A 71,943-nucleotide genomic window follows, 5' to 3' on the forward strand; every position below is an offset into this window, starting at 1 on the left:
TAGCTGGTGTTGTCTCACCCGTTGTTGTCTTAGCAAGCTCTCCAAATCAACACCTGTGATTACGTTATGCCTCGCTGTATGTCTCTCTCATATGTCAATATGCCTTGTATACTGTTGTTTAGGTTAGTTATCATTGTTTTAGTTTACAATGGAGCCCTTAGTTCCACTTATTATACCTCTGATACCTCCTTTGTCCCACCCCCTACACATGCGGTGTCCCGTCTTAACAAGGTGGGTGGAATCAGGCGCAGAGAGCAGATAGTGATATGACAGTTTATTCTCCGGCGAACAAGAAACACAGTCAACCCAACACACACAGGGTGAACAATCCAACACAGGATAAAGACAGACCGGAGAATAACAACACAAGATACACCGACTGACATGAATACACAAATAACAATCCCGCACAAAACAAGGGCGGGACAACCTACTACATATATAGACACTAATTAACTAAACAACACACAGGTGAAACCAATCAGACAAAACCAACAGATACACGAAAAGGGATCGGTAGTGGCTAGTAGGACGGTGACGACGACCGCCGAGCACCGCCTGAACAGGCAGGAGAGCCAACCTCGGCGGAAGTCGTGACAGTACCCCCCCCCCCCCCGATGCGCGGCTCCCGCAGCGCGCCGCCACCGTCCTCGAGGACGACCCGGAGGACAAGGTGCTGGGCGATCAAGGGTGGAGGCGGTGGAAATCTATCAGGAGAGAAGGGTCCAAAATGTCCCCCACCGGAACCCAGCATCTCTCCTCCGGACCGTACCCCTCCCAGCCCACGAGGTACTGTAGGCCCCCCACCCGGCGTCTCGAATCCAGAATGCCTCGAACTGTGTACGCCGGGGACCCCTCGATGTCCAGAGGGGGCGGAGGGACCTCAGGCACCTCACCTTCTTGCAGGGGACCAGCCACCACCGGCCTGAGGAGAGACACATGAAACGAGGGGTTAATACGGTAATACCTAGGAAGCTGTAACCTGTAACACACCTCGTTTATTCTCCTCAGGACTTTGAACGGCCCCACACACTGCGGCCCCAGCTTCCGACAGGGCAGGCGGAGGGACAGGTTTCGGGTCGAGAGCCAGACCCTGTCCCCCGGTGCAAACACGGGGGCCTCACTGCGGCGCTGGTCAGCGCTCCTCTTCTGCCGTTCTCCCGCTAACCGTAATGAGTCCTGAACGGCTTTCCAGGTGTCCTTGGAGCGCTGTACCCATTACTCCACTGCAGGAGCCTCGGTCTGACTCTGATGCCATGGAGCCAGGACCGGCTGGTAACCTAACACACACTCAAAAGGAGACAAGTTAGTAGAGGAGTGGCGTAAGGAGTTCTGGGCTAGTTCGGCCCATGGAACATACCTTGCCCACTCACCAGGCCGGTCCCGGCAATAGGACCGCAGAAACCTGCCCACATCCTGGTTTACGCGCTCCACCTGCCCATTACTCTCGGGGTGAAAACCTGAGGTTAAGCTAACCGAGACACCCAGTCTCTCCATAAACGCCCTCCACACTCTGGAATTGTATTGGGGACCCCAATCAGAGACGATGTCCTCAGGCACCCCATAGTGCCGGAAGACATGGGTAAACAAAACCTCAGCAGTCTGCAGGGCAGTAGGGAGACCGGTCAACGGAATGAGACGACAGGACATAGAAAACCGATCCACAACGACCAGGATCATAGTACTTCCCTGGGACGGGGGAAGGTCGGTAAGAAAGTCCACCGATAAGTTTGTCCACGGCCGTTGTGGAACGGGGAGGGGTTGTAATTTCCCTCTAGGCAGGTGCCGAGGAGCCTTGCTCTGAGCACACACTGAGCAGGAGGAGACATAAAATCTCACGTCTTTAGCCAGTGTGGGCCACCAGTATCTCCCTCTCAGACTCCGCACTGTCCTCTCGATACCAGGATGACCCGAGGAGGGAAGAGTATGAGCCCACCGAATCAGATTGTCCCGGACCACCTTCGGCACGTACTGAGTCCCCACTCTGACCGTGAGGCCCTCTCTATCTCAGCGTCCACCTCCCATACCAACAGTGCCACGAGACATGACGGTGGAATGATGGGAGTTGGCTCAACTGACCGTTCCTCGGTATCATAGAGGCGAGACAGTGCGTCGGCTTTGGTGTTTTGGGAGCCTGGCCAATATGTGAGGGTAAACTGGAACCTGGTAAAAAAACATGGCCTTGGCGGAAGTGACATGCGGTGACCTCACCCATTTTTATTATTATTTTTTTAATCCTCCACTATCCTCCATATTTGTACCAAACTCACTAAAAGTGGCAACTAATAAAGCTTCTCCTGAAAAAGCCAAACCTTGACCCAGAACATTTTTTGGGAAAACCTGTTGCGCTGCAACTCTTCCTGAAAACAAAATAATGTATACAAAATGCTCCACTCTGGTTTTAGACCCCATCGTAGTCCTAAGACTGCATTTGTGAATGTGGTAAAGTACCTTTTAATGACATCAGACTAAGGCTCTGCATCTGTCCTTGTGCTCCTAGACCTTAGTGCTGCTTTTGATACCATCGATCACCACATTATTTTGGAGAGATTGGAAACCTGAATTGGACAGGTTCTTGCCTGGTTTAGATCTTATCTGGAAAGATATCAGTTTGTCCTCTGACAAATCAATTGTATGTTTTGGTGTTCCTCAAGGTTCCGTTTTAGGACCACTATTGTTTTCAGTATATATTCTACCTCTTGGTGATGTCTTTCGGAAACACAATGTATACTTTCACTGCTTTGCGGACGCCACACAGCTGTACATTTCGATTAAACATGGTAATGTCCCAAAATTGCCCTCCCTGGAAGTCTGTTTTTCAGACATAAGGAAGTGGATGGTGGCAAATGTTTTACTTTTACACTCAGACAAAACAGATATGCTAGTTCTAGGTCCCAAGAAACAAAGAGATATGCTGTTTGATCTGACAATTAATCTTGATGGTTGTAAAGTCGTCTCAAATAAAACTGTGAAGGACCTCGGCGTTACTCTGGACCCTGATCCCTCTTTTGGCGAACATATCAAGACTGTTTCAAGGACTGCTTTTTTCCATCTTCATAATATTGCAAAAATAAGATTTTTTGTTGTTGTCTGGAAATGATGCAGAAAAGCTAATCCATGCTTTTGTCACTTCTAGATTACACTACTGCAATGCTCTACTCTCCAGTTACCCGGATACAGCACTAAATATACTTCAGTTAGTGCTTAATACGGCTGCTAGAATCTTGACTAGAGCCAAGAAATGTGATCATATTATTCCAGTGCTAGCCTCTCTACACTGGCTTCCTGTTAAGGATAGGGCTGATTTCAAGGTTTTACTGCTAACTTACAAAGCAATACATGGACTTGCTCCTACCTATCTCTCCGATTTGGTCCTGCCGTACATACCTACACGTACGCTACCATCATAGGACGCAGGCTTCCTTATTGTCCCTAGACTTTCTAAGCAAACAACTGGAGCCAGGGCTTTCTCCTGTAGAGCTATTTTTTTAAATGGAATGGTCTGCCTATCCATGTCAGAGATGCATACTCTGCCTTTGCTGTCTCTGCCTGGCCGGCTCCCCCCTCTCTACTGCAATTCTCTGCCTCTGACCCTAGTGCTCTTCCATGCCTTCCCTAGGACGGGTGTGTCACTTGAGTGTGTTGTGTCACTGAGGTGTTCTTCCTGTCTTTTTCACCCCTCCGTCTCAGCCTCCAATATCTATGCTGCAATAGTCTATGTGCCGGGGGACTAGGGTCAGTCTGTTCTATGTGGTGAAATTCTCCTGTTTTATCTGGTGTCCTGTGTGAACTTCAGTATGCTCCTCCTAATTTTCCCATCTCTCTCTCTAGCTGAGGAGGACCTGAGACTTAAGACCATTAGGATTACTCCTGGCTGGCCCCAGTCCATCTGGTCATGCTGCTGATCCCGATCTGCTGTTTTGTCTGTGGCTATGGAACCCTGACCTGTTCACCAGACGTGCGATCTTGTCCCGGACCTGCTGTTTCGACCTTCTTTCTCTCTCTACCACACCTGCTGTCTTGACCTCTGAATGATTGGCTATTAAAAGCCAACTGACATTTACTCCTTTATTACCCTTTATAACCACTGATATTTTATTTGAACCTGCTGGTCATGTATGAACATCTTGTAAAATGATCTGGCATTAATGGCCATGTACTCTGATAATCTCCACCCAGCACAGTCAGAAGAGTTACCCCTCTGAGCTTGGTTCCTTCCTAGGTTTCTTCTTAGCTTCCTGCCCTTCGAGGGTGTTTTTCCTTGTCACTGTGTTTCTGTATCTGCATTACTTTCTCTTTGGGGTTTTAGGCTGGGTATCTCTACAAGCACTTTGTGACAACTGCTGATGTAAAAATGGCTTTGTAAAATAAATTTAATTGATTGAGAAGGTGTATGACATAAATACATTGAGTTTACTGACTAAATATATGAAGACGTTCTTTAATTGAGTCTCCAATATGGGATAAATTACATTATTATGTATGCGATGTGTATTTTCAAAATAATACATATTTTAAACAGTGTGTTAAACTTTCATTTAGTCTCCAATATGCGATAAATATTATGGAATATGAGATTAAATGGAAACACTTTACTTGACACCCAGTGTCATAACCCATGGCCATAACCATGTCATAACAGCTGACAGAACTGTAACATTGTCATGACCCAGATATTTACACCTGTTGTGATATATATTGTGTTATTTTATGACACAGTTGAAGTCGGAAGTTTACACACACTTAGGTTGGAGTCAATAAAACTCCTTTTTCAACCACTCCTCAAATTTCTTGTTAACAAACTATAGTTTTGGCAAGTCAATTAGGACATCTACTGTGTGCATGACACAAGTCATTTTTCCAACAATTGTTTACAGACAGATTATTTAATTTATAATTCACTGTATCACAATTCCAGTGGGTCAGAAGTTTACATACACTAAGTTGACAGTGCCTTTAAACAGCTTGGAAAATTTAAAGCTTTGGTCTTCCAAATTAACAATGACCCCAAGCATACTTCCAAAGTTGTGGCAAAATGGCTTAAGGACAACAAAGTCAAGGTATTGGAGTGGCCATCACAAAGCCCTGACCTCAATCCCATAGAACATTTGTGGGCAGAACTGAAAAAGCGTGTGAGAGCAAGGAGGCCTACAAACCTGACTCAGTTACACCAGCTCTGTCAGGAGGAATATGCCAAAATTCACCCAATGTATTGTGGGAAGGTTGTGGAAGGCTACCCGAAACATTTGACCCAAGTTAAACAATTTAAAGGCAATGCTACCAAATACTAATTGAGTGTATGTAAACTTCTGACCCACTGGGAATGTGATGAAAGAAATAAAAGCTGAAATAAATCACTCTCTACTATTATTCTGACATTTCACATTCTTAAAATAAAGTGGTGATCCTAACTAACCTTAGACAGGGAATTTTTACTAAGATTAAATGTTAGGAATTGTGAAAAACTGAGTTTAAATGTATTTGGTATATATAGACTTCCAAATTCAACTGTATATAAGAGTGTCAAAACCCCACATTTATTTAAAAAAAAATTCCCTGACAAGAAGTTTCCTTCCGTTTTAAAGTTAAAAAAAAAAATCCTTTGTTGTTTTTGTAATGAATTCTTTGCAGTCATGTTTTTTCATCATATTTTAAGTAACTTGCAGAAAATACACTTTATGACACTGTCAAGAAGCATTATGACCATCATAATCATATAAGCCAGATCGGCCAACCACGTACATTCCCTTATATCAGTCATCAGTCAAAAATAGGGTGTCTGGTCCTACTCCTGAAATCTACTCCTGCATTCATCCCAGTCATCAGCAACAGAGCATTGGGGTATGTGCATGTCTGACATCAATGTCTGCGCAATTACAATGAGAATTTAATATGGTCATTAAAAAAAACATACATACAACAAACATACTGTTGACATGTAGGCTATGGTGTAATAGAATATTTTGCCTTGTGTGGTAGGTTTTGTGGGCTTTGACACTTATGTAGGTGTCATAACCAACTATAAAGTAACACAATATATGTCACAATATGCAGTATGTGTCATGACAGTGATCATATTATAACAGGTTATGACAAGTTATGTCAGCTGTATTGACATATTATGACATGGTTATGACCGTGTCATAACATGTTATGACACTGGGTGTCAAGTGTTAAGGATGACACTAACCCAGTAATGAATTAGCTCTTCAATTAAAATCCATTGAAATATTTTACATGACTATATTTGACAATAGGTTATAATTATTATAAAAATTCAATCATGGCTTTTCATCAGTGCCTTTATAAGTTTAGATGTTTCTTTGCTGCAAGTCTGTATTTTCAGCCTATTTCTTGACATCCAAATGCAATCATAGTTGCTGTATGTGGAGTCTCACTCACTGAAAAGGGTTTAACCGAACTACCGCCTGGGAGGCATGTGTTTCTGCGTGTGATGCGTGTTGATACCGAATTGAAACAAGAAAAAGTGTCAACAAAGTCCATACAATGAATGACGTTACTGGATATAAACATATCACATCAGCATCCCACAATTCACTGCCAATTCACTTTACATAGTTGAATGTGCTGACAACAAAGTCACACAAATATTATCAATGGAAATCAAATTTATCAACCCATGGAGGTCTGGATTTGGAGTCACACTCAAAATTAAAGTGGAAAACCACACTACAGGCTGATCCAACTTTGATGTAATGTCCTTAAAACAAGTCAAAATGAGGCTCAGTAGTGTGTGTGGCCTCCACGTGCCTGTATGACATCCCTACAATGCCTGGGCATGTTCCTGATGAGGTGGCGCATGGTCTCCTAACAGATCTCCTGACAGACCTGGACTAAAGCATCCGCCAACTCCTGGACAGTCTGTGGTGCAACGTGGCGTTGGTGGATGGAGCGAGGCATGATGTCCCAGATGTGCTCAATTGGATTCAGGTCTGGGGAACGGGCGGGCCAGTCCATAGCATCAATGCCTTCCTCTTGCAGGAACTGCTGACACACTCCAGCCACATGAGGTCTAGCATTGTCTTGCATTAGGAGGAACCCAAGGCCAACCGCACCAGCATATGGTCTCACAAGGGGTCTGAGGATATCATCTCGGTACCTAATGACAGTCGGGCTACCTCTGGCGAGCACATGGAGGGCTGTGCGGCCCCCTAAAGAAATGCCACCCCACAACATGACTGACCCACCCCCAAACCGGTCATGCTGGAGGATGTTGCAGGCAGCAGAACGTTCTACACGGCGTCTCCAGACTCTGTCACATGTGCTCAGTGTGAACCTGCTTTCATCTGTGAAGAGCCCAGGGCGCCAGAGGCGAATTTGCCAATCTTGGTGTTCTCTGGCAAATCCCAAACGTCCTGCACGGTGTTGGACTGTAAGCACAACCCCCACCTGTGGACGCCGAGCCCTCATACCACCCTCATGGAGTCTGTTTCTGACCGTTTGAGCAGACACATGCACATTTGTGGCCTGCTGGAGGTCATTTTGCAGGGCTCTGGCAGTGCTCCTCCTGCTCCTCCTTGCACAAAGGTGGAGGTGCGGTCCTGTTGCTGGGTTGTTGCCCTCCTACGGCCTCCTCCACATCTCCTGATGTACTGGTCTGTCTCCTGGTAGTGACTCCATGTTCTGGACACTACGCTGACAGACACAGCAAACCTTCTTGCCACAGCTCGCATTGAAGTGCCATCCTGGATGAGCTGCACTACCTGAGCCACTTGTGTGGGTTGTAGACTCCGACTCATGCTACCACTAGAGTGAAAGCACCACCAGCATTCAAAAGTGACCAAAACATCAGCCAGGAAGCATAGGAACTGAGAAGTGGTCTGTGGTCACCACCTGCAGAACCACTCCTTTATTGGGGGTATCTTGCTAATTGCCTATAATTTCCACCTGTTGTCTATTCCATTTGCACAACAGCATGTGGAATGTATTGTCAATCAGTGTTGCTTCCTAAGTGGACAGTATGATTTCACAGAAGTGTGATTGACTTGGAGTTACATTGTGTTGTTTAAGTGGTCCCTTTATTTTTTTTGAGCAGTGTATATAAATTATGCACAGATTTGACTGTACTCTATGCCTACATTAAAATCCATGCCAACGTTGCTTAAATTTGTCCTGAAAATATGCAATTAATGTAAATGTTTCATACAAATGTCTGATTAAGGCTATAGAAAAAATAAAGTATGCAAGAACAAGAGGATTTTGTAACAGATAATTGTGTAACAAAGCATAATGGTAAGGATCATTTGCCAACCCTCATCCTCAAATTTGGTATAAGGTAGGCTATGAAACATTGTTATTATTATTATTTGTGTATGCCTACTTGATTTACATTTTACTGCATTGTTAGGAGCCAGTAACATAACCATTTCGCTGCACCCGCTATAACATCTGTTAAACGGTGTACACGACCAATACACTTTTATTTGATTTTGGTATAAACCAATTCCAAGTAGTATTGTTTATCGTCTATACAAGCACACAGTACAGGTAGGCTAACTGACAAAATAATGGAAACACTTGAGTAAATGAGGGTTCTGGCGGCTCGGTAATGGTGGTGGGGTGCATTTTCCTGGTATGGTTTAGGTTTACTCAACCGCTTAGAGGGCAAGGTAAACGCTAGTAAATAATCACCTTCAGCCTACTGTATGGTGAATCTTTCTATCCTGATGGGAGTGGATGACAATACCCCCATCCACAGGGCACGAGTGGTTACTGAATGGTTTGATTGATGAGCATGAAAACTATGTAAACCATATGCTATGGCTGTCTCTGTCACCAGATCTCAAGCCAAATGACCACTTATGGGAAATTCTGTGGCAACGCCTGAGACAATGTTTTCCACCACCATCAACAAAACACCAAATAATGGCATTTCTCGTGAAAGAATGGTTGTCGCATCCTTTCAATCGAGTTCCAGACACTTGTAGAATTTATGCCAAGGCGCCTTCAAGCTGTTCTGGTGGCACAACCACCTATTAAGACACTTTATGTTGGTGTTTCCATTATTTTGGCAGTTAGCTCTATGGTGTATTTATTTCCATGAAATACGAATATAATTATAGCCTACTGAAATTCATGTTTTCATTAATAGGTCATAATAAGTAAATAGGCTATGCATTTTTACCATGTTATTATCACTATTCCGAGCTATAATGTAAAGTCGTATCGGACATTTTACGGAATGCACCTTTCAGTGGGCCTTAGACCGCTTTCCGCTCCCTCTTTGGCTGTGGGTGACTTCATCGTTTGGGCCATGGATTGGTGGAACTGAGACCATATCATCCACACGTGACCCCTCTTTCTGGGAATGTTCCTGGAAAGACGAGCGCTCCGTCAACAAGGAAAACTAGGAAAGGAAACAATGTAAAACGAAAAAACTCAGTGTCCAGACCCTAGACTGGTAAAGAGTACACACTGATAGACTGCCAGATTGTGCATTTAGAGGGCAGCTCGTGACATATTGTGGATTGTTTGTTTAATATATCCCTGAAAATATCATACATCATGCAGGATACCAAACAAGTGCTCCAGATCTTTCGTTGCGCTGTGTGGCTCAAGGCTTCAGTTTGAATTGCTGAGGACATGAACTGTTTAACCAGTGCAGGTAAAATGAATGATCAGTTGCAGCAGCCAATATAAATGTTCTGCGTTATTGAATGTATGTTCTCCAATACAGAAGAAGCCTAATTGTAATGCGGTTTCTATGCCAAAAAGTGGTTTATGCGCCAAGAAGACGTGAGTTGAGAGATTCGGCATCATATTTTGTTCGCGGCATTTAGCCTATTAATCATTTTTTTAATACAATCACATCACACTCTACTCAACATAATCTTAAGTAGTAAACTACTGAATCTCATTGCATGTTCTATATTGGCTATCGGCGATGAAGTCTATGTTTGGCTATAGGATGTGTCCAGACTACCGTTGCGCAAACTAGACCACTTTCATGTAGAATGGTGAAACATTTAAATAAACTGTGAAAAACGTGAAATATTCCTAATTAGTGTCATTTGGTTCTAGGAGTTAGGCTGCAGAAGATCTTCTGAAAAGGCTATTTCAAGGGTTAGACCTCTGGGGATTTCAAGAACACACTTAGGCTCGTAAAGGTGAGAAATAGCCCCATTTCAAAAGCTGATTTTATAAAAATAATTATAGGCCTAGATGTGAGCCTACAACTTTAGTCTAAGACATATTGTATTTTCCATTAAGATTTGACAAACGACAATAGTAGTTAATGTAGTGAGTGGAATTATTTGGACACATAGGCTATTCAACACAGCAAATTATTCAAATCATGGAGTGATGCTAACACAAGTTAATTTATAGGGCTAGGCGTCACAATGTCTGGCTTTTGGAAATGGAAAGTCTTTAAATAATTTTTATATAACTGATTAGGCTCCTATCAATTTGTATGTATGAGCTTTAGTTGATTTGCGTGTATGTTAACGTTCTTTTTAAGACTTTGGATGGGATACATACAGCTAGGTGTCTAAAACAGATTGAGAACCATCGGATGCCCAAATCCTCCGGTGTACCATTGCCTTCAGGCCCAATGATTATTCCGACCAGTGCCCCCGACAAATCCCTCAATGCAGTCTGGCTAAAGGACAGCGAGCTGGAGCCACGTCGAATTGAGTCAAGAGAGGGTGCCGCACGGTTGCAAAGAGCCATGTCTCGCCTTCAGGAGTCAGGTTGGCATATTTTCGTTATTGTAGGCCTACATTTCGATTTATGGACTATTGTAGTCGGCTGTCTGTGAACACATTTTCTTTCTCCTTAGAATGCTCAGACAACAACCATATTGCATTAGACCTACAGCCGATTGAAATGTCATGTAACATTTTTTTTTCACTATTCAAACTTTATATCTGTCTATATCTGACATGAATGAAGCCTAACATTTAAATTCAGATGACATTATGTAAGGAATGTTTGACAGACTAAACGTATTGCACACTTATGCATCTAATATTTCCAGCTGCATGTCCCTCTCCCTCTTGCTCATGCTCCCCTCTGTGTGTTTGGCAGGCTGGTACTGGGGCCCCCTGACAGCTGCTCAGGCTAAGCAGGTTCTGATTGATGCTCCAGAGGGGACTTTCCTTTTGCGGGACAGCTCCTACCAGGGATACCTCCTCACCCTGTCTGTGAAGACCAGCCTTGGCCCCACACACCTCCGTATAGAGCACGCCACTGGCATGTTTGGCTTCGACTCTGTAATTGTGGCACGGCCACGACTGCGGCGGTTTGAGGGTGCTGTAGATCTGGTGCAGCACTATGCCCTGACTTACAAGCATCTGGCCACTCAAACTGACACAGGGGCGGGTAACCCTTCGGTCCCTACAGAGAAAACTCTGCAGCTCAAACTCACCCGGCCCCTCCATAAAGTCTCCCCTAGTCTCCAGCACCTTTGCCGCATCACTATCAACCAGCATTCTCGCTGTCACCAGGACTTGCCCTTGCCTAGGCGGCTACGGGACTTTTTGCTGGAATACCCTTTTGTGTTGTAGGAAATGTTAATCAGATTTTTTGATACTATTGAATTGTACTGTTAAATCTGACAATTTCGATCAATGTCCTAATATAGTGCTGAAAATGCCCCCTGTTTTCATGTGTGACAGTAGCCAAATTAACTCCATTAATATTGTTGTTCTTTTTTATGATGATCACTGATCTATGTCTCAAGGTCGGGGGAATTGGCCAATTGAAACAATATAAGAATGCAATGCGAGAGAGTGTGGCATGTTTTCTCTTTTTTTGTGGTTATACTTTGGTTAAGTTGTTTAACAGGGAGCATTAAAATCTTGTATTGGTAAAAAAAAAAATCACTGTCTCTGTTTGTTTATAATTTTGGACTTGAGGGAATATGATTAAATATAGAATTGTTGTTTTCAGTCATTAGACTGAATACGTTCCAGAACATATTAGTTACTATAAGCCTCCTATGGGAGGCTACAATAAACCCAAATGAACCTAGAAGATATGCAAAATGAATGGACCATTATTTGTGTTTCCATGAAATGTTCTGCTTTTTAAATGTGAAAATCAAGTATAAGCCTTATCTACTGATTTTGCCACAGAGCAATTCCATGTTTTTAGATAAACAATTTTGTAATAAAAATGTGATCTTTTATAACTGCCCATTTTATACCTGTCACTGTATCTGCCTCTTGAGGATGATTGAGAATAGCAAAGGTGCATTATGACAGTATTTTGATTCATCTCTTGACCTGGTTTGCTCAGCTTCAGCTCACCGCTCTTTCTAGGACAGTAAAGACAGGGAAAAATGCAGTGCTCTTTAAGGAAACCATAGAAACTACGAACAATAGTGTGTGTGTGTGTTTGCTGCAGGGTGTGTGTGTGTTTGCTGCAGGGCGTGTGTGTGTGTTTGCTGCAGGGTGTGTGTGTGTGATGGGGGAGGAGTTCTGCACTTGTAAGCCCTCTTTTACCTTTCCCAGAATGATTAAGCCTGTTTCTGTTTGACCCCATGTTCACCCACATGTTCTCTGGTGAAGGTTCTCCGGTGTTTCCTTTAATTTCAACATGGACATTCATTGATTATTGTACAAAAACAATCTCCCCACTCCCAGCTTACGTCATTACAGAGAGATACTGCATGAGTGCACAGCAAAGGTTGGGGCTTATGCTGTAGTCATATGATATATCACTAATGCAGAGGTGTGTGTGTGTGTGAGTGTGTGTGTTTTTGTTGAGTGACTCACCATTCCTGGAAAAAGGATTCCTGAAGGCTGCTGCAACCACAACTCACCCCTAGATGATTATCACTCAAAGCCCCAACTACAGAGAGCGGAAGAGAGATGGACCGACAGAGAAAGACAGGGTGTGGAATAAGACAATTTTGAACAATCACTTTTCATAATTTGCCATATTCATTCATGGCTTCTGTTTCTGTCTCAATAGACATCTTTATTACAGTTATTTTTTATTACACACTCTTACCTACCGCTTACTTCCCAGTAAGGGACTTCCTTAGAAGACCCTGACCTTGAACTTAACGTACTGTTCTGTAAATTATTGAAATAGTGGGTATGATTAATGAAAATACATTTATGACCTTTTTACTGTAGATTGAATAAACACAAATATACTTCTTCAGAGTTCATCCTCTTACTCCGGTGTAGAAGTGCTCTTTAGAACTGCCCAAATAATCACATTATTCTAGGTTCAAACTGCAGCAAAAACATAGAGATCCTGGATGGCAGGGAGCTCGTCCCCAGTGATTTATTGGGCTGTACGCACTACCCTCTGTAGCACCTTGCAGTCGAATGCCAAGCAGTTTCCATACGAAGTGGTGACGCAGCCAGTCAAGATGCTTTCAATGGTGCAGCTGTATAACTTTTTGAGGATCTGAGGGCCCATGCCAAATCTTTTCAGCCTCTTGAGGGGGAATTGTCGTGCCTTCTTCACGACCGTGTTGGTGTGTTTGGACCATGCTCTCGACCCACTCCACCACAGCCCCCTCAACGTGGATAGGGGCGTGCACGGCCATCCGTTCCTTGTAGACAGTGAAAATGTCAGGGAAGACACCTGCCAGCTGGTCAGCGTATGTTCTGAGTATCCGTCCTGTTAATCCATCTGGCACCGCGGCCCTGTAAATGTTAACCTATTTACTCAAATCGGCGACGGAGATCACATAGTAGTCCGGAACATCTGGTTCTCTCGTGCATGGTTCAGCGTTGCTTGCCTCGAAGGGAGCATAGAAGGCATTTAGCTTGGTAGACTTGCGCCACTGAGCAGCTCGCGGTTGGGTTTCCCTTTGTAATCCATAGTAGTTTGCAAGCCCTGCCACATCTGACGAGCGTCAGAGCTGGCGTAGTATAATTCGATCTTAGTCCTGTATCAACGGTTGGACTGTTTGATAGCTCGTCAGAGGTCGTAGCGGGATTTCTTATACGCGTCCAGATTAGTGTCCTGCTCCTTGAAAGCGGCAGCCCTAGCCTTTAGCTCAGTGCGGATGATGCTTGTAATCCATGGCTTTTGGTTGGGATATGTAAGTATGGTCACTGTGGGGACGATGTCGTCGATGTACTTTTAAATGAAGCTTGTGACTGACGTGGTGAACTCCCCAATAATATAGGGTGTATCTCAGAACATATTCCAGTCAGTCATGCGAAACAGTCCTGTAGCTTTCTCCATCCATGACTAATGACACATATTTTTCCTAATGTTCACCATAAGTCACCATGGTCTACCTACTCTATGGCTCACACAATACATGTTTGTTTCCCCCCCAATTTTGACTCAGGATTGTCAATTATTAGCCCTATGTATTCTCTCATTGTGTCTGCCTGTAGTTATTTGTATTAATTACCAAACATAATCCATTACATGATCCAATTGTCATGCATCTCCATCCCTCTTTCCACATTTACAATATAATTTCAAATGTTCTCTGAACTGGCTGCCTATGAGACAGAAAGAGACATCTGTTTACACAAGCTTGTTCTCTGTTTTCTAGGGTCTAGTGAGGGGAGGGGACTGGTGGTGCAGAGCCGGAGGGAGGGAGGGTGAGAGAGGGATGCGCAAAGGCAGCTGCACTCAGAAAAAAATGGAATTGCAATTCCAGCAGTCTTTTTCCTGGAAGTAGGGAAATACTGTGAGATTCCACTCTCTCACTGCTCCCACCACCTCTTCCAGCCCCCATCCCCCATACATGCCTAGCCCCTCATACATGCATGCATAAGCTACTCCAACACAAAGGCATTTCCACCTCAATATGCCCAGTGAAAAATAAATCAATATTGTTGCATTTGATTGGATCTGGAGTTTTTCTTGATCCTATTACCTGGCCAGAAAAAAAGTATTGACCCTAGTCGATAGAGGATTAATTCCACCCTTACAACTAAATCTCAATCCACCATACAACTATCCACCAAAAAAACAAAAAAACTAAACACAATACATAACTAGTATACCAAAGAGTTTAAGTGGCTATGACAATGCTGTACAGTATGAGTTTTGCGACACCTACCGACACATCAGGGGCATAGCTATTATTCACCCTCTGTTTGTTCCAGAGACGTGTCATTGGCTGCGTCCATCCGTTACTCATTGCTTGCATTCGTGGGTTGGCTTGTCAATCAAAGTGCTATTTTGTTTTCTTCCTGGTTTGCTTCACAGTGACAGAGGAGCAAAAACATTCGGTGAGTGTTCATTGTAACTACTTTTCTAATCATGGTAAATTGGACACATAATTTAGAGCTAGCAATGTGGTTATCCGCAAGTGATACTCTTCTAAAACACTTGCAATTATTAAGCCAAATGTAAAAATAACTTGAGCTGCGCCAGCCAATAAGCTGTGCTGTCAGATTGGTATGCGACAGCTAGCTAGCTGGAGCTGCTCAATTTAGTAAACTAAACGCACGATGTATTACATTGCTTGCATAACAACTTTAACGAACCAAGAAATAAAGATAATAGGCTAGCTAACATCGGATTCGTAGTAGTGGCTAGTAGTTAGAAAGTCATCATACAACCCGGTGTCGTGATTCGTGCGGTGGTGGTGGCCAGCAGCAGCTTTTTTGCTTGTTCACGTGCGTCGCCCTGGGCGCTGCGCAGATTCATTCAATTCTTCTTATCTGACTCTTTAAATTATTTGTATGAGTGTTATTTCACGAAATCAGATCTCAACATGAGCAGCATTTTACCCAAATCCACCCGTATGGACATTGTGGATCACATGACTATAGAATTGTAGGGCATATCCAAATAGAGTACCACAGAATGAATCATAATACCCATACAACCTAGCGGTCAAAGAAGGAAATGGTTCCAATCGTTTTTCCACAATGGATTCTTCCCATAGGGGATTTTAGAAACGGCTAAAATAAGGGCTATGTTTCGTGTAGGATTACCCTGGCATGGTGTTTTGATAACCATGTACATCTCTCTAGGGCAAGGTGACTTATCAATATATTGACCTGTATTTACCCCCCAAAAATGAAATGATAATTAGCTGATAATGTAACAATCATAAAGACCTACAAATGCCATGATGATTTGGACGAGACTGCTGAATTGAGGTAAAGGTAAGAATCGCTGGATTAACTATCTAATGTTAGCTAAATTTAGTAATGAATAAATTGGCTAAATTCCTTTTAAATGGGCAATTCTGTAAACTGTCTTGTGCCCGTTTTAAATTGACACAATGCCTGTTAGCAAAGGTGTCAGCTAGAGATGACGTGCAGGAGCTTGCAGTGATTTGTAGTCTTGTATGATGTCTACTTTGACTCTAATTAGATTTTTAAAATCTAAGAGTAAATAGAGCTGAGCTTGGCCTCTAAGACCCTCACAAACTTCTACAAATGCACCATTGAGAGCATCCTGTCGGGCTTTATAACCACCTGGTGCGGAAACGGCACTGTCCGCAACCACAGCCCAACGCATTGCCGGGTGAACATTGCCTGCCCTCCAGGACAGTTACAGCACCCGGTGTCACAGGAAGGTCGAGAAGATTATCAAGGACCACAGCCATCCGAGCTACGGCCTGTTCACTCCGGTACCATCTAGAAGGCGAGACTGAGAAACAGCTTTTATCTCCAGTTTAACAGTCACCACTAGCCTTATTCACTATTCGAGCTGGCTACCACCCGATACTTTACCCTGCACCTTACTGCCCTGTGTACATAGTTATTGAACACTGGTTACTTTAATAAAGTTTGCATACTGTTTTACCAACTTTAGGTGTATATACTGTATTCTATATAACTACTGCTGTACGCACCTTTTCAATCCATATACTGTCCATACTGTCTTTTCACACCATTATATTTATGTACATTATATATTTTTATTTTCTGTTCTGACTTTGCTCATTATGATGTTTCTCAATTTTCTGGATTATGTGTGTATTTTATTTATTTGTATTGCTAGGTATTTCTGCACTGTTGGGGCTAGAAACACAAGCCTTTTTCTGCACCTGCTATACCCTGTACCTGATCAATAAAGTTTGATTTGAGATGCTCAAAGTGACAACCATTTGAGAGCTGCGCGCTCTTGCTTGCCATCGGATTATTCCGCACAAACTAGGTTGTGTATGGGCGTGTGTGATTATTAATCTTCATAACAAACTAAGAGCTTCAGGAATTCATCTGTTTTTTCATCATTTTTATACAGGAACCTAGATTGAAAAATAGCATTATTACAATATTTTTTCCCATAGGCTGAAGCGGGCCACTGATGTGGATGATTGACTCGCCCAGAGGGTTTCCAAAACCTCCCCTGGCCAGCGGGCAGCCCTGTATGTTGAGCCCTGATCTATATAAAATCTGGATTAGGATTTCTCTGCCTTTTTTTCCTCTTTTGTATATGCCTTACCATCATGTGACCTTTTGGTCTTTTGCCTCCCTCAGGCATATTTCACACTGATTTGTGAAGGAAGAGAGACCATGTGGAAGTCACATGAACAACAAGGATGAGACAAAAACAACTGGGAGTTAACTTGTTGAGGAGAGGACTGCTGCCGCCCAACTTCTCCCTCCAACTGGGGATTTGCTGCCTGTCCCACCCTCCACCCAAACATATGCAATGAACAGCACTACTCAGCCCCCTGCCATCATAGACGGGGATGTGGCAGTCAGTTCCGTGTTGGTACCATTCTTCCTCATCACCTTTATCGGGATAGCTGCAGCTGTGGTGAGTGGCTAACAGGGAAATCACATGTTGGCCTACATCGATACAGTGAAGAATTGCTACTTTGATGAGCTACAGCTTTAAAAAAAAAAACATTTTTTTTTTTTACCAGCTTAACTACTTTTTCTTTAATTGCAGGTGATGTATGTGCGCAGGAAGAGAAGGTAACTTGCTTTTATTAATTCATTTTATTATCTTCTTTATTGCTCTCAGCATGTGTATGGTTGCTTATTAAATTGGCCAACTCCTTTTGAACAATACCCAGAATTCCTGCAATAATGTCCAAAAAGAGTCTTCTTACATTGGTCACCATGTCACGGTATACTCCTTTCCTATTGTGTGTTTTAGAATTGACAGGCTCCGGCACCAGTTGCTTCCAGTCTATACCTACGACCCCTCAGAAGAATTACATGAAGTTGAACAGGAAATGCTGTGGAAAGAGGAAGATACTAAGGTATGATTTAACCCTCGTCTTTGTCTATGAATCAATTGATAAGCTGCAGTAACATCTGGGATCCCTCCCTATGTGGCACTTTTATTCCATACGAAAAATTAAATGTGAAACTTTTACAAACACTAGATGGCGACATTGGCCACGAATAAATATAGTCCTTTTTTACATAATGCAGTCACAGATAGAGGAAGGAGACTGATGTCTCAAAGGATGTATACATCTGAAGCATTCATTTAGAACTGCTACTCACCACCAATTATGGTGATGAGAGGAAGTCCAGTGGTGGGAAATGTGAGAAGATGGAGCAAGATGACATTTGTTTGACATTGCGCAAATGTTCTCATCGATGAAACATTCGATATCAATACAGTTTTCTGTTCCCAAAATGACAATATTTTATGAGCAGCGTGCACTAAGTTTTGTAGACTTGACCCTTTGCCAAAGTTTCAAAAACTTGCATTGTTTAGGAGGAGTTCAAAGGCAAATTGAGTTATTGCACATTCACACTTCACAGAGAAGGATGTCATAAGGTGAATTCACCAATTTGTAAGTCGCTCTGGATAAGAGCGTCTGCCAAATGACTTAAATGTAATGTAAATGTAAAAGGCGTTCCCTAATGGAAATATGGAAATGCGTGCTAAAAAAGGGCCAATAAGATCTTGCAAGCCCGTGCTTGGCTCTGCCCACCTCCTTGCTTGTTCTGCCCACTATGCTTAATTTGCTCCCATTGGAAACAACACTGAGAGGGTTTTTTTTTTTAAACTCCGCTGGCCAGTATCATTGATGTAGTAGTATCAAATGGAGCAACTTGTGGCTCATCTTTGTTTGTAAATTTAAAAAATAAAATCAAGATCAGTCAAGAAAGTAGAGCTGTAGAATAATCGCTTATGTGAATTAGAGTACGGAGCAGTCTGACTGCGTGTTGGATGCCTTTCTATCTGATTCTTCCAGACAATTTTGTCACCTGACATGCTATCACTTTATATTTGCGTGCGGTATAAACTCTGTCGTCCACGTGGGGGGAAAACTCTGAGCTGGATCTGTTGGAGCTTGATCTGTTGTTTCCAACATGGGTGTAAGTCAATTCAGCTTTAGGCACACTTTGTGAGTCACTCAAGATATTTGCACAAGGCGTTGACTTCAAATACAACAGCAATGAGGAAGATGAGTTGATCTAAAATCTAGTATGTGTCTTCAGGTGGTGAAGGGTTGGGCACGGTCCTACCAGCAGCAACGTCCCCTGTTGATGAAAGATGCCCATGCATGAGTGTGTTGGAGCAGGACATCGATCTGTGCCATCCTACAGATCAGTGGAGTTCACCCTTGAGATGCCAGATTTGTCAATCATTAAACACAAAGGTTTTTTTAGGAAAAGCATGATAAATGGGAACAGCCTGTCATACCTTTGCATCATCATCATCTTTGTCATCCATCAGTCATCACCATCTCTGTTGGAGCATTTATTTTGTACAGCGTCAGCCTCTAAGCTAAGGGGAGGTTGGTTATTATGTGAACCTGTGAAGCCATGCCCGTTTTCACGAAAGCCATACCCTAAACCACGACACATTGGCTAACTACTAGTGGACATATATTTATTTGAGACTATTTATTCTTTCTTTTTTTAACTGTGTTTGTGTGTATGATTATGTGGGTGTTACTGCAACATTTGCCTTAATGTCCATTGTTACTGTTTTAAGTAGTACTATACCAGTGAGATTAGCAAAGCCTTGACCTTGGGTGGGATGCTTCCCGTTGTACTACTAGTTTTAGTGGTGTAAAATTAGGTTACTATGTCCCTCACTATTCAATGTCATAAGTTACACAGATGTGCAGTCAATCAATTTGAGTCCTGCAATTTTCCTTGTTTGTTGCACTGTGAATACCATTATCAAAGCAACCAAAGTAATACCTCCTTCTCGTCATCATCCAGATATGTGATGATAAAACGGCGGTGAAGAGAGAGCAAGATTGTTTCCTGTTCTCTCTCTATTTTGTTTCACTTGAGTTGTTTCAAATATCACATTCAGAAATAGGATGTGCAGAGAGAGAGAGAGAGAGAACCCTCTGGCTGTATCTGGGATGTCACATAATGGCCAATGAATGTAGATAGTGAACCAGCCTCCCCTACCCCACCCACTCCTCTCCATTATTTAGCTGTGACTACTGCCCTAAAAATGTCCTGTCTGGAAGACAGGGCAACAGGATTGTTGTTCTTCTAGCAGAAGAATGTCATAGGCCTGACTGTATGCAGGAAACCTCATGTGTCGTTAAAGAAATGAGTGAACAGTGATTCATCCTTGTATAATGTGCTCTAGTCTAGGTTACCCACCTTTCCTCCTTGCATTTGTGAATGTCATTCAGGATGAGAGGTTAAGGCTCCCATTTGAAATCAACCATCTTATCAGCGCATGTATATGTATGTAGGAGTCCACTCAATAACTTAAAACAGGGAAATATCATGTATTTCTATTCATTTGAATGTGGAATTTAGACTTTTTCCTGACTGCTAACAGCTACGTATTACGCTCCACTATTTATAAAGTGGGAGTTAATTCCCATGCACATTAAACAATGCATTCCCTTTGAAATGCGGAGTGTGTTCTGAAAAGAAAATACAAGATAGACTACTGATTAAAATACAAATTCTAAATGTAATTTTGACATCACTTGTTCAAAACTGATTTATTTTTGTTGCTTTTCAATTGAAGCACTAATTGTCTGTCCGTGAAGTAAACTTGTATGCATCTTAGTGAGAATATGGACTTTTTATAGATGGTCTGGATGTAAAGCAAAAATAAAATGGAAAGGAGATCCTATCCTGTCTTTGTAATCATTTGATATCAGTAACAATTGGAGAAACGGAAAGAGCGGGGATAAGCCAATTATAAACTGTGTAATAGGTCTAGACATTAGTCTGGCTTAAGTTATTCTCAAAAGATGGTGAAGAGGATGCAGGACAAGGCATGACCAAAAAAAAGTAGAAATTCTTGTATTTATTGACCCTTTCTGGATACAAATTGTCATAGTGCGCAATAGAAATATAGACATTGTATATTAAAAAGAATGACCCCATCTCATTAACTTGAATGAATTACATAACATGGATGATGTTGGTACATAGTCAAAATAGTTGCAGCTGTGAATGGATATGTAATTACCGGAGTTCCACATGAGCATCATGCATCCCAAATGGCACTCTAACTATATAGTGCTCTACTTTTGACCAGGGCTCTGGTCAAAAGTAGTGCATTATAAAGGGAATAGGGTGCCATTGAGGAATGCATACATGGAAAAGCGCCTGGTGCCAAAGCCGCACCGAGGTCTACAACAGAATAACCTGGAGAGAACACCCAGTCTTTGTCACTAAACACACACATGACAATCTGAATCAAGCAAACATTTCAGTGCACCAGAAGTAGGATTTATTAAAAAGATAAAACACACCGTCTAATCTACCAGTCAGCGAACACAAATTTGCAAAGCTGACAGATCTTCATGACTTTACACATTTTTGTGACCCGTCTCTGTACGCTCGCTTTAAAAACAAAGAGGAGCAGAGGGGTGTGTGAGAGCACACCTTCACTAGTAGCTAGGCTAGGCAGTCTTTAAAATACCAAATAACAGTCAGATTAAAAAAAGACCACGTAATACAAACATTTCTCACACACTTGCCAGAGTTTACATTGTACATTTGAAACCAGTTGAAGAATGCAATATGGGAAAGTTTAAAGTAAGCTGTCGTCAAGTGAGGTATGAGATTCTGGGCCTTGTCAGGCCCGTTGCAGTTTTCCGGGTTTTTATAACTGAGATTGTAGCAGCTTATAGGTTTGAGGAGAGACCCAGTAACTGGACTGTGATCTTGAGATCCCTGACACTGAGAAACACAAACAAAACAACATTGTTTTTCTGGAGTAGACAGCAGACACTGACTATCCTCACAGAAAAAGCAGAATATTTCAACATCCTGTACAAAGTGATGACGACACACAACAGGCCTTGTAAAGCAGTGAGAGGGAAAATGGAATGATCAGCTATTATACAGACCCATTGGATAAAACAGTGCCACAACAGTAACAATCCAGCTCTTAGTTTGGCCAAACAGTTTGTTACACAGTTCACCTAGAGCTGACCAAGTGGCCATGGGTTGCAACAAATGTTGTAGACTGGGAGGACCACATTAAGAGGAACAGCAGATGCCACAGAGTTCAAAAAAAGTTTCCTGGAGTGCTGAGAGAATGTAGCTCCCCAATCAATGAATCCCTACCCATCCTTAAGCCATTATGACATTATTATGACGAGTTTTTGTAGACATCAAAGCAGCACAATTACTCAGGTATTTGAGGGTATGTTATGACCCAGAGGAACACGATAAAACACAATCAGTCCGATCAAATCTTTGATTAGTAACAGTACACTTTAGTTAACACAAGCCTTTTCCAGTGTAGCCCCGAAGAGGCTATAGGGAGACGAGCACAAGCCACATCAGAGGCTAGTTAGGGGACAGCTTATTTTGGATGGGAGGGGGAGGAACAATTCTGCACAATCAAAGAAGTAACAGGGAGAGGTCTAATACAGAGGTTATAATGTCTATAATAATATATTTAATGCTCATACTGTATTTTCTCCATATCAGCTTCTCCGCTGGTAAATTGATGTAAGGGATAGATTAAGCACTTCACACTTAAACAGCAAGTATAGGCAAAATTCACCTCTTGTCCAATAGAAAACAAGTTTATATGACCCACCAGCTCAACATACCGGTGTTAGGGAAAAAAATGAGTAACACTAAGCCGAGAGAATGTGCTATACACTGTCTTTTGAAAGAAGCGTGTCCAAAAACTCATCAGAACACATTTTTGTCCAGTATAAAAGACTTGCAATACCACGACATACACATAGAGAAACGGTTGTCCGTCGCCTGTACTGTGATTCTTTGATAGATATGCTTGTTAAGAAACATCCATTGGTTTTCCAGTGCAGTTGCAAATAGAGGTTGGATGAAGTGTGTTGTTGACCCACCTTTAGCGAGAAGGCAAGAAAGTGAACTGTAGAAAAGAGGTTGGGGTGGCACCGGTATTGGAGATTCAGCCTAGCTCTGGTTGACAGGGAGTCAGTATGTAGAGTGAGGTAGCATGGGTTGCAAGTTTACTGGTCTTTCTCCCCCTCCTCTTCAGATGATTCCTGGGTTGCCTGTTCCTCCTTTTCCTGAAAAGACATCAAACACAGACCACAGTCAACCCATGATTCTACTGGTTCACACCACAAATATAACACAGTAAGACAAGGGGATCTGATCAAATATAAGTCACCAGAAGTGCATCAATCTTTCAACTACAATAACTGTCTTGCAATATGAACAATGGTATCTAAGGGGAGCCTTTAGGATTTGGGAGGGACTTGTACAGTGGTCTTGCTAGTGAAACATCTGAGTATTGAAGTAGAAGAAGGAGTGTACATGTTGATCACATCTCACTGATAAACAAAACCAGCGTGAAAGTCCCTAGAGCCCCCAGGGGAGGACTTGGCCATCTGTAGTGACTCATCTGAGTGGTGAGTCACACGGTGAGGCATCCTTCGCTCCCTCCCGTCTTACCTCCCCTCTACCTCAAACTCCCACCAACTCCTCCCACTCTGGTGCAGGAGAGTTCATTCATAAAAAGAGAGCGCAGTTAGGTGGGTAACTATGGGTCATTCCCCACTGTGACCAATGCAACACAGGCTTCTGGGAGTAGGCTACATTCACGCTTATTTTATTTAAGGCCTGAGTATGCTTACAGTGGAGGCAAAGTTTGGGTGGTTTGTGCTGGATTAAACTGTAGTTTTTAAATAATTTTGCAACAATTCCTTTGTTCTAGACATTTTTTTGAATGGATTGAAATATGTATCACTATGTCAACAGTGATGTATGAAATTGTGGTTAAGCCCATAAAAAATGTAATATAATAGATTTAACTTAAACATGCATTTTCAACTATACCTAGTCGGTTTCAAAGACTCACTCAAGACAATGAACTCAACATACACTTGTGCAGAAATCAATAGTAATTTAAAAAAAACAACAGAAGATTGGATGTGTAAATATGTATAAAATACTATGTACATAATACAAAGCACATACAATACGGACCAATGGGTCTGTGTTTCTGATCAGTAACAGTGGTTCACTCCAGTGCAATATCGAATCAATAAACAGCATGTCTGTAAGGCAAATACAGTTCCTCAATAGCTCTATAACATAGCATAAACAGAAATGCATAGCATCCTTTAATACGTCTCTCAGTCCAGTGCAGGCTTGCTTGCCAAGACTTCCATGAGCTCTTTCTCCTGGCTCTCAATCAGGCCCGGGAGATATATAGACTTAAAACATTTGTATAGATCTGGCGGATAACTGGCCTCAAATGTAACCATAGCTTCCAGCGTACAGCTTGCATGCAAACGATTCCCTATCCTCCCTCTTGCCTGCTCAATCTTTTCACCCTGTTGTAAATACAATGAATACATTTTGACAATGGAAAGACAGCGCACATAAGGGCCCTCAGAGTCCGAGGTCTCCTCTGGGGTTTGTTCTCCCTTAAAGATAAATAAAGAAAAAGACATGGGTCATCATGAAAGTATAGTTAGGTACAGTTATGTACAGCTAAGGGTTACAGTTTCATCAACAACAAATTCAATACCACAAAACACCTAATGAACACATTCTCCTTAACGCAAAGCTCAACTTCAAGCAAAACTAGATTATTAACAATCATTGCTTACCTCGTCCCAGCTGTCTTCAGAATCGTGTGAAGACAAGTCCCACGGGTCAGTTTGTAGGCCAAAATTTGCCAATTCCTCATTCGGAGCTATCAGTGCCACCTGGAATGTGCGTTGTTTCAAAGAGGACGCGACAGACTCCAGGTGTAGTTGACTTCACACCTGGTAGCTGGTTGTTGCAAACAGAAAAGATTAAGTTGAACGGTTTAATTTGCACACAATGGTTTCCGTGTTTTTTTTTATGGTGGAAGAGCAGTGGAAGATAAGCAGAAGCCACTGGAAACCTTCCCACAACTTTATTCAACCAATCACAGGGGGTGCTGGGGTTGAAGTTCGCCTGGGACGACGAGTTTGCTTGTTCGTTTATGTCCTTTTGTTTCTACGAACAAGCCAAATTTCGCTGTAAGCATGCTAACTTAAGACCTTTGGGATTTCTAACAGCAGTGAGCATGTGGAGGGGAACCAAACAGTGACAATTTAAGAGTGAGTCAGAGTCGAGGGGGGATTAGTTAAAGATAATATTAACACCTATGATAATAAGAGCTACTCTTACCTCTTTCTTGGGTCTTCCCCTGCGTTTCATCCCTGCAGTTGAGGCTGCTGGTGCCTTCTGTAAAATGAGGGAAGAAAAACGAACAATTAATCTAACTGCACAGAAACCTGCTAATCTACTGTCACTAGAGGGCACTAATACTCATATTAGGAAGCAGATGGTTTGAGGGCATTGGGTTCATTGGCTATTATCTCGGGAATCTGACAGGAACTGCACACAGGGCACTCCAGCTCGCTGGCCACCTGGTCTGGGGCTCAGAGACAGCTGGTGAAATTGGGCAAGAAGAAACGAGCCCACTTCAGATCCATCCTTGCACACAGGGTTGGGTAGGTTCGTTTCTAAATGTAATCTGTTACAGTTACTAGTTACATATCCATAATTGTAATCGGCAATGTAACTTTTTGATGACCTAAATCCATACTTTCTGTTACTTTTAGAATACTTTCACCTTAAGAGGCTTTAGAAGACAAAAGGGATCCATCAAACGCATTTGGTGTGTCATCATAGTGGTTCCTGACTTATGGTCAGACTCGCTCACATGGGAAAATGAAAACCAGTTTTTAATGCTGAATTGAATGTCATTGAGAAAACAGAACAGTTTCCTTATTATGTCTCATCTTTTAACTAAATGTAACTAGTTATATCTAGCTGTCCAATAACATGTTCTGATGGAATGGCTTGTCCTGCACTTTGTTAAAACCTTGGGTGCATTGACTGAATGTTGCAAAAAATATTTTGGTTCCTTTCTAAACGTGTTACAAATGTAAACATTTGTTCAATGCTGAATTGAATGTCATTGAGAAAACAGAAAGGTGTATTTTTTTTTTTGCAAACATATTTTCTGAATTTAAAAGTAATCCAAGAAGTAATGTAGTTTTTCAAAAGTAGTATTTTTGCTGGTAATGTAACAGTTACCGTATTTTTGTAAATCAGATTACATGTAAACACTTACTCCCCAACCATGCTTGCACATAAACACACATGCATATATACACACTTATATCCTTTTCCTACACACACACAGCGCCTAGAGGAGCGTGGGGGTTGGGGCGAGGGATAGAACTTGCCTGTTGCTATGGTGATGTGAGGGAGAAAAGAACTAGGGCTGTGTGTTGGGGGGTAATGTCAGCTTGCGGCCTCTGCACCTGCACCACACTGTGCATGACAAGCTACAGGAAGCTGGAGGACAGGAAGTCAGGGGGAATTAACCGAAAAAAATGGGCGTCTCTTTAAGCAACCAGTAAACTTAAGATCTTACAAATGGAAGCTCTGGCGCTGCTATTTTTTAGACTTGAGGTGAAAAGGGCCAAAATAATTACAGTTAACCTATAAATCATACTTAACAGAACATCCTTTGAACAGGAGGAGGTGAGGCAGTGGTGGAAAAAGTACCCAATTTTCATATTTGAATATAAGTAAAGATGCCTTAATAGAAAATGCCTCAAGTAAAAGTAATCTGGTAAAATACTACTTGAAAAGTCTAAAAGTATTTTGTTTTAAATAAACAAATACAAGTAAATGTAATTGTTAAAATATACTTAAGTATCAAAAGTAAAAGTATAAATAATTTCAAATTCCTTATATTAAGCACATACAAATAATTTTTATTTTTAACTGATAGCCAGGGGCACTCTCCAACACTTAAGACATAATTTACAAACAAAGAATTTGTGTTTAGTGTGTCCGCCAGATAAGAGGTAGTAGGGATGACCAGTGATGTTCTCTTGATAAGTGTATGAATTGGACAATTTTCCTGTCCTGCTAAGCATTCAAAATGTAATGAGTACTATTGGGTGTCAGGGAAAATGTATGGAGTAAAAAGTACATGATTTTCTTTAGGAATGTAGTGGAATAAATGTAAAAATTGTCAAAAAAATTGAAATAGTAAAGTACAGATACCCCAAAATACTTTACACCTATTAGATTAGCTACCACTGTGATCCTTAAAGATAATCAGGAGTCATGGCTACATGACTATTTCTTAGTACTTGACTACGAGGATGAGGTTGAAAATTAAGGGTAGTATCAAGTTAAAACCATAGGGACAACTAAAACTATAGGAGCTGGTGACAGCTGTTCCATCTGACCCTAATGGTAATCTATGGTCAACAGTGGCCAGCACGATCAAATGTCTAATGTGGTTTTTGCAGGACGACTGAAAGGTGGCTGCCAAGCCTAGTTGACAGTCTAGCAGGTTAAATTCATTCGGTTGAGTAAAATAGGGCTAACATATTGCCTTACCTTGCCCTTGGTGACAGTCTTGTTCTTGCTACCCTTTGGCCTTCCCCTGGGCCTCTTTGGAGTAGGGGACCCACTGGGCTCCTGAAAGAAAATATGGGAAATTGTCAGGTGGACAGCACAGCGTCACATTTGAACAGTCAAATATGCCAACGCATAAAATGGTGGTTCTATAGTTGTTGCACCCGAAGGTTTGACACTATGGACGTAATGATGAAGGAAGTGTCTTTTTATGGAGGGCAAACAACTTAGTCTAATTCCATGTATGATGTGATACGACACGCAGCTTCTTACATGGAATACTTTGTTATTCATGACACTAAGAGTGCACTGTTCAAGGTCAGTGCAACTGACACCTGTTGCTACTTTAGAACTAACAGGTGGTCACAGCCACATTGCCAAGTTCCATTAACTGTAACAAGCTGACAGTGGTTTAGATGACAGTGGTTTAGATCAGACCAAAAATATAGTAGTTGTGAATAAGAGGAATGTAGGAAGTATTGGTATTGTATAACACAAAGATAATATACCACTGTGCAGACCTGTGTTCAGAATAGACTTCTAGGGCAGATTTAACTGTTGCATCAATTGCAAAACTAATTTGCCAAAAAACAATACATTCAATGTAACAAAAATACTAACATGATCACTCAACAGGGATGGTGGTAGTTCAACAGCAAACACAAATAAACATGATTAATGCATTTGGCTGTATATTATGGAGGTGCAGGTTTTTATTACCTCCTCGGTCTGTTTACAGCAGCAGCTACTAGCAACAACGCAATCCAATACCAACAACACCCTCAGGAGAGTGACAGCAACATGGACCAATCATTGCTTTTACTCCGCTTATATAAACCAATCAGTTGGAAGCAGAGGTGGGGTTTGTGGGTTACCACTGGTTTAAGGGGTTCAGGTTACATATCAATGACAGCCTGCCAGACCAACGGTTGATCGTCATTACATATGCACACAGCCAGGGCTGGTGAGGAGGGGGTGGGGAAGGTAAAAAGAGAGACCTATCCAATGACTCTACACTAAGTCACATCAAGAGAAATGACACAATGGAGTCAGGAGTTCTCCATGGTGAAACTACATAGGAATAAGACACCTCTGACGGACAACGCTACTGCTTTGCGGTGGGTTCTGAAACCTGCTGCAGGGTCAGGTTTTGGTTGACCAGTTAACTTAACCAGGAAAACTCTGTGCCCTAGTTGTTGTGGGCATAACCAGGCCCGGGAGCCATAACCAAGTAGGGCAGAGTGTTTCCTGGTCACACATGATCTATCATACAGAAGAAAGGTAGTGTTGTTTTATAAAGCTACTTACATCAGAACCACTTTTCACCTGTGGCTGTTTCCTTGGTCTTCCACGTCCCCTCTTCTCTGCCCCCTCCTCTTTTGGTGAGATGGTACCCTTGTCACTCATGTTGATTTGTAATCCTGAGATTTAAAAAGGAAAATAACGTTTTAATAATAGGGCCGATTTTCACAAATTCATGGAAATAACATATACCACAGTATGATAGTAAGAAATCTCCAAAAACAACAATACTGACTCATTTTTGTTATGACATTAGCAATCTTATTACAGTGTAATTACAGTGCCATAATAATGTATATTGCATTTTGACTTATCCCAATGTATATGCAGCACTGTTCGTTTGTGTCTCATTTGTGCTCCATTAGTGGTATATGCTACTGATACATAAACGGGGTATGCCAGTCAACCAGCTTGTGTGAACCGATTGTATTGCCCAGGGTTTCCCAAACGAGGCCCTGGGGCCCCCCACCCTGGGTGCACGTTAGCCATAGGACTACGCAGCAGATTAAAAACAATCGAAGCTTGATAATGAAAGTTATTTGAATCAGTTGTGTAGTGCCAGGGCAAAAACAAAACGTGCACCCAGGGGGGGGGGGGGGGGGGCAGGACCGAGTTTGGGAAACCCTGGTATAGCCTACATACAGCAGGATTCCGCGCGCAACGGAGACAGTGTATACCAAGCAAGTAGTGAAATGTCCTGGCTTGATGTAGGCTGCAACAGCTCAGCAGTGTTTAAAGCCCAGTCGCTACGGATACCCAGTAGATTCAGTGCGTAGAATAGGCAAATGAAAACAAAAAAAGAGAATAAACGAGGTAGACCGTCTCTCGAAATTCAGTCGGCATAGACTGTATGCAATATCATTGTATGAGTACAAAAATCAGCACACCGAGGTTATCAAATAACATTTACAACATTCACGCTTATCAGCCTATCGAATTATATGTCAAAATAACACGCAGGCGTGACCGTATGCAAGGTCAGTTTTGTGTTCACCGCAATGGCTTGGATTACTCCTACCTTGATCCCTTGAAGATTATGGCCCTCGAACGAATTCCCGCACAAACCAGTCGCTTGTTTTACCGGTTGAATCCTTTAACTAAAGCTCTTGTTATATATTCGACAGAGGCTACACAACGCCCGCCCCTTAAATTCCAGTCTGTGCAGCACAGCAACTAGAGAAGCAGACTATAGAATAGAGCCCCTAGACTAGAAGTAAAACATATTGTAGAATGTTTTATTTACCTGATTTAAAATTTAAGCTGCCGATCCAACGCGGGCTAAAAATAGCTGTCTGTCCCTCTTCAAGATAAAGAAAATGCGCCCGCCTCAAGGAGTTTGGGGCAATTTAAAGAGGCGTCCTCACAGAAGCGATAACATTGAGGGCGGAGATATGATAAGTGGGCCACCCCAACACCCGTCAGCCACCCCCAACCCCAGGTGGGCCCTGGAATCGAACCCACTACCCTGGCGTTACAAGCGCCATGCTCTAACAACTGAGATACAAAATACTACCCCAGCAATATACAATTATTACATGTTTCCCTAGGTTTATGTACCTTCAACTCATATTTTTTTTTAATGTGATATTTATTTCATAGAAAGTAATTCCAAGATGACTACAAACAGTACTGGTCAAACGTTTGGACACACCTACTAATTCCCGGGTTTTACTTTATTTTACTATTTTCTACATTGTTGAATCAGAGTGAAGACATCAAAACTATGAAAAACACATGGAATCATGAAGTAACCAAAAAAGTGTTAAACATATAAAAATGTATTTTATATTTGAGATTCTTCAAAGTAGCCATCCTTTGCCTTGATGACAGCTTTGCACACTCTTGGCATTCTCTCAACCAGCTTCATGAGGTAGTCACCTGGAATGCCTTTCAATTAACAGGTGTGCCTTTAAAAAAAGTTAATTTGTGGAATTTCATTCCTTCTTAATGTGTTTGAGCCAATCAGTTGTGTTGTGACAAGGTACGAGTGGTATACAAAAGATAGCCCTATTTGGTAAAAGACCAAGTCCATATTATTTCAAGAACAGCTCAAATAAGCAAAGAGAAATGACAGTCCATCATTACTTTAAGACATGAAGGTCAGTCAATACGGAACATTTCAAGAACTTTGAAAGTTTCTTCAAGTGCAGTTGCAAAGCGCTGTGATGAAACTGGCACTCATGAGGACTGCCACAGGAAAGGAAAACCCAGAGTTACTTTTCTGCAGAGGATAAGTTCATTAGAGTTACCAGTTCGGATTGAATGACCTTCAAGTAATGAAGGACTGTCACGACTTCCGCCGAAATCGGTCCCTCTCCTTGTTCGTGCGGTGTTCGGCGGTCGATGTCACCAATCTTCTAGCCATCACTGATCCATTTTTCTTTTTCCATTGGTTTTGTCTGGTCTTCCTTCACACCTGGTTTCAATCCCATCAATTACATGTTGTGTATTTAACCCTCTGTTTCCCATTATGTCCTTGTCAGAAATTGTTTGTTTTGTATGTTCGTGATTTATGTATTGGTGCGCGACGGGTTCTTGTACCCACTTTTATTTATTATGTACTTTGGTTTTGGAGTTAAGGGCTATTAAACTACTCCATTTATACCAAGTTCGATTCTCCAACGCCTGACTTTCCTGCCACCTACACACACAACATTACAAGGACTGTCGTTTCTCTACATAATTCCATGTGTTACTTCATAGTTTTGATCAAAAATCGAATCAAATGTTATGTCACATAAGACAAATAGACCTTACTGTGAAATGCTTACTTACAAGCCCTTAACCAACAGTACAGTTCAAGAAATAGAGTTAAGAGAATATTTACTAAATTAAGTAAAAATAAAAAGTAACATAGTAGAATTACATAACAAGAACGAGGCTATATACAGGGGGCCCAGTACCGAGTAAATGTGTGGTGGTACGGGTTAGTCGAGATGTTTTCACTATTATTGTCACGACCGTGTGTGGAAACGGACCAAGGCGCAGCAGCGGAGGTTGAGTTCCATATCTTTATTTCTAAGTGAAACTTAAGCAAAACAATAAAGAAAGAACGAAACGTGACTAAGTGGTGCACATGTACCAATACAAAACAATATCCCACAAACACAGGTGGGAAAAACAGCTACTTAAATATGATCCCCAATTAGAGACAACCATTACCAGTTGCCTCTAATTGGGAATCATTCAAATCACCAACATAGAAAATAAACTTAGAACCCGACATATAAATAAATAAACTAGATCATCCCCAGTCACGCCCTGACCTACTTCACCATAGAGAAACAATGGCTCTCTATGGTCAGGGCGTGACAATTATTCTACAATGTAGAAAATAGTCAAAATAAAGAAAAACCCTAGGTGTGTCCAAACTCTTTTGACTGGTACTGTATACTAGAAATCAAGTATTCCATTTGTCCTCTTGCTCAGTTTTGCACCGGGGCCTCCCACTCCTCTTTCTATTCTGGTTAGAGCCAATTTGCACTGTTCTGTGAAGTAGCACACACCGTTGTACCAGATCTTCAGTTTCTTGGCAATTTCTCAAATGGAATAGCCTTCATTTCTCTGAACAAGAATAGACTGACGAGTTTCAGAATAAAGTTATTTGTTTCTGGCCATTTTGAGCCTGTAATCAAACCCACAAATGCTGATGCTCCAGATACTCAACTAGTCTGAAGGACAGTTTTCTTGCTTCTTTAATCAGGACAACAGTTTTCAGCTGTGCTAACATAATTGCAAAATGGTTTTCTAATGATCAATTAGCCTTTTAAAATGATAAACTTGGATTAGCTACCACAATGTGCCATTGGAACACAGGAGTAATGGTTGCTGATAATGGGCCTCTGTACGCCTATGTAGATATTCCATTTAAAAGAATCTGCCGTTTCCAGCTACAATAGTAATTTCCAACATGAACAATGTCTACATTGTATTTCTGATTAATTTGATGTTATTTTAATGGACAATAAATGTGCTTTTCTTTAAAAAAAAGGACATTTCTCAGTGACCCCAAACTTTTGAACGGTAGTGTATATTTTTTAAATTTAACTAGGCAAGTCAGTTAAGAACATATTCTACCCCGGCCAAACTCTAATCCGGACGATGCTGGGCCAACTGTGCGCCGCCCTATGGGACTCCCAATCACGGCCGGTTGTGATACAACGTGGAATCGAACCAGGATCTGTAGTAACGCTGCTAGCACTGAGATGCAGTGCTTTAGACCACTGTGCCACTCGGGAGTCCATTTGTGGGGAAAAACACATTCTGATTGGCTGGGCCTGGCTCCCCAGTGGCTGGCTGCACCCATAGTGCACCCCTATCCAGTCATGTGAAATCCATAGATTAGGGCCTAATTTTTTTTTTTTTCAATTGACTAATTTCCTTATATGAACTGTAACTCAGTAAAATCTTTGAAGTTGTTGCATGTTGTGTTCATATTTCTGATCAGTATAGATAATAAAACATGAAATTAAAAGAAACAATGGAAATCTTTTATCAGATATATCCTGTATACTGCCCTGTTTCTGCATGACTAAACTACCAACGTACTGCATGCATAGTCTTCCTCCTCCATAGGTAGACCACTAGACTAGACCTATATCTGTTCTTGAATGTAAATCCCCCCATCTGGAGTGAATGGGGTCACTATACATGTGAAACAGATAGGTGTCACACCGTTAACTGCTGTCCCATTGGGACACACTGGGACACACTCTTAGCAGCAAATGGCTCCGTATCCCTCACTCTGCCAAAACATAGGATAAGGGACAGACGACAATGGGCCATCTATGTAATGGAGAAGTGTATTATACCTCGCCACCTCCCCCTCAGACACACACCTCCCATCCTCCAAAATAGGACGGAACAGGAACACTTCCCAATCCCTACCCCCCTGGCTCAACAAATGCTTTCCATGTGCCTGCTAGGCTGCTATATGGTTTTCTATAGGTTCCTTCTGTCTGTCTAGGGCTCAGTTTCACACCAATAAGCCCACAAAAACAAATAAAACAACAAATTAATTTAAGCTGCCTTACATAAATAAAATGACACATTCTTGCTGTTCCTTTGCATAAATGTTCTATGTTGATAAAGCATGGATTATAAAGAAATAGGGAACTGTTAAGTGAAATGTAATAATGCTGTAATTACAAACAGCACTATGATATGTTTGAACAATTGGCACATTATTGAATAATTCCAATAATAGTTGGTAATTCTGTACGTTAACAAAAAAACTGTTTAATAGCGAGGGTACTTTTGACACATTTTCTGACCCAGTTTCAGTTAGATCTTTTCAAATTTGAATGAAATTGTGATGGTGTCAGAGGTAAATAGTTAGGTAAAGGAATTGTTCGGTAAATAGAGATTTGAGCATGTGGGTACAGAATCTGGTGAGATATACAGTGTATGTATGCTACTGTACTTGGTGGTCAGATAGTATGAGTGGGTTAAAGGGGGGATTGGATGGGGGGGTGAATGGAGAGAAGTGCTCTTTTTCTGAATGAATCCAATGTTCTGCTCAGCATGTGCTTGCCTGGCAAGCCAGTTCTCCATCTCACTCTATTCACTTCCTTCCGCTCTTTCTTCCCCCAGTCCCCCTAACTCATCCACCCCCAACTTCCCCCCATGTCTCTGCTATGCTCAGGCCGAGTCCCTCTATACTGGGATGAACACAGGGCAACCAGCCCAGAGAGTGTGTGTGCCTAAGGAATGTCCTCCTCCCAAATATGGGATGAGCCCTGCTGCTGAACCATGCAGCATCAGCCTGGAGCAGGATGGGGGGATGATGGACTGTAGCTGATATTACTTTTAAATATATATATTTTTATTAGACATGGCAGAACTGTGTAAGAAATAACAGAACTGTCTTCAAGTACATGTGTTCTCACATGGGGAAAAAGGTATTTTCTAATACCCTTTTCAAAAGCGTTCCCCCAGTAAAGTATTTGAAGTATCACTGAGTATACCAAACATTAGGAACACATTCCCAATATTGCGTTGAACCCCCTTCCTCCCTTTGCCCTCAGAACAGCCTCAATTCGTCGGGGCATGGACTCTACAAGGTATCGTTGTTGGCCCATGTTGACTCCAATGCTTCTTTTTGAAGAAGTCTCTAAGAGCTTTGCACACCTGGATTGTACAATATTTGCACATTATTATTTAAAAAACTAAGCTCTGTCAAGTTGTTTGTTGATCATTGCTAGACAGCCATTTTCAAGTCTTACCATAGATTTTCAAGCTGATTTAAGTCAAAACTGTAACTACGCCACTCAGGAACATTCAATGTTGTGTTGGTAAGCAACTCCAGTCTACACTGAGTATACAAAACATTAGGAACACCTTTCAATTGTCTCACGGCTTAAAAATCCTTCTTTAACCGGTCTCCTCCCCTTCATCTACACTGATTGAAGTGCATTTAACAAGTGACATCAATAAGGGATCATAGCTTTCACCTGGATTCACCTGCCCAGTCTATGTCACGGAAAGAGCAGGTGTTCTTAATGTTTTGTATACTCAGTGTATAATTACCACCAAAGTATTTCACAGAGAGTTGACAACACCTGTATTCTAAATTGTGAGTACTGTGGCATTACAAAGCTGTCTGTTGAAAGATATCACTCAGGCTTGAATATAAATAGTTTAATTTCAATAGATGAATAATCATGCAGAATTCAGCATTCCAAAGTGATAAGAAAACTCCCCATGTAGCAGCTGTACAAAAAACAAATAGTTTTCTTATCACTAGCCACAAAAGGCTGCAAAACAGTCCAGCTAAAATTCAGCAACAACACACAATGAAATACACCAAAAAGCAAATCCCGTCCAATCCAGACTCAAAGCACTCCTTGAAGCACCTGGCTCCTGGAGACCACAGGCAGCTCTAGGGGGAATCCTAAAACTCTGGGGGGGGGGTCTTGGCCCACTTTGTCATACTAACCCCCCTTCTCCTGTATTTCTTCCTCCTCCTATATGCTCATCGACCCCCCCCCACTCCCCCTCCAGCACATTCTACACATTCAGCCCATTCTAGAAATCCATTTTTAGGCCCTGTGCAAACCGCAGAGCTCTGCAGCCAAACCGGCTAACAGATGTGGACAAAAACATCCTATTCCTGCCTGCGCCTGGGTTTCCCCCTGCATGTGCAGCTAGAATTGGCCCAGGCTGGATCTAGAAATGACTCATACTACACACACACTCGTCCTGCAACATGGAGATACAGAAGAAGAAGGGAGAGTGAGAGATTGTATAGAGAGAGAAAGAGAGACGGAGGGAGGGAGAGAGGAAAGAGGGAGGGAGAGAGAGACATATACACATACACTTAGCACAGTTCTCCAGACAACCTCAGGAGGGGTGAATGAGGGAATAGGGCAGACGGGGATGGGAGAGGATGTCATTTTTCTTAGCGGAGGGGGCGGATGGAGGTGAGGGGGCGGGGTATGGGGGCAGGCTGATTCACTGAAGTTCATGATGAGTGGTGTCTGACTCACACAAACACAGGAAGCGGCACGTGCTGCTCATATAATGAATAAAGCTCTGGTATTTATTTATTTTTCCAGAGTGGCGCAGCATTCTAAGGCACTGCATCTCAGTGCAAGAGGCGTCGCTATACAGTCCCTGGTTCGTATCCAGTCTGTATCACATCCGGCCGTGATTGGGAGTCCCATAGGGAGGAGCACAATTGGCCCGGTGTCGTCAGGGTTTGGCCGGGGTAGACGGTCATTGTAAACAAGAGTTAGTTCTTAACTGACTTGCCTGGTTAAATAAAGGTTAAATAAAAAATAAAAACATTTACTTGGGTAGATCTGAAAGGATTGGATAAGTGTAAGTAATCTGTTCAAACTTTTACAGAGCCTATCAGAGGGCATGGTGGAGCTATTACCATATTGCTTTTATGTATACAATCCTTTCAGAATCAGATCTACAGAAGAACATGGCTGAGTAAGGGCTGGACACTGTATGGTGTATGGCTCCATCTTGTGGACATTAGGAAGAAAGAAAGCTGCATCTCGATATACAGTTGAAGTTGGAAGTTTGCATACACCTTAGCCAAAGACATTTAAACTCAGTTTTTCACAATTCCTGACATTTAATCAAATTAACAATTCCCTGTTTTAGGTCAGTTAGGATCACCACTTTATTTTGAGAATATGAAATGCCAGAGGAATAGTAGAGAGAATGATTTATTTCAGCTTTTATTTCTTTCATCACATTCCCAGTGGGTCAGAAGTTTACATACACTCAATTAGTATTTGGTAGCATTGCCTTTATATTGTTTAACTTGGGTCAAATGTTTCAGGTAGCCTTCCACAAGCTTCCCACAATAAGTTGGGTGAATTTTGGCCCATTCCTCCTGACAGAGGTGGTGTAACTGAGTCAGGTTTGTATGCCTCCTTGCTCGCACATGCTTTTTCAGTTTTGCCCACACATTTTCTATAGGATTGAGGTCAGTGCTTTGTGATGGCCACTCCCATACCTTGACTTTGTTGTCCTTAAGCCATTTTGTCACAAATTTGGAAGTATGCTTGGGGTCATTGTCCATTTGGAAGACCCATTTTCAACCAAGCTTTAACTGGTGTCTTGAGATGTTGCTTCAATATATCCACATCATTTTTCTTCTCATGATGCCATCTATTTTGTGAAGTGCACCAGTCCCTCCTGAAGCAAAGCACCCCCAAAACATGATGCTGCCACCCCCATGCTTCATGGTTGGAACGGTGTTCTTCAGCTTGCAGGCCTCCCCCTTTTTCCTCCAAACATAATGATGGTCATTATGGCCAAACAGTTCTATTTTTGATCCATCAGACTAGAGGACATTTCTATAAAAAGTACGAGCTTTGTCCCAATGTGCAGTTGCAAACCGTAGTCTGGATTTTTTTTATGGTGGTTTTGGAGCAGTGGCTTCTTCCTTGCTGAGCGGGCTTTGAGGTTATGTCGATATAGGACTCATTTTACTGTGGACAGAACGTGTCTCCTTCCTGAGTGGTATGACGGCTTCATGGTCCCATGGTGTTTATACTTGTGTACTATTGTTTGTACAGATGAACGTGGTACCTTCAGGTGTTTGGAAATTGCTCCCAAGGATGAACCAGACTTGTGGAGGTCTACAATGCTTTGGCTGATTTCTTTTAATTTTCCAAAGATGTCAAGCAAAGAGGCACTGAGTTAGAAGGTAGACCTTGAAATACATCCACATGTACACCTTCAATTGAGTCAAATATTGTAAATTAGCTTCTAAAGCCATGACATCATTTTCTGGAATTTTCCAAGCTGTTTAAAGGCAAAGTCAACTTAGTGTATATAAACGTCTGACCCACTGGTATTGTGATACAGTGAATTATAAGTGAAATAATCTGTCTGTAAACAATTGTTGGAAAAAATGACTTGTGTCATGCACAAAGTAGATGTCCTAACCGACTTGCCAAAACTATAGATGGTTAACAAGAAATTTGTGGAGTGGTTGAAAAACAAGTTTTAATATCTCCAACCTAAGTGTATGTAAACTTCCGACTTCAACTGTAGGCCTCCTGTAATTCTATGATCTGAAGGACGATAATTGCCTTTCATATCCAACATCACAGTCCAACATCATAGTGCGTTATTATTTTTCACAGAACTACTTTTCGTAGAACTCCCATCCAGCTGTCTCTTAGTGGAGTGTTCTTTCTCTAAATTAAACACAGCTAATGAAACACCTGTCTTTTGATGCACAATGTCCGTCTGTTCTTGTGTAGACTTGTCCCTCAACATAATATACCCTCATGGGATAGGAAAGACATAAAAACAAAAATGAGCAGCTCATCTCTGTTGCCAGGGAAACCTACTTCTCCTTAGTGTAGTCGATGCCATTATAGTGATACAAGTGACTGGAGACAGACATACGAGAGTGCTATTTACATTAACTCCAGCAGAGTGTAGTCTTGCCTTGATAAAGAGCAGAGCATTATCAGTTTTAGCCCCAAGACTAAAGTGTGAATTGGGAAGCCCAAATAGAAAAACAATACAGATACAAATAGTATATGCTGTCAAGTTATCACTACTTAATCTGCTTTTAAAATTGTCACCTGCGCTATTCCAATACTTTAATGTACTCCATCTTGTGAAAGCATGAATACAGTGTCACTACAACCAAGGGCCTAAATGAAGTAATCATTATATCAGGCTAAATGACTTTGAGCCAGTCTGCACCAAACCAGGGGAGGGATATGGAACTCAAATGACGTCAATGACTGACTGATGAGCGTATGTTCAGCTCTGTTTTTCTGTAATGCATGAGTCACCTTGGCGACTGTGCATCTGGAGTTTTAGAATTCCTCCTATCTCTCTGTCTCTCACCTGATTGATCAAAAGCGAGAGGGGGCCCGCCTGCCTATTTTGTGCCTGTCGCCTCCCTCTGTGGCAGCTTTATTGTAGACCCAGGAGAGGGAGGGTGTGGTGGTGCTGGGCTGTATCTGTGCTGTGGTTACTTACTGAGGCAGTCCGTGCTCAGATTTATCATGGCCTTTATATTCTACCAGAACAGACAGACAGCAGCATGTTATCTCTACAGAAGGCTGTGATAAGACACATTTGAGCCAGACTCAACAGCATAGAGATACACGGAATACAAATAAGTTTTACAAAAAAAGGTGCTTGACCGAGATGTAGGTGCAACTTTTAAAATGTGTTCCTCTGCATTGAAATCCCTGCAAACAAAGTAGAAGAGGGATGAATATTTAAACAGCTAGTTTAATACCGTAGTTCCTCCAAACTCAGATAGGAAAAGGTGGCAGACACTTACTCCTTTTTCTTGGTCTGAAGGGGCACTCTGTCTGGGAGAGAGAAGAAGAACCTCAATCGATACACTTCCTTTTCTGGCATCAATCATGAGTACATTGCCAAATCTAGTATGGACCCTCCCAAGAAATCTTTAGTCAGGTACAGAGCCTGAATTCAAAATGGGTTAAAATAAAATCTACACACAATACACCATAATACACCATGCTTTTAGAAAATGTTGCTAATATCTTGAAAATAAAATACAGAAATATCTCATTTACATAAGTATACACACCCCTGAGTTAATACGACTGAATTCATCTCCCAGTGTATATTTGTCTTGTGTTTTAGTATATTGTCCTGCTGAAAGATGAATTCATCTCCCAGTGTCTGTTGGAAAACAGACTGAACCAGGTTGTCCTCTAGGATTTTGCTTATCTTTAATTCAGTTATTTGTATCCCTAAAAATCCCTAGTCCTTGCCGATGACAAGCATACCCATAACACGTGGTTTTATATTAGGTTCCCCATTAGCTGTTGCGAAAGCATGATGCAGCCACCACCATGCTTATAAATATGGCGAGTTGTGCTCAGTAATGTGTTGAGTTGGATTTGCCCCAAACCTAACACTTTGTATTCAAGACATAACATTTATTTCTTTGCCACATTTTCAGAAGTTTTATTTTAGTTTCTTATTGCAAACAGAATGCATGTTTTGGAATATTTCTGATCTGTACAGGCTTCCTTTTTTTCACTCTGTCAATTAAGTTAGTATTTTGGAGTAACTACAATGTTGTTGAACCATTCTCAGTTTTCCCTTATCACAGCCATTCAACTCTGTAATTGTTTTAAAGTCATGGTGAAATCCCTGAGCGGTTTCCTTCCTCGCCAATAACTGAGTTAGGAAGAATGCCTGTATCTCTGTAGTGACTGATCCAAAGTGTAATTAATAACTTCAACAGTGGAGGCTCCTCAAAGGAGGAAGGGGAGGACCATCCTCCTGAGTGAATTACATAACAATAAAACAATCTTTAAAAACGTTTTTTAGATAAAACTAAACTAAATATAATCTTGTCACCAAATAATTGATTAAAACACAGTATTTTGCGATGAAGGTCTACAGTAGCCTCAGCAGCACTCTCTAGGGTAGCACCATGGTGTAGCCGGAGAACAGCTGGTTTCCGTCCTTGTCTGGGTACACTGACTTTAATACAAAACATAGGAGGCTCACGGTTCTCACCCCCTTCCGTAGACTTGCACAGTAATTATGACAACTTCCGGAGGACATCCTGCAAGGTATCAGAGCTCTTTCAGCATGAACTGACATGTCTTCCACCCAATTAAAGGATCAGAGAATTAATCTAGTACTGAAAGCATAGGCTACAGCTAGCTAGCACTGCAGTGCATAAAATGTGCTGAGTAGTTGATTCAAAGTGAGAGAAAGACAATAGTTGAGCCCGCCTTTGTAAGTGCTAAACTTCTTACTGACTGTACACTGTAATGTTACTGCATGATTGTAGTGGGTTTACTAACGCATTAGTACTATTAGCTATGTTGTCTATGAAGTTACTTTAGCTAACATGTTACAATGATGTAGGCTGTGTGTAGTGGTTGTGATATGGTTTGTTTTTTCACTTGGTCACATAAAGCTGATGTTTTGTGCAGTGAAGTCCACAAGCAAAGGGAAAAGTTGAGAGGAGGAGACCGCATAGATGCGAGAAGGAATACAACGGGCTGCTATGAAAGTGAACTGTGTTTACATGTGATCAGGGGTGTAGTCATTCTGCCGATTGAAAAATGTTTGTTAAACAGAAGCAAACGGAAAGAAACAGGGATACGCATACCTGAATTTGCCCTTTGCAAAGGTTGAACAAATGATTAAACACCATATAACAGCTAGATGTAGGCAAGAGTGTGCAAGACGTTATTGAATGCCACTCTGTCACTTCATATTTTTCTCTCGACCTGTGTGCACCTACGTTGTAAACTTTTATTTATAGGCTTGGTTGTAGCGACCTCATGATGGGTATAGGGGAAATTTGAGTATCAAGTATTAGCCTAAACCTATCACTGTTACATTGAACTGGGTGAATGGAATATGAATGACAGTCATGCAACATGCTGTAATAGAAATTAGGCCATGCTGATTAAAACACAGAATTGTCCACCCTCATCTTAAACAGCACTGACTGCCACTGAACTTCACCATGCTCAAAGAGATATTCAATGTTTGCTTTTTTTTTAACCCATCTACCAATAGGTGCCCCAATGCGAGGCATTGGAAAACCTTCCTGGTATTTGTGGTTGAATCTATGTTTGACATTTTCACTGCTCGACTGAGGCACCTTACAGATAATTACACGTGTGGGGTACAGAGAGGAGGTAGTCATTCAAAAATCAGGTAAAACACAATTATTGCACACAGAGTGAGTCCTTACTATGTGACTTTTTAAGCACACTTTTACTCCTGAACTTATTTAGGCTTTGGGTTGAATCCTTTCAGCTTTTCATTTTGTATTCATTTGTAAAAAATATATATTTTTAACAAAATTTCACTTTGACATTACACTTTCTGACACCAGGCAACCCGGTCTCTCTAGTCTTGACAACATCACAGTGTTCAATATCTCCTGGTCTGCATCCCAAATGCTGCTCTGTTCCCTGTATAGTACACTAGCCATTTGTGTTGTATCCCCAGACCCTGGTGTCAGATGGCTGTCTATTGATGAATGTTTAGTGTTTCTGTCTAAAAAACAACTGTGGTGCGCTACTGCCTGCCCTGCAGGGTTCTGGGCGAGACGGATGGCTACATTTGTAATTCAGATGGTGGCCCCACAGCTGCATTAACTATTAAAGTGTGGTTATCTATGGGTAATGGGACCCCAGTAACAGAGGGAAAAAACCCTGCCAGTGATGGAGTAGCCTGAGCTTTGATATATGGGCCCTGCCACTCTACATTATAAGGTCCTTTCTGCGCCATACTCTGACTGACTGTAAGTAATCATGATATGTGGGGTGCCATTGTGATGAAAGAAAATAGGCACTCGCATCATAGCACTCCAGGCGAGAAAGTACATTTATGGGCGACATATAACATGGCAGGTGATATAGGCTCTTGAAACTATCATTCCGGATACAGGCACTCTTATGAAGGAACTAACCATAATAACTATCCAATTTGTGATGACCTAGTATGAGATGTTTTGATCAAATCAAGATCAGCTTTTGCCCTTTATAACCCTACAGACAAAAAAATGGCAGCTTTCTCAATGCCTAGTATTGCTACAGTACGTGTCATGACTTAGCATAGCTGTAGCCATCTGAATTTCAAAGCATTTTAGACAGAGTACTTATTAAACAAAACCTTCCAGGCCTGTACCCAATTATGTGATCACATCATCATTAGTAAACACCACTGCCTCGAACCCTCAACTATCATGTGCAGGCCAGGGCCATGTACAGTAATCACGCCTTTACTGACTCTCAGTTACTTTCCCTTACGCTTCTACTCTCCTTTGGTCTCTCTTGAGTAGAGTGTATCTTGGGAGTGTAACCTTTAAGTGGATGCAGGAGTAGCCGGGGTAGCGGGTAGTTGGGAGTACCTGGGGTACAGGAGTGAACCTTCCATACAGCCAGCTCGCCAGGCAAGCGGTTGGGGTACCTGGGAGCAGGGTGGCATTCCACTTGGCTGGCTAGATGAATAAATCATGCCATTAGGCCATTCTTTAGCTGCCATCCAATTAACCAACAGGGACACTGTGAATGCAGTTACAGCTTGTGATTAATTACACTGCAATAACATCAGACCAGAGCTCACACACTCCCAAAGGGCAGCCACATGGTTTCATGGCTTCATTCTGCAATTTTATTTCTCAATGAAGTGCTGTGTTGTTATAATGTGTTGTTGTGTTTTGGGGGAAGGTTTCTCTGCTTTTCCTATCTTAAAGTTTTGTTCCAGTGTTTCCATATTTCTATGAAATATTACCTATAATTACTTACAATACTTACAATACTTATAATTCCTCCTTATAATTTCCTTCCAAAATATGGTAATTAAGTATGCAAAAAAGCAGCTTTCCTGTGTTGGAATGGTGTGGGCGTACCCAAACAACAGGATGGTGTAGGCGTATACCGGTCATTAAAAATATTCATGCGAGTAGACTGCTGTTTTGATTGTTTTTTAAGTGTTTTCTCTCCAATTTATGCTTTGGCCACAAATACGGGTATAGAACAAGTCAACAACATTATTTGTATATGAGTTAACATAATGAGATTTTAAAAGTTAGATTTCAATGGACAGTTACTTTAAAATGTTATTGATTTGTACCAGAAGAGAGGAAGTGGTGAGTAGTGAGATGGCACAATATACTGTACACAGCCACACAAGCAGGCAGGCACTCATACTTACTCACACCACTAAGCATACACAATCAAGAGAACTTAAAGCAGTTTACATCAAAATATATACTCTGACTTATCCAAAACCATACATACAAATTACCTCCACCTCTTGAATAGCAGACTCATCAGGATACAGTTAGGTGCAATTATTTCCTTAAACACAATCTACGACAAAGCCTCTGTCCTCCCCACTCCACACTCATTTAATTTGTGGCCTTAATTGAGCCTAAAAAGGCAGGGAATGAGATGGAAGAGAAAGGTTAATGGGACTGACACAAAGGGCAGTACAGACATCAGAGAAGGACTAGCCTTAACTGTCACATCCAGACTGTGTCACAGTCTGAGCTGTGTCACAGTCTCCAGGAGCCAATTAGAGCTGGGGCTGCATCCAAAATGGCACTCTATTCCTTATATATATATATATATATATATATATATATATATACTGCTCAAAAAAATAAAGGGAACACTTAAACAATGTAACTCCAAGTCAATCACACTGCTGTGAAATCAAACTGTCCACTTAGGAAGCAACACTGATTGACAATAAATTTCACATGCTGTTGTGCAAATGGAATAGACAACAGGTGGAAATTATAGGCAATTAGCAAGACACCCCCAATAAAGGAGTGGTTCTGCAGGTGGTGACAGCAGACCACTTCTCAGTTCCTATGCTTCCTGGCTGATGTTTTGGTCATTTTTGAATGCTGGCGGTGCTTTCACTCTAGTGGTAACATGAGACGGAGTCTACAACCCACACAAGTGGCTCAGGTAGTGCAGCTCATCCAGGATGGTACATCAATGCGAGCTGTGGCAAGAAGGTTTGCTGTGTCTGTCAGCGTAGTGTCCAGAGCATGGAGGCGCTACCAGGAGACAGGCCAGTACATCAGGAGACATGGAGGAGGCCGTAGGAGGGCAACAACCCAGCAGCAGGACCGCTACCTCCGCCTTTGTGCAAGGAGGAGCAGGAGGAGCACTGCCAGAGCCATGCAAAATGACCTCCAGCAGGCCACAAATGTGCATGTGTCTGCTCAAACGGTCAGAAACAGACTCCATGAGGGTGGTATGAGGGCACAACGTCCACAGATGGGGGTTGTGCTTACAGCCCAACACCGTGCAAGACGTTTGGCATTTGCCAGAGAACACCAAGATTGGCAAATTTGCCACTGGCGCCCTGTGCTCTTCACAGATGAAAGCAGGTTCACACTGAGCACGTAACAGACGTGACAGAGTCTGGAGATGCCGTGGAGAAGGTTCTGCTGCCTGCAACATCCTCCAGCATGACCGGTTTGGCGGTGGGTCAGTCATGGTGTGGGGTGGCATTTCTTTGGGGGGCCGCACAGCCCTCCATGTGCTCGCCAGAGGTAGCCTGACTGCCATTAGGTACCGAGATGAGATCCTCAGACCCCTTGTGAGACCATATGCTGGTGCGGTTGGCCCTGGGTTTCTCCTAATGCAAGACAATGCTAGACCTCATGTGGCTGGAGTGTGTCAGCAGTTCCTGCAAGAGGAAGGCATTGATGCTATGGACTGGCCCGCCCGTTCCCCAGACCTGAATCCAATTGAGCACATCTGGGACATCATGTCTCGCTCCATCCACCAACGCCACGTTGCACCACAGACTGTCCAGGAGTTGGCGGATGCTTTAGTCCAGGAGATCCCTCAGGAGACCATCCGCCACCCCATCAGGAGCATGCCCAGGCGTTGTAGGGAGGTCATACAGGCACGTGGAGGCCACGCACACTACTGAGCCTCATTTTGACTTGTTTTAAGGACACTACATCAAAGTTGGATCAGTGTGGTTTTCCACTTTAATTTTGAGTGTGACTCCAAATCCAGACCTCCATGGGTTGATAAATTTGATTTCCATTGATAATTTTTGTGTGATTTTGTTGTCAGCACATTCAACTATGTAAAGAAGTATTTAATAAGAATATTTCATTCATTCAGATCTAGGAAGTGTTATTTTAGTGTTCCCTTTATTTTTTTGAGCAGTGTATATATAGAGCGCAGTACTTTTGACCAGGGCCCAACCTATATAGGGGAATAGCGTGCCATTTGAGATGCAACACTGGTCAGTAATTAAGCCACCTCCAGTAGAGTCAGTAGTGCCAGAGTCAGGCATTTGTTTCTCTGAAAGTACAGACCCTCTCCGAGAGCAGAGTTTGTAATGACCTCTATCTTTCTATCAATGTGCTCACTCAGGGTGAAGTCTGACTGCCGCTATATCCAATAGAAAGGTCACGGATGATGTAACAGATGAGAGGGGTGGAGGGAAGAGACAAGTTGTTGGGATTTAATGGCAAGGCGGCAGGGACAGTAGAGTGGGGACCCACTTTCACATGTCTATTCTTTCATTTGTGGCTTGCTCTATAACGACTCAATTAATGTGTTTTTGTTTTAAAAGACTGAAAAGGTGGGTTTTGCAAGTGCAAAATCAAAGAAGAGGTGCAGGCGCCCTGAATGGTGAGCATCAAACAATGTTTATGTTAGTGTGTGTGAGTGTTTTTTTTTCATCATGATAGTGTACGGATTTGGCTTGGTCTGCAAATCTTACATTCCATGTTTCCATTTTTTAAATGTTCTGTATGTGGGTTCATCTTAGGTTACAGTTTTTACCCCTTCACTTCTTAGAGGCTCATCCAACTTAAATTAAATGTATTGTTGTTGTTTATTGACGAGCCCTGCTTGAATTGAGATTAAAACCACATATGACTCATGCCTGATCCTGCTTCAATAGCAGAGTTGCCTTTGTGTTCCAGATAGATAGGACTGTGCAACACAGAATGACATTCAGCTGCTGCAGCACTTTTCTTTGGTAAATTGGACTAAGATCACACAATGTAGTAATACATTGGTACTGTATACATACACCCCTCTCTAAGATGAGGCGCAGAGACTGATAAAGTAGAAGCACTGAGGAAGCTCAATGGTTACACTTTACTCGAGCTCAGTGAGGTTGGTTGGAGAGCCTTTGTGAATAGCAGTTTTCAGTTCTTTTCACAGATTCTCGATTGGATTCAGGTCTGGACTTTGACTTGGCCATACACCATACCCACTGTCAAACATGGTGGTGGCAGCATCATGGTTTGGGCCTGCTTTTCTTCAGCAGGGACAGGGAAGATGGTTAAAATTGATGGGAAGATGGATGGAGCCAAATACAGGACCATTCTGGAAGAAAACCGGATGGAGTCTGCAAAAGACCTGAGACTGGGACGGAGATTTGTCTTCCAACAAGACAATGATCCAAAACATAAAGCAAAATCTACAATGGAATGGTTCAAAAATAAACATATCCAGGTGTTAGAATGGCCAAGTCAAAGTCCAGACCTGAATCCAATCGAGAATCTGTGGAAAGAACTGAAAACTGCTGTTCACAAATGCTCTCCATCCAACCTCACTGAGTTCGAGCTGTTTTGCAAGGAGGAATGGGAAATTTCAGTCTCTCGATGTACAAAACTGATAGAGACATACCCCAAGCGACTTACAGCTGTAATCGCAGCAAAAGATGGCGCTACAAAGTATTAACTTAAGGGGGCTGAATAATTTTGCATGCCCAATTTTTCAGTTTTTGATTTGTTAAAAAAGTTTGAAATATCCAATAAATGTCGTTCCACTTCATGATTGTGTCCGACTTGTTGTCGATTCTTCACAAAAAATACAGTTTTATATCTTTATGTTTTGAAGCCTGAAATGTGGCAAAAGGTCGCAAAGTTCAAGGGGGCCGAATACTTTCGCAAGGCACTGTATATCCTACACTCTTAGGAAAAAAGGTGTTATCTAGATCATAAAAGGGTTCTTCGGCTGTCCCCATAAGAGAACCCTTTGAAGAACCCTTTTTGGTTCCAGTTAGAACCTTGTGTTCCAGGGTTCTACCTGGAACCAAAAAGGGTTATATTTGGAACCAAAAATGGTTCTCCTATGGGGAAAGCCGAAGAACCCTTTTGGAACCCTTTTTCTAAGAGTGTTATAGTGGTTTGTGGTCCTCTAACAGGTACCTGTTGAATTTTGGCACGGTCAGCCACTACCTGAGCTACAACACTATGCAGGACTTCATCCCCACTATTGCCATGAAGGTCAATCCCACAAGTGATGACCGCCACTGCAGGAAACAGCAGAATGACTATAAGGTAACCAAGGCTCTTTCCTCTCTCTTTCTGTAACTGACGGTCTTTTTCTTTATATATCTCTCTCTCTCTTTTCCTCTCTCTGTCGCTCTCTAACTCACCCATCATGTCCTAGGGTGTGTGAGGGGTTGTACAGTATATAACCAAGTACAGTTGTAACTGACAGTGTTGTGTGCTTTGTTGCCCACAGAAAAAGAGGCAGAGCGGCCGAAAAAGGTTTTAGAGGAGGTGGAAGAGGAGGAAATGGTTCACGAGGAGAACAATTGGAGTGAGCTAGAGCTTTGATATTGTCTCAATGTAATGTTCAGCGTACGTGATCCTGTCTAGGTACCATTACTGACCTATGTTGTTGCTCTGTCAGGAACAAGTTCTCAATTACAATTGCGACCAGGCCAAGATAAAGCAAAGCAGTTCGACACATACAACAACACAGAGTTACACATGGAGTAAAACAAACATACAGTCAATAATACAGTAGAAAAATAAGTCTATATACAATGTGAGCAAGTGAGGTGAGATAAGGGAGGTAAAGGCAAAAAAAGGACATGGTTGCGAAGTAAATACAATATAGCAAGTAAAACACTGGAATGGTTTATTTGCAGTGGAAGAATGTGCAAAGTAGAGATAAAAATAATGTGGTGCAAAGGAGCAAAATAAATAAATACAGTAGGGAAAGAGGTAGTTGTTTGGGCTAAATTATAGATGGGCTATGTACAGGTGCAGTAATCTGTGAGCTGCTCTGACAGCTGGTACTTAAAGCTAGTGAGGGAGATAAGTGTTTCCAGTTTCAGAGATTTTTGTAGTTCGTTCCAGTCATTGGCAGCAGAGAACTGGAAGGAGAGGCGGCCAAAGGAAGAATTGGTTTTGGGGATGACCAGAGAGATATACGTGATGGAGCACGCGCTACAGGTGGGTGCTGCTATGGTGACCAGCATTGAGGTGGTTTCGGAGGTGACTGGTGTCCAGGCAGCCTCAGGCCCTATCCCCGACCTTCCAGAAGGCCTCACTGTGGCCTGAGAAGGTCATTACCAAACAAATATGTTAATACTGTAGTATCTGTATGGTGAGAACAGACAAGCCAAGTCACCATGTATTAGTGGAGGCTGGTGAGGGAGGACGGCTCATAGTAATGGCTGGAAAGCATACTAAATTTCAGAAATTTCACATACTATGAAACTTTTCCCGGGTACCCAAAATGCCTACTATTTAGAACTCTAGTACGGGTATTCAGACACAAACCATGACTAATCTTTCTTCATAATGTAGTTATCCTGTTCCCCGGAGACATTGGCAAGTGAGACAGTCGAGGAGATTAAACAATTTCTAGAGGAGATGATGGCTCAGATGAGGAAGATGTAGCCAGGGACCAGGAAAGACACATCAGCTTTCAGAAAACCATCATTGGCTACGTCCCAAATGAAACCCTGTTCCCTATATAGTGCACTACTTTGAGGCTCTGGTCAAAACTACTTTGAGGCTCTGTGCCATCTAGGACTTACCCATTATCAATTCCATGCATCGATTATCTCTGCAACATCAGACACCTAACAACTTTTAATAAAGAAGCATCGACTCTGCAAAGCCCCAATGTAACAAGCATATGGAATCTTACTGTATATCCACATTATAAAATAAAGCGAGCTCTTTCTTAGCCACTCACCATACTACAGTATCAATACTCCTTAATGCAAGTACTTCTGCACAAAGGGAGTACAATACATGGTTAATGAGCTTAAAGTGCTGCTGATGATAAGGATCTTTATATTCCCCAAGGGTAGGAATTTACTAAGGGTAGGTATTTACTATTGTAGGCCTATTTAGTATGGAAGCATATAGCTGTCGAAAGGTATCCATCTGTATTTCAGCATGAGAGAGCATAAACTGGATAAACTGGAAGTTGAAATACCCTAACATTAGCCTCACACCTGCAACTAAATCGTATGTAATTTTCTTTAATTAACTTAAATTTGATGTAGTGGACCAGGTAGTGGGGCAAAAAAGTATTTAGTCAGCCACCAATTGTGCAAGTTCTCCCACTTAAAAAGATGAGAGAGGCCTGTAATTTTCATCATAGGTACACTTCAACTATGACAGACAAAATGAGAAGAAAAAAAATCCAGAAAATCACATTGTAGGATTTTTTAATGTATTTATTTGCAAATTATGGTGGAAAATAAGTATTTGGTCAATAACAAAAGTTTATCTCAATACTTTGTTATATACCCTTTGTTGGCAATGACAGAGGTCAAACATTTTCAGTAAGTCTTCACAAGGCTTTCACACAAGGTATTTTGACCCATTCCTCCATGCAGATCTCCTCTAGAGCCGTACTGTTTTAGGGCTGTTGGTGATCCTAACTGACCTAAAACAGGGAATTCTTACAAGGATTAATTGTCAGGAGTTGTGAAAAATTAGTTTAAATGTATTTGGGTAAGGTGTATGTACTTCAACTGTATATACTATATGGGGGTTTATTTATTAAAAAACTGTATTTCTATTGAGATAAAGTAGGGAAAAGGATACATGAAAGGTGGGACAGATTACCAGAGAAGCAAAGTGGGTTGTATTCGAACTGATGCCGACTTTTTTAGACTAGGCCATACATGTGTGCCAGGGTTCGCGGCACTAACCACACAGGCCACCAAATCTTGTGTTATGAGGGAGTTTAAAGACATTTATTTGGATTAAATAGAAAACAATTGCTTATACAGTAAGTGTGTGTTGTGACATACTATGACGCAGTTGGTCTTCCCCCAGTATGACGAGATGGACTTGTACCGACACGGCGTTCTCACTAACACGGCAGGTAGCCTAGTGGTTAGAGTGTTGGACTTGTAACTGAAAGGTTGCAAGATTGAATCCCCGAGCTGACAAGGTAAAAATCTGTCGTTCTGCCCCTGAGCAAGGCCGTCATTGAAAATAAGAATTTGTTTTTAACTGACTTGCCTATTTAAAATAAGGGATTATTTGTAGGGAAAGAGGAATATGGAGTACTGGCTGTGTTGATGGCCATTACTGACAGTTCTGCTCTTAGAGCAGCAGACCTAGTTGATTCAAACTGCTCTTAGAGGAGCAATATGTACTGTGGTTAACACAGTTCTGTTCCAATAGCAGCAGTGCTGCCTGTTGATTCATGCTGGTACTAGAACAGCAACATTTAGCTGGCTAGTTAGCCAGCAGGCTTAAATTGTTTACTAGCAAGCTAGCTTGGTAACCTAATGCTTAATCTGTTGAGCTTGCTAGCTTGGTGCCTAACTAAGGCTGTAACAGTTTAGCCTCAGTTACCAAGCTAGCTAGATAGTTACCCCAACAGCTAACATTAGCTAAAAAAACACATTTTAGCTAACTAACTAGCTTGCATAACGTTTAGTATTTAATCAATTATTTAGACTAGATGAAAAAAGGACATTTGCGTGCAAAATTAAAAACTTGCTGGCTATATTCAACTTACCTTGTTTTGCTTTCTTGTTACTCGCTCCCTCAAATGTGTTTGAATCGTGTCACATTACATGTTTACTCTCCCACCTGCTTTCAGTTTGGTATTCCCGCCTCGTCTCCATTTTCATTGGTTGCTTCAAATCAAATCAAAGTTTATTTGTCACGTGCACCGAATACAACAGGTGTAGGTGGACCTTACAGTGAAATGCTTACTTGCAGGCTCTAACCAATTGTGCAAAAAAAGTATTAGGTGAACAATAGGTAGGTAAAGAAATAAAACAACAAAAGACTATATACAGTAGCGAGGCTATAAAAGTAGTGAGGCTACATACAGACACCGGTTAGTAAGGCTGATTGAGGTAGCATGTACATGTAGATGGTTAAAGTGACTATGCATATATGATGAACAGAGAGTAGCAGTAGCATTAAAGAGGGGTTGGCGGGTGTTGGGTGGGACACAATGCAGATAGCCGGTTAGCCAATGTGTGGAACACTGGTTGGTCAGCCCAATTGAGGTAGTATATTCATGAATGTAGAGTTAAAGTGATTATGCCCATTTGATAAACAGAGAGTAGCAGCAGCGTAAAAAGAGGGGTTGGGGGGCACACAATGCAAATAGTCCGGGTAGCCATTTGATTACATATTCAGGAGTCTTATGACTTGGGAGTAAAAAACATTTAAGAAGCCTTTTTGTCCTAGACTTGGCACTCCGGGTACTGCTTGCCATGCGATAGTAGAGAGAACTATCTATGACGGGGGTGGCTGAGGACTTGGACAATTTTTAGGGCCTTCCTCTGACACCGCCTGGTGGAGAGGTCCTGGATGGCAGGCAGCTTAGTCCCAGTGATGTACTGGGCCGTACGCACTATCCTCAGTAGTACATTGCGGTCAGAGGCAGAACAATTGCCGTACCAAGCAGTGATTGCAACAAGTCAGGAGCTCTCGATGTTGCAGCTGTTGAACCTTTTGAGGATCTCAGGACCCATGCCAAATCTTTTTAGTTTCCTGATGGTGAATAGGCTTTGTCATGCCCTCTTCACGACTTTCTTGCTGTGTTTGTTGTTGATGTGGACACCAAGGAACTTGAAGCTCTCAACCTGCTCCACTACAGCCCAGTCGATGAGAATTGGGGCGTGCTCGGTCCTCCTTTTCCTGCAGTCCACAATCATCTCCTTAGTCTTGGTTACGTTGAGGGATATGTTGTTATTCTGGCATCACCCGGCCAGGTCTCTGGCCTCCTCCCTATAGGCTGTCTCGTCGTTGTCGGTGATCAGGCCTACCACTGTTGTGTTGTGTGCAAACTTAATTATGGTGTTGGAGGTGTGCCTGGCCATGCAGTCATGGGTGAACAGGTAGTACAGGAGGGGACTGAGCACGCACCCCTGAGGGGCTCCAGTGTTGAGGATCAGTGTGGCAGATGTGTTGCTACCTACCCTCACCACCTGGGGGCGGCCCGTCAGGAAGTCCAGCATTCAGTTGCAGAGGGAGGTGTTTAGTCCCAGGATCTTTAGCTAAGTGATGAGCTTTGAGGGTAATATGGTGTTGAACGCTGAGCTGTAGTCAATGAATAGCATTTTCACATAAGTGTTCGAATCATAATCCTTTCTGCTTTGAGAACATGCTTGAATAAGTAAAACACCCATGAGCCAGGGAAACCAAAAAATCATGGGTAACCAAAAAATTATGTTCCCACAACTTCCAAGGAACCAAATGTGCTAGCTGGGATAGGCTCCAATAACAATGTTGAGGATTATGGATCAGGATCAGGATTATAAATGATGGTCCTCACAAACGGTACATACCCGAAACCTGGTAGTCAGTTGGAAAGGCCTCCTGCAGTAGCCTTGGCATGCAGGTGATCCAAGGTGCCAAGGCAGAGCTCCCTGGCTTTAGTCTGCGGATAGCCTGGCGTGTCCATGGCCCGGTGCCTAGAACCCTGCTTTGAGTCATTGGGGTTAACACTCGTCTATCGCTTCCTGGGGGCCACGCTTTCCTTTCAGTACCACCAGAATAAACCATCTCCACCTCCTCCTTGAGGAATGGAAATGTCTAGGAGCAACAATGATTCAGCTGCAAAGTGATAGGTCACACAAGCTCGCAGAACAAGGCCGCTGAGTGCTGAAGAGCATAAAATGTATCTGTTCTCGGTTTCCCACATCAAAACTTTTATTTCGGGAGCTTCATGAAATTGGTTTCCATGGCCGATCAACAGCACAGCACACAAGCCTAAGATCACCATGTGTAACAGTTTAGCTTCTGTCCCTGTCCTAGCCCCAAGCTGGGCTCGAACCAGGGACCCTCGGCACACATCAACAACGGACACCCACGAAGCATCTTGCCACAAAAGCCGTGGCCCTTGTAGAGCAAGGGGAACAACTACTTCAAGGCCTCAGAGCGAGTGACGTCACAGATTGAAACGCTATTAGCGTGCACCACCGCTAACTAGATAGCCATTTCACATCGGTTACACTCACCCCCCTTTTCCGCAGCAACCAGTGATCCGGGTCAACTGCATCAATGTAACAGTATAGCTTCCGTCCCTCTCCTCACCCCTTCCTGGTCTCGAACCAGGAACCCTTTGCACACATGAACCCTCGAAGCATCATTTCCCATCTCTCCACAAAAGCCGCTGCCCTTGCAGAGCAAGGGGAACAACTACTTCAGGTCTCAGAGTGAGTCACGAAGAAAAAGAAACGCACACCTATAAAGACGAGGTGCTGGCTAGCGGAGTAGAAACTTGATAATAAAAATAAAAGAGAGCCGCACACTCTTGGAGCTCAGATGCAAAAATTAAATACCAACGTTTCGACAGCCAAGCTGTCTTCATCAGGGTATAATCACAAACACTGCGGGATGACTCGTTTATATAGTGTCAAAGGACACAGGTGTCTGTAATCATGGCCAGGAGTGGCCTAATATCATTGGTTAATAATCAAATATTAAAATGTCATACAAAGAACAGCATACAAACAAATGGATAGCATATGATCATAGATTAATTTGACTATACAAGTTTACACACAATTACAATGGCAAAATCACAATAATCACAAGAATGGCTTCAGATCAAAGTCTACGTTGAGACCGAAGGGCGCAAGGGTCTTTAAATTAAAGATCCAGGCAGCCTCTCGTTTTAACAATAAATTATCAAGGTCACCCCCTCTCCTAGGGAGGGTGACATGTTCGATGCCAATATAACGCAGTGACGAAATCGAGTGGCCTGCCTCCAAGAAGTGGGCCGCAACTGGATAAGTCAAGTTTTTACACCTAATGGTGCTACGGTGCTCTGAGATACGTACTTTTAATTCGCGCTTTGTTTTACCTACATAATTTTTACCACAAGGACAAGTTATCAGAGTGAGTCACGTCACCCGATTGAAACGCTATTAGCACGCACCACCGCTAACAATCAATAGGTACGTTTTTCAAGATTACTTGTGTTCATGGAAGAACGCCATAGAAATAGAATTAGCCTGCTAGTACCACTAAAAGTAGAGCTCTAAGTAGTGATTGTCTGCAGAATACTGAGAATCCACCCCTCCATTAGAGTGATGGTACTATAGGTCTGCATCATTACTCAGGCAGGAAGTTGACTCACATAGATAAGAAAGGAAGTAACAAAATTGGATACTTAAAGGTAATCTTCCAGAATTAGTAAAACAACAACTCATGGTCAACATGGGCCATTAGAGTTCCCCCTAGCCCCTAAAACCAAAAGAAACAATACCTTTAACTGAGCAGTACAGTGTTCCGGTAGTAACAGAAACTCATTAGACCTTTTCGAATGGTCCTCATTTGAAACCCTTGCTGTTTCACAGATTTTTGTTTCTTTTGAATAAAACAGACAATCCTATGCAGATGTGGCTAACACCAGAAATACACCTAGCACATTTGGGGTGATGAAACAACGGAGCCCCCTTCATTGTCAATGAAGGGAAGCGAAGTGGGCGGGGATTGTTTGGACGAAATGAGCATGGGCGAGGGCGCGTGAACAGGGCGGGACCAAAGTTGGGAAAAGCTGAACTTTAAGCAAATACTCCGCAACATTGTGCTGCTATTGACCAATGGAAGCTCACTATAGTTTCCAGACTCTACTGGATTGGCAGTTAATACCTAACACAATTTAGCCTGCTCGCACCAACACTAGGGTAATGCAAGCTTGGCTATCCGAATGTATGAAAAGGATCTTGGCCGTAACGCTGTAGGAGTCATTTTCGCCTACGTCTGTGGTTGTTGTGTTGTGCAGGTGTTACGGAGGTAAGAACGTGCCATAAATTCAACCCACAGCTTGCATGAAATATCGCGGATTTGGCTCAACCCTTGGGAACGTTGTCATGTGTGTTGCCAAGCAGACAACCACATACAGATAATTGTAAAGGTCCCTCAGTTGAGCAGTGAATTTCAAGCACAGATTCAACCACAAAGACTCAGGAGGCGTTCCAATGGTTCGAAAAGAAAGGCACCTATTAGTAGATGGGTGAAAAAAAGCTGACATTGAATATCCCTTTTAGCATGGCGCAGTTATTAATTACACTTGGGATGGTGTATCAATACACCCAGTCACTACAAAGATACAGGCATCCTTCTTAACATCATGAGGCTATTGAAGACTTTAAAACAGTTGCAGAGTTTAATGGCTGTGATAGAAGATAACTGAGAATGGATCAACAACGTTGTAGTTACTCCACAATACTAATATAAATGTCAGAGTGAAAAGAAGGAAGCTTGCACAGAATACAAGTATTCCAAAACATGCATTCTGTTTGAAATAAGGCAATAAATTAATACTGCAATAAATGCAGCAAAGAAATTTACTTTTTGTACTGAATACAAAGCATTATGTTTGGGGGAAATCCAAAACTGAATACCACTCTTCATATTTTTCATGAATACATTTTATTTTTAAATATTTTTTCTTCCACTTTGACATTACAGTGTATTTTGTGTGGATCATTGACCAAAAAAAAGACAATTACATCCATTTTAATCCCACTTTGTAAAACAACTAAATTTGGACAGAATTGTAAGTAGCCAAACTACACCAGAGGTGAGGTCCTCAGATATATACTAACACCAACAATATAATACAGGTTATTTTACCAAAGATGGAGCATGGAATCAAAAACCGATTCCAAAATGAAAATGTATTTTATTTTCCATTATGCAATTCTATAATTCAGTAAGTGCGTCAGTTGTTTCAAAATCTCGTTTCAGAACCATTTATCTTGGTTTACGTTAATTTCACAAGATCACAATACAATCTTTAGCTTTCAGCTTTAACATCTTGCACAATCCATAATAATAGGAAATTATAATACAAACAAACAGTTTCTCAGTAGGCCTACTTGTAAGGAGTGCGTACTGGCGGCAGAGAAGTCAGGCGCAGGAGAGCAAAGACAGTTACAACGGCGCAGTTTAATAATAAAAATCACTGTGGAAAAAAAAAAAAAAAAAAAAAAAAAAAAAAAAAAAAAAAAAAAATATATATATATATATATATATATATATATATATATATATATACAATGGGACAAAAACCCTTCGCTCACCAGAAATAACGTGCACAAACACTTACAATAAACAATTCCGGACAAGGACATGGGGAAACAGAGGGTTAAATACACATGTAATTATGGAATTGGAACCAGGTGTGTGGGAAGACAAGAGAAAACAAATGGTAAATGAAAAGTGGATCGGCGATGGCTAGAAGGCTGGCAACGCCGACCGCCGAACGCCGCCCAAACAAGGAGCGGGACTGACTTCGTGACAGTACCCCCCCCGGCCAATTACACACGGCTGAAAGGAAGTCACTCTCCATCTCCACCCCTGAGGTGGAAATGTGATACCTTAGGAAGGAGACGGACTACTGGAAGAACAGGCATTTCTCAGCCTTGATGTACAGGTCATGCTCCAACAGGTGACCAATCACCCTGCGCACCAGGGACACATGCTCGGCGCGTATAGCGGAGTATATCAGAATGTCATCAATATACACCACTACACCCTGCCCGTGCAGGTCCCTGAAAATCTCATCTACAAAGGCTTGGAAGACTGATGGCGCATTCATCACATCGTACTGCGTAACGAGGTACTCATAGTGCCCCGAGGTGGTACTGAAAGCCGTCTTCCACTCGTCTCCCTCCCGGATACGCACCAGGTTGTAAGCTCCTGAGATCTAGTTTGGTGAAGAAGCGCGCCCTGTGCATTGACTCAATCGCTGTGGCTATGAGCGGTAGCGGGTAACTATACTTCACAGTGATCTGGTTCAGACCCCGATAGTCAATATACGGGCGCAGACCTCCCTCCTTCTTCTTCACAAAAAATAAACTTGAGGAGGCGGGTGAAGTGGAGGACTGAATGTTCCCCTGACGCAGGGATTCGGAGACATATGTTTCCATAGCCTCCGTCTCCGCCTGTGATTGGGGATACACGTGACTCCTGGGATGTGTAGCGTCTACCAGGAGATCTATCACACAATCGCCTCGTCGATGGGGTGGTAATTGAGCCAAATTGGCATATTCAGGGGGAATGTGCACGGTGGAGACCTGGTCTGGACTCTCCACCATAGAAGCACCAACGGAAACCCCTAAACACCTCCCTGATCACTCTTGCGACCACCCTGTGAGAGCCCTCTGTGGTCAAGAAACAGTGGGGTATTGACAAACTAACCAGGGTTGGCCTAGCACCACGGGAAACGCAGGAGAGTCAATAAGGAAGAGACTAATTCTCTCCTTGTGACCCCCCCCTGCGTCACCATGCCCAGAGGAGCGGTGGCCTCGTTAATCAATCCTGACCCTAATGGTCGACTATCTAAGGCGTGAACGAGGAAGGGCACAGCCACGGGAACAATAGGGATCCCTAAACTATGGGTGAACGATTTATCTATACATTTCCCAGCTGCGCCTGAATCGACGAGCGCCTTATGCTGGGAATGCGGGGAAAACTCAGGGAAAGCGCCAGAGCGCCCTGCCTGTTGCTTCGATACCCAGAGGAACCAACCCGGCACCGACCGGCAGTGTGCCCTCTGCGGCCACAGATGGTGCACGAGCTGGAACCCCCTCCGGTCTCCATGCGCACCGCCCCTCCCAGCTCCATAGGTATCGGAGAGGAGGTACTGGGGGATGGAACCAACAGACCCCTATCTGAAAGTCTGCGAGTAGCCAGCAGGGTAGCCAGCAGGTTTTCCAGCCAGATGAACAGGTCCACCAGCTGGTCGAACGTGAGGGTGGTGTCTCTGCAGGCCAGCTCCCAACGGACATCCTCGTGCAGACTGCAGCGATAATGGTCGATCAGGGCCCTGTTGTTCCATCCCGCTCCAGCAGCCAGGGTTCGAAACTCCAGGGCGAACTCCTGGGCTCTCCTCGTCCCCTGCCTCAGACGGAAGAGGCGCTCACTCCAGTACGCACTCCTTCCAGAATTCCGGACCAAACTTATGGAGTCAGCAGGAGCAGGTACCCCGGGTATAGGGGTGGAGGAGTGCATCCGGGAGCACGCAGCAGTGCTCCACCATCTTGGCACCGCAGTCTTCGACCACCCGCCCGAGGGTAGAGTGGTGGGTGAACTCCTCAAACTGGTCCAATGCCGCATCTCCCCCTCTCCTCACGGCGTTGGCCCACTCCAGGGATTTCCCGGTGAGGCACGAGACAAGGGCGGACACCCTCTCACGGCCCAAAAGTAGCCGGGTGGACAGTTGCCAGGTATAAGTTGCCATACCTTGCAGTTGATGGCTCTGTTGTGAGACGGATGCCGCATACTTTGTGTCATCTTCAGTCCAGCCAGAGTCTGTTGAAGAACATAAACCAAACCACAGAAGAAGATGAAAATATTGATGGCTTTATGGGATAGCTAGAAACTTGTAAACAATAACTAATTTCTATAATGGAGTGAACATTATTTATAATAAAGGTTACATGGTCCCTGCAGCAAAATATATTTGACCTGAACCCTCCCCGAACGCTTGAAAAAAACAAAAACGTGACCCTCCCCTATACCCAAAATAATAATTAAAACAGTGGATAGCAGAGAGCATGTTTACCCTCACTTCTTGGACAGACCAGAGCCTTGGATATGCAGTTTTAGAAACTATTCTTCGTACTGTATTACATGGCAATGTGGGAAATTTGATAGCGCAAAGGGCTGCAGGCCAGAAGGTTATGGGTTCGCTGAAGAGTAGGGGTGGAAAGTCTCCTTTATAGTAAAAGCATTGCATGAATCTATCATCTCATTAGCAGGTCCGAGAAAAAGTTGCCTTTTATAAAAATGTCATGCAATTCCACATCATTTTACATACTAGCTTTTTTTCATATCACATTCTTAGCCCGAAATTACGGACTAAGAATGGACAGAGAGATAGGCCTATGTGTTCATCTTATCATATTTCTCCAATGCCAAATCAGTGTGTCTGTTTGGAACAAAACTGCTCATTTGCAAATAATAAAATATGAGATGTGATTAGGAATCTGAATATGGTATTCTCCACCCCAGACAGAGTAGGCCTACCTTTCCACCCCAGACAGAGTAGTCCTACCTTTCCACCCCAGACAGAGTAGGCCTACCTCTCCACCCCAGACAGAGTAGGCCTACCTTTCCACCCCAGACAGAGTAGGCCTACCTTTCCACCCCAGACAGAGTAGGCCTACCTTTCCACCCCAGACAGAGTAGGCCTACCGACAGAGAAAAAGTGAAGCTTCTTCTGTGGCTGACCTTAGAGAAGGTCACAAGTGTTTGCCTAAAAGCTGTCTGGGTTTAAACATCTTCTATTGTACAGAAAGTGAATTGCTTAATCAATTGATAGTGACAGAATTAGATTACTTCCCAAGCAAATCTGCCTCTGAATGTCAAAGAAGCGAAACAATGATATCCCCATATGCATCGGAGTCACGTCTTTCCCATTTCCTGGTTATTTTACAGCTTGTTTCTAGCATAAAGCATCGCAGACCAAAGTGCTGTTATAGATCACTTTCAGTGGTGATTTTAGCATGTAAATCTTGGTGGGGCTAACTCCCCCAATTTTTTTAATGCATGCCAGCAAAGCCACTACACAACACAGCACTAATCAATACATTAGTTGGACTATAACGGTGACAAGCGGTGCCCACAAACTGTTAGGGTCTATATAATGCTTTTCCCAACAGCAATGTTCCAACAGCAGAGTCCCAACACCTTACCACTATTACACCTGGCTATCAGCGGAGCTTTGTCTGGCAGAGAAACAATTCATTCAGTCTCATTTTCTGCCTTAAAAAAAACATAGCTGAAATTTACATTTACATTACATTTAAGTCATTTAGCAGACGCTCTTATCCAGAGCGACTTACAAATTGGTGAATTCACCTTCTGACATCCAGTGGAACAGCCACTTTACAATAGTGCATCTAAATCATTTAAGGTGGGGGGGGTGAGAAGGATTACTTATCCTATCCTAGGTATTCCTTTAAGAGGTGGGGTTTCAGGTGTCTCCGGAAGGTGGTGATTGACTCAGCTGTCCTGGCGTCGTGAGGGAGTTTGTTCCACCATTGGGGGGCCAGAGCAGCGAACAGTTTTGACTGGGCTGAGCGGGAACTGTACTTCCTCAGTGGTAGGGAGGCGAGCAGGCCAGAGGTGGATGAACGCAGTGCCCTTGTTTGGGTGTAGGGCCTGATCAGAGCCTGGAGGTACTGCGGTGCCGTTCCCCTCACAGCTCCGTAGGCAAGCACCATGGTCTTGTAGCGGATGCGAGCTTCAACTGGAAGCCAGTGGAGAGAGCGGAGGAGCGGGGTGACGTGAGGGAACTTGGGAAGGTTGAACACCAGACGGGCTGCGGCGTTCTGGATGAGTTGTAGGGGTTTAATGGCACAGGCAGGGAGCCCAGCCAACAGCGAGTTGCAGTAATCCAGACGGGAGATGACAAGTGCCTGGATTAGGACCTGCGCCGCTTCCTGTGTGAGGCAGGGTCGTACTCTGCGGATGTTGTAGAGCATGAACCTACAGGAACGGGCCACCGCCATGATGTTGGTTGAGAACGACAGGGTGTTGTCCAGGATCACGCCAAGGTTCTTAGCGCTCTGGGAGGAGGACACAATGGAGTTGTCAACCGTGATGGCGAGATCATGGAACGGGCAGTCCTTCCCCGGGAGGAAGAGCAGCTCCGTCTTGCCGAGGTTCAGCTTGAGGTGGTGATCCGTCATCCACACTGATATGTCTGCCAGACATGCAGAGATGCGATTCGCCACCTGGTCATCAGAAGGGGGAAAGGAGAAGATTAATTGTGTGTCGTCTGCATAGCAATGATAGGAGAGACCATGTGAGGTTATGACGCCACCTGGTAGGAGCGACCTGTCAGGTAGGACGCAATCCAAGCGTGGGCCGCGCCGGAGATGCCCAACTCGGAGAGGGTGGAGAGGAGGATCTGATGGGTCACAGTATCGAAGGCAGCCGATAGGTCTAGAAGGATGAGAGCAGAAGAGAGAGAGTTAGCTTTAGCAGTGCGGAGCGCCTCCGTGATAAAGAGAAGAGCAGTCTCAGTTGAATGACTAGTCTTGAAACCTGACTGATTTGGATCAAGAAGGTCATTCTGAGAGAGATAGCGGGAGAGCTGGCCAAGGACGGCACGTTCAAGAGTTTTGGAGAGAAAAGAAAGAAGGGATACTGGTCTGTAGTTGTTGACATCGGAGGGATCGAGTGTAGGTTTTTCAGAAGGGGTGCAACTCTCGCTCTCTTGAAGACGGAAGGGACGTAGCCAGCGGTCAGGGATGAGTTGATGAGCGAGGTGAGGTAAGGGAGAAGGTCTCCGGAAATGGTCTGGAGAGGAGGGGATAGGGTCAAGCGGGCAGGTTGTTGGGCGGCCGGCCGTCACAAGAAGCGAGATTTCATCTGGAGAGAGAGGGGAGAAAGAGGTCAGAGCACAGGGTAGGGCAGTGTGAGCAGAACCAGCGGTGTCGTTTGACTTAGCAAACGAGGATCGGATGTCGTCGACCTTCTTTTCAAAATGGTTGACGAAGTCATCTGCAGAGAGGGAGGAGGGGGAGGGGGAGGAGGATTCAGGAGGGAGGAGAAGGTGGCAAAGAGCTTCCTAGGGTTAGAGGCAGATGCTTGGAATTTAGAGTGGTAGAAAGTGGCTTTAGCAGCAGAGACAGAGGAGGAAAATGTAGAGAGGAGGGAGTGAAAGGATGCCAGGTCCGCAGGGAGGCGAGTTTTCCTCCATTTCCGCTCGGCTGCCCGGAGCTCTGTTCTGTGAGCTCGCAATGAGTCGTCGAGCCACGGAGCGGGAGGGGAGGACCGAGCCGGCCTGGAGGATAGGGGACATAGAGAGTCAAAGGATGCAGAAAGGGAAGAGAGGAGGGTTGAGGAGGCAGAATCAGGAGATAGGTTGGAGAAGGTATGAGCAGAGGGAAGAGATGATAGGATGGCAGAGGAGAGAGTAGCGGGGGAGAGAGAGCGAAGGTTGGGACGGCGCGATACCATCCGAGTAGGGGCAGTGTGGGAAGTGTTGGATGAGAGCGAGAGGGAAAAGGATACAAGGTAGTGGTCGGAGACTTGGAGGGGAGTTGCAATGAGGTTAGTGGAAGAACAGCATCTAGTAAAGATGAGGTCGAGCGTATTGCCTGCCTTGTGAGTAGGGGGAAGGTGAGAGGGTGAGGTCAAAAGAGGAGAGGAGTGGAAAGAAGGAGGCAGAGAGGAATGAGTCAAAGGTAGACGTGGGGAGGTTAAAGTCGCCCAGGACTGTGAGAGGTGAGCCGTCCTCAGGAAAGGAGCTTATCAAGGCATCAAGCTCATTGATGAACTCTCCGAGGGAACCTGGAGGGCGATAAATGATAAGGATGTTAAGCTTGAAAGGGCTGGTAACTGTGACAGCATGGAATTCAAAGGAGGCGATAGACAGATGGGTAAGGGGAGAAAGAGAGAATGACCACTTGGGAGAGATGAGGATCCCGGTGCCACCACCCCGCTGACCAGAAGCTCTCGGGGTGTGCGAGAACACGTGGGCGGACAAAGAGAGAGCAGTAGGAGTAGCAGTGTTATCTGTGGTGATCCATGTTTCCGTCAGTGCCAAGAAGTCGAGGGACTGGAGGGAGGCATAGGCTGAGATGAACTCTGCCTTGTTGGCCGCAGATCGGCAGTTCCAGAGGCTACCGGAGACCTGGAACTCCACGTGGGTCGTGCGCGCTGGGACCACCAGATTAGGGTGGCCGCGGCCACGCGGTGTGGAGCGTTTGTATGGTCTGTGCAGAGAGGAGAGAACAGGGATAGATAGACACATAGTTGACAGGCTACAGAAGAGGCTACGCTAATGCAAAGGAGATTGGAATGACAAGTGGACTACACGTCTCGAATGTTCAGAAAGTTAAGCTAAAATGATTGAAATGATACAGTACTGCTGGAGTAGGCTAGCTGGCAGTGGCTGCGATGTTGACACTACACTAATCAAGTCGTTCCGTCGAGTGTAATAGTTTCTACAGTGCTGCTATTTGGGGCTAGCTAGCTAGCTAGCAGTGTTGATTGCGTTACGTTACGTTAAAAGAACGACAATAGCTGGCTAGCTAACCTAGAAAATCGCTCTAGACTACACAATTGTCTTAGATACAAAGACGGCTATGTAGCTAGCTAGCTACGATCAAACAAATCAAACCGTTGTACTGTAATAGTTTCTACAGTGCTGCTAGTCGGGGGCTAGCTGGCTAGCTAGCAGTGTTGATTGCGTTACGTTGCGTTAAAAGAACGACAATAGCTGGCTAGCTAACCTAGAAAATCGCTCTAGACTACACAATTGTCTTAGGTACAAAGACGGCTATGTAGCTAGCTAGCTACGATCAAACAAATCAAACCGTTGTACTGTAATAGTTTCTACAGTGCTGCTATTCGGGGGCTAGCTGGCTAGCTAGCAGTGATGATTGCGTTACGTTACGTTAAAAGAACGACAATAGCTGGCTAGCTAACCTAGAAAATCGCTCTAGACTACACAATTGTCTTAGATACAAAGACGGCTATGTAGCTAGCTAGCTACGATCAAACAAATCAAACCGTTGTACTGTAATAGTTTCTACAGTGCTGCTAGTCGGGGCCTAGCTGGCTAGCTAGCAGTGTTGATTGCGTTACGTTACGTTAAAAGAACGACAATAGCTGGCTAGCTAACCTAGAAACTCGCTCTAGACTACACAATTGTCTTAGATACAAAGACGGCTATGTAGCTAGCTAGCTACGATCAAACAAATCAAACCGTTGTACTGTAATAGTTTCTACAGTGCTGCTAATCGGGGGCTAGCTGGCTAGCTAGCAGTGTTGATTGCGTTACGTTACGTTAAAAGAACGACAATAGCTGGCTAGCTAACCTAGAAAATCGCTCTAGACTACACAATTGTCTTAGACGTTAGCTAGTTGCTTAGCTAGTGCCGCTGCTAGCTGCTGGGCAGATAGCAGTGTAGACTACGTTAGGACGACGAAATGGCTGACTTTAACAAATGTGGAGTCCCACTGTTTAGATAAAAAGTTTTATGTGAAACCACACTTTCTGCACATTGATGTTCAAGTAAATTATTTTATATAGTTTAGTATAAGCTTCTGTCTTAATAAATCCTCTGACGGATCTGACCCTTTTTTTCAATTTTCATCTAAAAATGACATACCCAAAATCTAACTGCTTGTAGCTCAGGCCCTGAAGCAAGGATATGCATTTTCTTGGTACCATTTGAAATGAAACACTTTGAAGTTTATGGAAATGTGAAAGGAATTTAGGAGAATATAACACATTAGATCTGGTAAAAGATAATACAAAGAAAAAAACAACTGTCTTTTTGTATTTTCTTTGTACCATCATCTTTGAAATGCAAGAGAAAGGCCATAATGTATTATTCCAGACCAGGTGCAATTTAGATACTGACCACTAGATGACAGCAGTGTATGTGCAAAGTTGTAGTTGGATCCAATGAACCATTTAATTTCTGTTCAAAATGTTGTATCAAGACTGCCCAAATGTGCCTAATTTGTTTATTAATAACTTTTCATGTTCAAAACTGTGCACTCTCCTCAAACAATAGCATGGTATTCTTTCACTGTAATAGCTACTGTAAATTGGACAGTGCAGTTAGATTAACAAGAATCTAAGCTTTCTGCCAATATCAGATATGTCTATGTCCTGGGAAATGTTCTTGTTACTTACAACCTCATGTTAATCGCATTAGCCTACGTTAGCTTAACTATCCCTCAGGGGACCCACCAATCCTGGAGAAGTTTTAAGCAGATTCACTGTTTAAAAAATAATACATATATTGTTGAAGGCAAAAAGGGGAAGCATGTTGTAAGAAGTGAACCTTGTATTCCAACTGATTGTAGATTACTAAAGCCAATGGCTTACCACTGTGCCACAGGTTTTTGATGAAAACAGTGGGGAATTAACTTCTGACGGTCAAACGTTTGGAACGTCCTCCTGGACTGGAACTCATGCATGAGATAGGAAGAACTGTGTCTGTCTTTTGACAATGTCGAAGCCTATGTCTAGGTTTTAGCTGTCTCCTTAATAAATGTATCTCATCAACGTGACATGGTCAAACCACGCCAATAGACATACTGCCACTGCACTGGCTATTTATGTCCTTGTTGTTCATTGCTGTTTCCTTACCCTGTTGAAATCTGTCATGACCACCAGTGAGATAATCACAAAACATATTTTCTACTACTTCATAGATTTATACAATTATCTATTGTAATGCAAGCATTGGAAATGTATACATTTATGTATAACTGCATCAAGGTTTAACACACAAGATGTGTCTAACCTTTGTTAAAGTTGATGCAGAGAAAGAGTCTGTATTGATGGGATGTTAATGCTGAGACCTTTACTATGCAGTGTATGGCATCAGGATAAGGAGGTCTTCTCTGTTGCATGCTGATTGATGCAAATTTCAGACTACTAATGAAGACTATAAGGACCAACACTTACTTGCCTTGCAACCACTATAAAGTGACTTTGTGTATCCAATTTTAAGAGTACTATCAATGTTGCAAGGGAAAAAATTAGTAGGAATATATACTGTATGTATGTTTTCATCCCCTGTGTCTGGGGCATTTGTCTTGAGCACCCAGTGTTTCGTGGGGTGGCCGTTGTTCACCGTGTGTGCATTAAAAGAGCACTATATTGAACTCTCTGTTTTCCTGCGCCTGACTTCACACTCCCGACACCCAGAACTTTATATGGACATATCTTTTTTTGTTTCGATTACCATTGTCTTGGGCGACAATGCGTGTAGTCTAATACTGAGTTATATCATAATAATTTCATTAAGTAATAAATGAAGTACAAGTTAAGTTAAACAAGAATATATTTTGTACAACCAAATCTACATTTTTCATTACCTTTTGTGTGATTTCTGATATTTTTGAGAAACTTACAAACAGCCAATCACTTCCTTATTATCTTTGTGTAGTATGGGGCCCTGAAAAAACATGAACCAAGGTTCCAAAAACACCCAAATGTGTCCTTTTTGGAAACGCTCTCAGTATAGTGATGCAAGTCTTTAGATGTTGTACATATGAAATTGTGCCATAACTTTATCCGCAAAGTTTATTACATTTTGTTGCGACTCGAACGATACCTCTCTGTAAATTAGGATACAACAGTGGTGACCCGTCATTCAGGGCAGGCGGGGCAGAGCCTGCCTTGTTTTGCATGTTATTTTGGCATTAAAATATGTCAGTTTGCAAAGAATGTAAATAAATTACAAACAATCATAATTGAGTTAATAAAGCCGCATACAAACTTGGTCTCTTTTTTGCTTTCTTCAGTAAGGCAGCTCTAAAATGCAGGTTTCAGCCCAGCTCCGTGCATTCTGTGGGGGTGGGCCAGCCAGCGGAAAATACGAAGCGTAGGGGTTGATAATGTTCTCTAGTTGCGCCGTGATTGGCTCATTGTTCTGTCACTCATGAGGACACTACATCACCGCAAAATCTAAGGGTAGAGCTAAAAACATTCAAGCTCCTTGGGTGCTGCCATAGAGTTACATTATAAGTGTCCATCCAAGAAGACTCAAGATCATTGGCCACAGATAAAATGATGTCAAATCACGTTATTTCTACAGTAGCTTTGATTCGTCTATCAAAACATTAGCTAGCAAGCTAGCAGTCATCATCATGAATCAAGTCGACAATCTAACGGCAAATCCTTTAAAAACAATAATGAAGAGAAATTATAGATCATCGGCCATTGGACATAAACGTTACACAACAAGTTGGAAATTGCAAATTCAACAATGAGTGGTTTAGAAGGAATCAGTCGCTAACTGCAAGCATGCGAAGCAATCACTAGCCTGCTATTCAGTAGAGTGGGTGTGTAGTCCCAAGTCTGGTTTTAAGGGTCTCTTTTCCAAGCTTAAAAGTGTAAACATTCAACGTTGGCCATTCTGTCAATCCTGCATGACCTCTGCTGCGCTCAAAAAACTCTGAACTGGGAAATCTGACGTCAGTGTGTTCAAGACAACTTGGAACTCTGAAAAAAACCAGCTCTGACTGGGAAAATACGCTAATACGGTAATCCAACTCGGAATTGCAAGTCGGGAAATCGGGTATCTTTCTAGATCACTGACGTCATCATGATTCAACCTTGTTTTTTTCGGAGTTCCCAGTTGTCGGCAAGGCACCATAAATCCAGAGAATGACAGATTTTGATGACAAAGTTTGATGACAAAATTTGCCCACGTTTTGTATGCTGCTGCATAAATGATGTAATATACCAGGGAGATATGTATAATGTAGCTAAGAAAGTAATACTAAGTGTATGTTGTTTAGTAAGCTGTTAGCTGTTGGTGGTGCACATATAGCCTATAGCCTATTTTAGAGAAATGTCATCATTATCAGGAATCAAGATAAGACTCAAGTGCAGACTGTGTGAAGTAACAATGTTTATTGTAACCACAAGGGCAGGCAAATAGCAGGTCAAAGCAGGCAGGGGTTGATAATTCAGAGTAGGAGCAAAGGTACAGGATGGCAAGCAGGCTCAGGATCAGGCAGTGGTCAAGCGGGCGGGTACAGGGTCAGGACAGGGTCAAAAACCAGGAGGACAAGAAAAAGAGAGGTTGGGTAAAGACAGGAGCTGACAGGACTAACGCTGGTAAGCTTGACCAACAAGACGAACAGGCACAGACAGACAGAAAACACAGGTATAAATACCCAGAGGACAAGTGGAGAAGATGTGGCGACACCTGGAGAGGGTGGAAACAAGCACAAGAACAGCTGAAACAGATCAGGGCGTGACAATCATTGAATATTGTAAGAGCTTTCATTGTCTGCTTATATGCCCTCTTTATTTCTCCTACGGTTCTGAGATGGTGTACAGGGAGAATACTGTAAGAATGGCCCATGTTCTGAATTCTGTCTCTGTACATTTCAAAAGTGCTGAACAAATGGTTATATTGATTACGTCTGTCCTACCTCGCTCATTAATGTCTTAATCTAAATTACGGATTGCCTCTTACACGGTTGTCGTCCCCTTATGCCAGAGTTTGACAATCTCAATTGTCAGTAGAAACCACCTTTGTTTAATCAATCATATAAGTCAGCCATATGTTTTTTAAAAGGCAGTAAATTAGGCTGAATGAACTGTTTCGCTGCCAGATAAGGCGCCGCTGATAGCCAGATGTAGCAGTGGTAAGGTGTTGGGACTCTGCTGTTGAGACAGCTTTACGTAGGCCCGAGCAGTTTGTGGGAACCGTTTGTCACCGTTATAGTGCAATTAATTTGTTGTGTCGTGGCTTTACTGGCATGCATACAATTATTTTATTTTTCACTCTGCCCCAATAAGATTGACATGCTAAAATTGCCACTGGATACAAAGTATATTGAAAGCATGGGGTGCTTCCACACAGGAAATTCCAGACACTAGAATCTATGCCAAGTCACATTGAAGCTGTTCTTGCAGCTCAGAGTAGCCTAAAGCACTAATCAGATACTTTATGTTGGTGTTTCCTTTATTTTGACAGTTCCTTTAGCAGTAGGCTATATGGAGAATGGAACAGCTGGATAGGGGAAGTGGCTCGAGGCACGCAAAAGGGAACATAAGATTGCGGATAAAGTTAGGAATTACATTTTCATGTGTACGATATCTAAAGACCTGTATCACTATACTGAGAGCTTTGCATTTCTGAAAGGATGTATTTGGGTGTTCTTGGAGCCTTTGTTCATGTTTCTCTGGGGCCCCCATATTACAAACATTTGAAGCATTTATCTGGACCCTTCTACATGCCATTTAAATACAAAATGAAGATTTTGTTGTAAAACAATTACTATTATTTAATTACCTGTTATTCAGTAGAGGAATGGTTTGTCAATGTTCAAAACTACAAATAATTGATGGAATGTCTCAGTGTCATAGGAATGTTCTGAGATAGACACCCAAAGGGGAACCATTTGCTGGTTTCCCATTTGAAGGGGCAGGTAGGGTTCAGGCTATTCCCTCATTATTGGAAGGATGCACTAAACTCAACAATGAAGAGATGGAATCAATATCTGCAATCAGGAAGGTAATGACAAACATAACATGTTAATGAACAAAGATAGGCATGCTCTGGATCACCCTGGGGGAGTACAGAGGTTCCAATCATTATAGATGTGGCGAGTGTGAGAAGGCATGGAGACATGTTGAATTGTCTGCTAACATTTTTTTTATCCTGGTTTATAATTATATTTGTATTATCCCTGATTAAGCCATTTTTGTATTCCAATACACAACCAAACTGAGTAACCTAGCAAGGATGTCAGCAAGGATGTAATTTTACGCATTGAAAGTAACTTCAGACTTTATGAACAGAATAGCAGTTGTTGACAAAACGAGGCACTAGTCGGCGCCGTCAACCTTCAGAATGATTATAATGCAATTCATTGACTGGTCACAGTAGAAATTCCCACCGCGCCCACCTCTATGTTTCCACAACAGCTTTTCACTAAGCCAAAGTAGCCACAAATGTTTCTCCAGCCATTTGCTCTCTGTTCTCTTCTGTAATTTGTCATGGACAATTATTTTCTTCAGGTTTGCCGATTCAAAAGTTCCATTAAGGCCGCAAAGCGTCAACATGTCCACAGGTCCACACTTACCAATATACCTATAGTTTTGCTTTATATTGGATGATTTGGTAGGGTTTGGATCGCCCAGAAGCGAGCTGCGTTTCACTGCCCCCATAGAACCTGCTTAACTCAAGTGATGAAGCGCTTGATTGAGTTGAATTTGGATAAAAGCGAATGCGCTTCAATGCAGCACCTATTATGTCCCATAAGAGTTAGAAGAGAATGGCCAGTGTAATGTATGGTCATTAGCCTACTATCAACCTGAAAACCAAAACAGACTCCGATATGTTGTTCCCCATCATAGCTTCCAGTGAGGAGAAAAATAGGGACAGGAGAAATTGTGCCTATTATGAAAGAACTCCGTTGAAACAATGCATGACAAAATCGGTCTATTTATTTTGTTGCGATCTCGAACTGACTCCCAAGTTTGGCTAAACACCTGAGGCCGTATTTCTATAGGCTATATCTTCTCTCGTGTACTTTAAGGTAAGGTTAGACAAAAGTGTGTAAAAAGAGCAGAGAATAATAAATAATAATAAAATAATCGTGGGTATTTTATTTTTTATCACTATCTTCTGATATACATTTATAATTCGTTTGTCTGTCGCCCCTATTGATATTTCAAGCCGCTTATTTGCACCGAAACATTGATTTGTTTAAAAGGCAACTGATTTTGATTTAATATTTCTTTCATCGATTTTGCGCAACCCCTCTACCCAGCATGCTGGAATGGACTATTTTCAGTCACTCTCATTGCCAGAATTGCACGATAAAGCTCACTATTCGGATGGATTGGTAAGACGTTAAATACTAATTTCCTGCAGTGTAGGAGGGGGTGGCTTTGTAAGCTACAGTCACATAAAGTAGAAAATAACCAGCGCAGGAACCCTTTCAGCACCACTCGCCAAAGGACAGCGGTTTCAGCACGCAAAGAGTCATTGGGCAGTTTGAGAAGTGACAGGATTTGTTCGGAGTCTCGAGACCAGTGGGATTTGGACTACCGAGCCATCAAGACAGGTCCTGGAGGTTCTATTCTCGTAATTCTTCGGCACTGCTATTGTATCCCCCACTACAGGACTAAACATATGCCTTTGTATCCTTACACCTGTTTTTCTTAAACTCGGGTTCGAACCAAAGAGGAGTTCTCTGGAAAGAATCCGTATTTCTGCACATTCTGAAAGACACAGTCGTTGAAAATATACATTT

General features: G+C 42.7%; 3 protein-coding genes and 1 long non-coding RNA gene across 6 annotated transcripts; 2 read left to right on the top strand and 2 right to left on the bottom strand.

The window, feature by feature from the left end:
- Nucleotides 1–259: 259 nt before the first annotated feature.
- LOC135528219 (uncharacterized) lies at nt 260–15,762 on the bottom strand. Its single transcript, XR_010453520.1, has 6 exons — nt 15,011–15,762; nt 12,741–12,816; nt 12,468–12,548; nt 12,170–12,280; nt 9,209–9,367; nt 260–925 (listed from the first exon to the last, which is right to left on the bottom strand). It is a non-coding gene; the product is annotated as an uncharacterized LOC135528219 (long non-coding RNA).
- LOC135528215 (suppressor of cytokine signaling 2-like) lies at nt 9,391–12,123 on the top strand. 2 transcript variants are annotated; one of them, XM_064957149.1, is made up of 4 exons: nt 9,392–9,625; nt 10,042–10,127; nt 10,481–10,712; nt 11,050–12,122. In XM_064957149.1, exons 3-4 carry the CDS (start codon nt 10,535–10,537, stop codon nt 11,526–11,528), a joined length of 657 nt encoding a protein of 218 aa, XP_064813221.1. In that variant the 5' UTR covers nt 9,392–9,625; nt 10,042–10,127; nt 10,481–10,534; the 3' UTR covers nt 11,529–12,122. The 2 variants fall into 2 exon arrangements, with proteins under 2 accessions (XP_064813222.1, XP_064813221.1); XM_064957150.1 differs by lacking the exon at nt 10,042–10,127 and having other exon boundaries at nt 9,391–9,625; nt 11,050–12,123.
- Nucleotides 15,104–20,940, top strand: smim29 (small integral membrane protein 29). Its single transcript, XM_064957152.1, has 6 exons — nt 15,104–15,182; nt 17,201–17,278; nt 17,391–17,673; nt 17,809–17,834; nt 18,019–18,124; nt 19,323–20,940. Exons 3-6 carry the CDS (start codon nt 17,566–17,568, stop codon nt 19,389–19,391), a joined length of 309 nt encoding a protein of 102 aa, XP_064813224.1. The 5' UTR covers nt 15,104–15,182; nt 17,201–17,278; nt 17,391–17,565; the 3' UTR covers nt 19,392–20,940.
- A 162-nt stretch (nt 20,941–21,102) lies between these two features.
- Nucleotides 21,103–30,224, bottom strand: LOC135528216 (high mobility group protein HMG-I/HMG-Y-like). Of its 2 annotated transcripts, XR_010453519.1 has the most exons (6): nt 30,010–30,224; nt 28,998–29,110; nt 27,672–27,752; nt 25,431–25,487; nt 24,881–25,046; nt 21,103–23,329 (listed from the first exon to the last, which is right to left on the bottom strand). XR_010453519.1 is itself a non-coding variant. In XM_064957151.1 (5 exons), exons 2-5 carry the CDS (start codon nt 29,094–29,096, stop codon nt 23,270–23,272), a joined length of 297 nt encoding a protein of 98 aa, XP_064813223.1. In that variant the 5' UTR covers nt 29,097–29,110; nt 30,010–30,218; the 3' UTR covers nt 21,103–23,269. The 2 variants fall into 2 exon arrangements, 1 of the variants encoding a protein (XP_064813223.1); XM_064957151.1 differs by lacking the exon at nt 24,881–25,046 and having other exon boundaries at nt 30,010–30,218.
- Between the last annotated feature and the right edge of the window lie 41,719 nt (nt 30,225–71,943).

The sequence above is a fragment of the Oncorhynchus masou genome, chromosome 33, assembly GCF_036934945.1.
Source record: "Oncorhynchus masou masou isolate Uvic2021 chromosome 33, UVic_Omas_1.1, whole genome shotgun sequence".
NCBI classification, from domain to species: Eukaryota; Metazoa; Chordata; class Actinopteri; order Salmoniformes; family Salmonidae; genus Oncorhynchus; species Oncorhynchus masou.

Coding starts and splice junctions, on each gene's coding strand:
- LOC135528216 (XM_064957151.1), bottom strand. CDS start 29,096: ATGAGTGACAAGGGTACCATCTCACCAAAAGAGGAGGGGGCAGAGAAG. Junction 27,753..28,997: donor AGGTGAAAAGTGGTTCTGAT/GTAAGTAGCTTT, acceptor ATTTTCTTTCAG/GAGCCCAGTGGGTCCCCTAC. Junction 25,488..27,671: donor AGACTGTCACCAAGGGCAAG/GTAAGGCAATAT, acceptor CTCATTTTACAG/AAGGCACCAGCAGCCTCAAC.
- LOC135528215 (XM_064957150.1), top strand. CDS start 10,535: ATGCCCAAATCCTCCGGTGTACCATTGCCTTCAGGCCCAATGATTATT. Junction 10,713..11,049: donor GTCTCGCCTTCAGGAGTCAG/GTTGGCATATTT, acceptor TGTGTTTGGCAG/GCTGGTACTGGGGCCCCCTG.
- smim29 (XM_064957152.1), top strand. CDS start 17,566: ATGAACAGCACTACTCAGCCCCCTGCCATCATAGACGGGGATGTGGCA. Junction 17,835..18,018: donor TATGTGCGCAGGAAGAGAAG/GTAACTTGCTTT, acceptor TGTGTGTTTTAG/AATTGACAGGCTCCGGCACC. Junction 18,125..19,322: donor GGAAAGAGGAAGATACTAAG/GTATGATTTAAC, acceptor ATGTGTCTTCAG/GTGGTGAAGGGTTGGGCACG.